Raw genomic sequence first — 72,089 nt, 5'->3', positions numbered from 1 at the left:
AGATCCATAAGTCTCAACTCAATCCCAAAGCTGTTTCCGAGCTTGTCACTGTAATAAAGATCGAAATCAGCAGCAAAAATACATATGCATAGTGTGGTCATCATGATAGCCCAACAACGATCAGAAACAGGCGTTGGTGTTTTATAAATTGATTTGAAGTTCTCTTCGCTGTGTTCTGGGATGGTATTTAATTCATTGATACCAGTGTCACCATGTAAATTGTTGCCATTCGTTGATGTGGATGATAATATGTTATTGTCATTGGCTAATAATGGCTCATCTACGGCCGTAGGCTGTACTTTAGCTTCTATAGGACTATTTTGCTCCTTCAAATTACCTAAGCCAGGCTGAAAAGGTTCAACTGGACTTATAGGAGCAATCGATTGCTTTGATAATTCTTCAGGAATTAAATTTGTGGAAAGTTCTACAGTTGCGTTTAAATCATCTCCACAGTTATTTTCTTGGCCAATATTTGAATCATTAATTAATGATGAATTTTCGGAAAATTTTTGGTTATTATATTCCTCAGCTGGAGCCAGGGATGGTTCAACAAGAGTGTCCATTTGATCAGCAGTTATTTTTGTAGAATCTTTCGTAGACTTCTCTGTATAATCAACTGGCTCTTTTGTAGATTTCTTCGACAATTCTTCTATATTTTGAGTTGTAGGTGATCCCGAAGTTTTAATTTCGTTGGTCTGTGAAATTTCATTCATTTCAACTTCAGGTTGTTCACTTTCAAAATTCGTAGTTTTGTGCAATGATTCATTTGTCTGAGCAACAGTATTGGAAACACCAACATTTTCTAGCAATAGATCATCTTTCCCGTCTTTATTCTTGGATATTCCTTTGGAATACTTGGTAACGGTTGCAATCACTATGCATAGTGTGGCTACTGACCCCATTACTGCTGAAATATGATGAATTTGTTCAAAATATGAAATTCCAAAATAAGTTGGAAGGACACAAAAAATAAATTCTGCAAGATCATTTTTTATGCAGAAACTGGAATATATTAGTGTTGATGCATGTGATATCGAGCATAATAAAAATATCTCCAAAAATGAAAGTGTATCGTGTTCCATTATAGGGATACCAAGTGATGTTTATTTAAATATAACCTCCTTTACAACAATTTGCAATTAGGGGGGATTTGAAATGGGAATATTTGGAAATGAAAATTTAATGGAATGATAAAATCAAGCTTTAATAAACGCCTATACGATTAAGCATAATGGTAACCTATAACATACTGATTACTTCCTATCAATAGTAAAAAAAATCAATTTGTTGAAACTCAGTTGAGATTCTAGTTATTTCAAAATGACTTTTTTTATTGTTGTACTAATCACTTTATTTGAGGAAACTTTTGAACCCATGCTTCTTAAAGATGAACTAGCAGATTCAGATTTAATTGACGAGAATCAGGAAAATCGCAATACAGTTAAGTCTGCCCTTGAAAGAATAAAGTCACACATTGTAGAAAGTGATGAGTTTTGGAAAAAGGATGATGATTGCTATGATGGCACAAACAGGTTCTTTAGCTTTTACTGAATAGAATTATTGAGCTCAAGCATAAATCTTACAATACTAATCATACCAATGGGTTGAGCTATCAGTATTTATTGCTGTTTTAATTAGTTTAAATAAAATAACCATCATTTTAATTTTTACTATTGTTTTGCCTCAAATATAATTTTCACCTGAGGTATTGTTAAAATTACAACATATAGTATCCTGAGATAATGTTGAGAATGGTTATGGCTTGACAAATATGGTTAAATAGATTATATTACAATTTGTTTTTGATAATTCCACAGAAGTATATCAGAGAAATTTAATAAATATTATCCAATTTCACAACTAATAATTTAATTATAATAACGCTTTAAATACAAATTTGATAGTATCGAGCATACTGCAAAAGTTATTGATACGTAAATAAAGTAAGTCAAATACTGATTGTAACTTTCAGGTGGAATGTTTGAAGAACCCTTGTTCACAGAATATAGATTATCAGCCTTTGAGGAGGATTCACTATCTGACACTTTTTCTTGATCTGCAGCTGAATTGGTATTGGGCTGTGTAGCAAGATCTTTGTTTGAATCCGTAGGCACATCATCCTTATTAGTTTCAACTTTGGACGATGTATGAATATTCTTATCTTTCTCGAGAGACGGCTGGGTGTATTTCAATAACACTGGTGCTTTATTCTTTAACTTTTTATCCTCAACATCAAATATCCCATCTAAACCAACCATATCAACACAAGCATTTACACCTTTCTTCATGAGCATCAGCAAACCATTATTGTTTTCTGGAATATCCTCAATAAAATAAGATGGTGGGCTCTGGACTAAATTATGCGCATTTCTAACCTTGTTGGCTATGAAATACCAAACTGTATTTTCTAATACACCCTCGTTTAACTTCTTTTCTAGTTCCGTGTCGGATGCTTTTTTTAATGACCATCCCTTAGCTGGAAATTTCTCGGAAAAATAGACATTCATAACCATACTGGTGATATTGTAGTCTCCTGCCTTACTTATAGTCAGAAAGAATAAAACACAACTATCTTTATTGTGATACAACTGAATCATTCTGGCATTGGCAATTTTCATTTCGATAAAATTGAGATGCATAAGATTTAATTTATGTTTACCAAATAAACTTATTTCAGTTAGCTCTCCCTGGGGATAGATGTTTTTCGGATTAAATGGCTTCCAATTCTTCAGATATGAATCTCCTTGGGTTAAATTGAGAAATAGATTTGTAAGCTTAGAGCATTTCAATTTCTCAAGATCATTGGCTATGCTGAAAGCATGCATCAGATTCGTAAAGTTAACTGAGGACGTATACTGAAATGCTTCCTCAACTTCAATATTAGAAACTATGGAATCTTCTCCATTTCGCACAAAAGCACTTCCCAAATAATAAATTCCTTCCTGCTGGTCATTGTCTTTTTCAAACCGGAATGTTATCGTTGCATGCTCTGAATCTACGGCATTGACAAATCGTAAGTTCTGTAGAACTAACATTACTGAACAAATCCTAAAGATTGAAAGATTCAAAATCATGGGTTACTTTGCACTTACAAAATTTAAAAAATAAAATTTCCAAATTTGGAAAAATGATAAATGATTCTAATAACATTTTTGAGATTGAATACAAATTATTAATATTTATGATACTAATTGCACTAACTTCATCCATGATCTTGGTCATCACTAATATTTCACTCATCTTATAGCTTTCTCCAATGGTAATAAATTAAAATATCATATTTTAAATGCAAATATAATTCATCAAGCCAATTAACCACAAATGGAAATATAGGAACGAGACTTTATAAATTATATCTGGATTCATTTAGTTACAAATATTCTGACAAATTGATCAAATAACTTCATTAGCACCACAATATCTATAGAGTTTTTCCATCGGATTTTTATGATAGAACTAGGGATAATTTGTCGTTGAAAAGCAAATGATCGTAGACACGAATAATTTGTACGTTAGATGTGAATTGCTATCCAGTAGCAATCATATCTTTAATATATGAAAATAGTCCAATTCAAATATTTCTTGAAAAATTAAACTTGTATTGTTTATCTGGAGTTTAAACATATCGTAATTGCATTATCTTAATAATTCTTTCAATCCTTAAACCATTGACCAAACCTAAATAACAACACTTTCTATTTATTTACTACTTTAAAGTCATCATATCGGATATAATATTTGAGATTTATGTAAATGTTGCCCTGAAAAAATCATAAATTTCACGAGCTCTGTCTGTTTCCATTAATTTCTCCAGCCTAGAAATCTCCGAAAAAGCTAAATCTTTGAGATTTTTAAACTCCTTAAAGATTTTGTTAACAATAAAGGAATTCACACCTGGAATACTCAACAATATTTCATGCAGTACTGGGTCTTCACAAGCAACGTGTGTGTTTTGGCTTTTAACGACAACAGAGTTCTGGATGTCTCTGATAACTTTCGTCGTAAAAAGTGGATTGTTTGACCAAATAAGTTTGATTTTAGAAAACGCTATCAAGAACACACACAACCGCGCAACCAATGAATTTTTGAAACTAGTCTGCTTATCATGGATAGATAACGTAGGAATACCCCCATCGAATTCCAATAGTAAAATGGGATCTCTATATTCATAAACCATTCTTTTCCCCTGTTGATATAGTCTTCCCGAAGCAATTGACTGCTTAAAATCATCAAGACTTTTTCTTTCAATGCATGTATTGGTGCCTATGATATAATCACCAACCATTATAGTACTCACCTTTAAAATATTCTCTGCTCGATATAAATAAAAGGGTAGCTTTGCTCTCATTTCTCGTGAATCAACTATTATTTCCAAATTTCTGTTCTCTTCATCGGAGTTCTCTTCGATATCCAGCTGCTCCAAGTCCATCTTCAATGGAAGAGTATATCTTTCCTCAATAAGACGCTCAAAGACATCTTTTTCCTCTCTTATTTCAGACAAGTAAATCTGTTCCTCCAAAGAATTTTCATATACCAATATTTTAATTTCAGGGCTAAATCCAAAACTAGAACAGTTGTACTCAATGGTCCTTATTGAGCCCAAATTTGGGTTTAATAGAATTATTCTATCGTATTTCTCTCGGGTCAATCTATACTGATAATGGGTTTCTATAGTGATTTGGAATTCCAAACATTTTAAAATAATTCTCATAACCTTTCTAATAGTTCGATTCTGAACCAAAATTAAAGTTTTCATTTCTGGATCAATGGATTCAACAACTTTTGAGATTTTTTGATTTCTTAGATAAAATTGTTTCAATCGTGGGGAGGATAAACGATCAAATAATCTGTCATTTTCAAAAATTGGTGGAGTATCATCCTTGTCGAAGTTTTCATCACAGCTAGTTTCCGATTCTTCTCTCTGATCACTATTTTCACTATTAAAATCCAACTCATTCGAATCAATACAGGATTCATTCTCAAATTCATCTTCTAGGTTTTCACATATATCTACTGCAGTGATTGGCTCTTTCTCAGCATGTTCATAAATCAAAAGTTCTGATTGTAGGTATTTTTTTGTAGTATCCATGAGAATATGACTCGACTCTGAAAAAATACAAGTCCCTGCATCCCTCAGCTCTTGTTGCTTTGCTAGCATGGCTTTATAGACAATATAAAAACTCATAATATCACAATTGAATAACAAACTCACCAAAATTTTAAAATCCTTTAAATCTGATGATTTCTGTTCAAACAAAAATACCTTCATATAATCCGTTGTGTTCTGTTTTCCAAGGGTTTTACAAATTCCCTGAATTAGATCCAGTATCAAAACAATAATCTCCTTCATGCCCTTTTTTTGCTTGATATATGTCATTTGTCCATTAATGTCGTTTAAAGATTCCTTAATAGAATTGTGGAAACGTGGATAAAACAGAAACTTACTAGTTAAAAAGTTTCTACTGATTGACAAGATCGACCTATTCGATAGCCCTAAAGGGTTTGATACAATAGCTCTAATTAAACTGAGGGTATTAAAACGCTTTAGAACATAGAGAATGAAAGATTCGGTTGAATCTTCCTGAATTTGGTCTGCATTTAAGACTATAATGGTACTAATTTTTGAAATCTCTATGTTTTCATTGACAAAATCAGTAATAAATGCTCTAGAGCTTCCAAAAAACACTCCGCCGTCTTTATAAGTTCTTATTCTTTTGCTTATTGACATTTCAGATATGTCGCGTAATCTATCCTTCTTCTTTCCAGAAAAGTATTTTCTCTCCTTTGGAGTGCAATTCAAAATGAAGCACATCGAATATTCATTTGCATACCATTCAATCAATTTTTCAATGACTGAGATTGTTGGGATGCCCTTAGCAATAACAGTAACAGATGCTGTAGTATTGGTCTCTGCTAGTATGTCAAGCTCAAAAGGCAACATCTTGGGCTGAAAAATCATAGTTTCACTAGATGCAGACTCTGACTAAATATCATGAAGTTTATATTAATCGTCATTCATATCAGATAAATAAAGTAGTCGTTGATTGGCTGTGAATTCTAAAAATAATAGTACAAAAACACTCGAGTAGATTAATTTGCTTATGAACGCAATCTTTATTGAAAAGCATACTGATCATAATGGCAACAACAATACCAAGCATGCTCAAGCTTAAATTATGCCAACATTAATAAAGCACAGTTTCTAACGAATAACCTTTGAAAGAATCTTACTCACTTATATTTATTTGATGTTGCCAATGTATACTTCCTTACACATCACCTTGCCACACTTAATAACTTTTGAAAGAATAATTTCGTTATTTCTTTTGATTCTAATTTGATCAAATTTCAAAAATATTTTATAAAGTTCCTCAACCAAGGAAAAATATTCTTCTACAAAGTACAGATCATTTAGTAGATACACAATATATTTTTGGATTTCTAAAATGACCTGTTCTCCATAGTTGCTGGCAATAAATTTAATCATTTTGAAAAGATGATTAAATTCATATTTTGATGCAATAGTTGACAAATATATACCAACAAACCTGGTAGAAACAATTGATTCCTCTAAATAGATATTTATGGAGTTGAGTTGGTCTAGGGTTAGAGAATCAATAAATTTTACTATTTGATTTTTTTTGACACTTTTGGAATTCATTACAAATTCCTTGAGTGAGTAAAGATTTTCACCAGTACCAATAAGTACAATGGCATCTGCTTTGGTCAACTCCATATTTCCTGTAGTATTAGTACCGACTTTGTTGTTTTCCTCTGAAGATTCAGTTTTGGTAAAATCTTTTATTCGTTTCACATTTTCATTACCTGAAATAACAGATAGCTCAATTCCTAATCTACACACAAGCCTTAACCTTATCATTTTATTAGAAACTATCCGGCAAAATCCTTTAAAAAACTCTTCCAAGATGGTAGAATTACTCTTATAGCTCAAGTAATTTTCACAAAACAAAATACCTTCAATTGAGTTTATATCTTTTATCTCGCATCCTTCTCCAATACCATACTCCACAAAGTATTTCGAATATTTTTCCAACAAACAGTCCTTTTCCGAATGGGTAAGCCATGTATTCAGATTGAAATCAATTATTTTCATCATGGAAGATGTTGTAGGGCTGTCATCAGAAAAAATGTTTTTTCTGGAATGATCTTCAGAAATGGGATTATGCCTAAGCCAATACCAGTTTGTATAGATTGAGTTAATAAATTCAGTTTTGTAAGGTAAATAAATACCGGTTTTAAATATTTGATCTGCATATTTTGAGAACACTTTCTGAAAAAAATGTGATGAAACTAGCTTTACAAAGTATTCAAACAGTTTTACATCGAATCCCAAATCATAATTCCTGGAATAAACCAAATCAATAATATCAAGAAAAATGCTATCATCATTATCGGATAAATCAGATTGTGTAAATAAAAAGCTGGACTCGGTTTGTATGAAACTGCTTTGCGAACACTTGGCTTCTTCATCAGTATTTATAGAGATCCTAGGGTTATTTTTATCTACTAATGATATTTCTTTGTAGATGCATCCAACAATATCGTTCAAATCATCTTGTAAATCTAATTTACTTGAAAGATATAGCATATATACCTCATGAGATGATAAATGGCCAATTGGATAAAATGAGCTAAATGGCCTATATGTCTTATTATGTCTAGCACAAGTAATCGAAGAAATTCTTTCATAGCCAAGTGAACAGCTTACTCTTAAATCCCTTTCAAAAAGTATGTTTGTCAATCCAGCAATGATATATGTCGTGTTGTTGATAATTCCTTGATCTAGAATGTACTCATTACATTTTTGTAAAAATACAATATCAGAAGTAATTTTCAATGACAAGTTTGCAATTTCAGTATCATTTAGTTCATATATCATCAATTCAGAAATGCATATGGAATTTTCTAAAAGATAATTGAAAGTTTTTGGTGTTAGCTTTATTGAAAACCCTGATAAATCAAACATCAATGGTGATAAAAGGCCCTTGTTAATACATTTTACAGTTCTTGCTGACGCATCTAGCTTTAAGTATTTATATTTATAAAATCTACTGTCTATTTGACGAATATCATGGCAGTTGATGTTTTTGCCATTCTGGGTTAGAAGCTTGTCTGTTTTGTTGTCTAAGATATATTTTGAATCTACATTGTTTAAGAAAATAAATAAGTCCGTAGAAACTCTTGAAAGAAATATTTCATCCAAGTTCTTCATAATTTCGGGAGTCTGATAAAAAATTTGGGACAGATGTGCAGATTCCTTCCCAAAAACTATTTCTGTATCGGCATAGGCCATATAGAAGTGAAAGATATCTATATGGACAAACTTATGGAATAGTGTCGAAATTTTGTATATTAGTTCCAGAGAGTTATTATCAGAGATGTTTAGAAAGTTGGAAATGCTACACATTTTTATACTATAAATGTTGGGTAAAAAATTCTAAGTAGATATCAAATTCAGTACTTGAAAATATTTTATATTCCATTATTGGTTATACTATTGCAGTTTCAATGACAAAAGATATTTGTTGAGTTAGCTGAACTAGGGGTGCTTTGTAATAGTGTTTGTGTATTTTTCAGTATATGCTGCTTCACTACTAATTTATCTGTTTTAGTACTCAAATATCGATGATTAAAAATGTGTGGTAGCTCGTATATATGATGTTTTAAACTTACAGAATACTTTTCTCGTAATGTGTATTATCTCCACTTGTAATAAAGTATCATCACTATACATTCGACAATTGTTTCGTAGTTTGATTGTACTGAATCCTTTCAAAATATTTGCATTTCGAAAACCCATGGAAACAGAAAATGTTTGTGAGGGATATATCATTGGGTTTTGTCCGTTTGAAGAATTTAATTCTGGAGACATAACCCTGAAGTGTTCTAGAACTCATGATAGTCATCTGAAGAATAAATTTTCAGAGGATCACTCCAATATTGATCGAATACTTCTAGAAAATGCCCAAACAATGCTGCAGACAATTGTGAATGACACAGACAAAAAGATTCAGAAGCATTTGGAAATGGTACAGCCAGAATTAGATGAAAAGATTCAAAGAGCCATTGAAAAGACTGAAGAAATTATAGAATCCAAAAATGTTGATAGTTTTACGGATGTATTGCCACTTTTACGTATACATGGGCAGTTATGCGATTTGGCCGAAAAAGACAAAGGATCTTCACCTTACTCGGTCTGCACAAATTGCAGTGCCTTTAAAGAAGCAGATGAATGTGTCCACGGATTCTGTCAAAATTACCTTAAGGCAAGGGAAATATTAGACACACTGAAAGATAAGTTAAATAAATAATTCGTAGGATGGTTGATTAGTTGAAAGTTTATATCTTTTATTCTATAAAACAGAAATTCAATTAACAACTATCATTTAAGCTTAAACAACAGGTATGAACATTCTTAGTCTGGGATTCATTTGCCATTTTCGATCCAATTGCTATATCAGTATCATTAGTCAATAAAAACCAGAGGGTATATTATTATGGTTCAACAGCTGTAATAAGCATCTATCTTGATTATTTTTTAAAAAGTATACAGGACCTACAAAAATACTAAACTTTTAAAACAATTTATAGATCTTGAATATGTCTTATGGCCGATTCTATGATAGCATCATCCATCCTATTTATGCTGGGAACTATAGTTTTTGCCTCATCTGTGGTCTGAGGCAGAAGGGATGCTAATGAAGAAATCTCTTCACCAGTAAATCCGAATCCAACCAAAGCAGATCTTAGGTGTTCTACCTTATTTCTGTCCTTTATTCGACCAAACTTATCTGTATATTCAAAAGTATTTTCATAAATCTCATAGGAAGCCGATTGGGTGTTTGTATATCGTTCTCTGAGCGGACTGAGTAAATGATATGCTTCGGAAACTGTAATTGGATACTTAGCTTCATTTTTATTAACTTGCATGGGTTGAAAGAAATTGAAAAATAAGTTTTACAAAAAAGTAGATATTATAGAGGGGTGTTGCTATACAGGTTAAGAATACCGGTACCATTACTTGTAAATGGAAAATTATTCTCTAATAAGTTTTACAGACTTATCTCGTAATTAAGGTAGTGTCTTATTCTCTAGAGTTATTGTATCTATTCCAACTTCAATAACATTCTATTCATTGATGATTACAAGATACCATACCTGAGTATTGACTGCTTTAATAAGTAATATGTCTTTCCTTACATAGAAACTGGAATCTCAAGTTTCGTTGCTGAGATAATCGAGAATTTTATCAAAATTTGCTCCTAAATGATATGGCAAAAGATACATACAAAAGAATTTGTCGATCTTCGTGAAACTCTTTTTAGTGGACAAGTATTTCAGTTTGAAGAAATCAATCCGGATGAATTTGCTGGTGTTGTGGATGGAATGCTTTTGGTGCTTAAACAAGAGGACGAAGACATTTTATATTTGGAATTCCAGGCAAATATTTCCTATGAAAGCCAAGAATTGAAACATTCCCCAGAGATGTTAAAGCATACCGTAGAAAGCTTCCTAAATCTATCCATTAGTCCTTTTTTAGAAAATAGGAAGAAAGGTCTAAGATTCTTAACAAATGATTTCTATTCAACCCTATTCTCTTTTATTTGCAGCTCTAATAACAACATTAAACGGATTTCTAGTATGGTCAATTATCTATACACCAAAGGACCTAGAATTTTCTATAAAAATCATGTTTTCCATTCGTTTCCCAATGTAAAGGCCTTAGTGGGAATAGAAAAGGAGCTTCGGGAAAATAAATTTGGGTACAGATCAAAATATATCGTAGAATCTGCAAAATACATTCTGGAAAACCTTCAAGTGTTCAACAGGATTCTAGAGGTTTCAAAGTCTATGCATTCTCCCACAAAAAAGGAATATATGGAAATACGCTCAGAGCTATTGCTGCTGAAGGGAGTCGGAAGAAAGGTCGCAGACTGTGTTTGTCTGATTTCTCTTAGATGCTTCTATGTGGTACCCATAGATACGCATGTTCTACGATATTCCCGTGAGAAATTTTCCATTCCTATAAAATCACTAACTGACAAACATTATGATGAGATTCAAGGTAGATGGATTGGGGAATTTGGAGATTATGCTGGAATAGCACAGCTTTATGCATTTAAATTGCTTGTTGATACTCAACCAGGCAGATCAAGAGCCTTACATACCAAGCTTGAAAATTCAAAAAGCCAATCTCATAGCTCCATGGGTTAAAATCATTGTTAGTTGCAAAAATCTCTCATGGTAGTGAATATACCTCAAGTGATTACATCTCTATCAAGCTGCCATCAATAAAATAAATATTCTAAAACCAAAAAGTCAATGCAATTGGAAAAAGGATGATTGATTTTGTTTAACTATGTAACAGATAAAATGTAAAGTTCACTTACTCTTTGAAACAAAACAACTTTGCCACTTATATTTTGCCACATCCTTGCATATTTTATTTGTTTTAAAATATTATATTCTTTTGTTGGTTTCAATTGTTATTTTTTGAAACCCCATGAATTTAGAAATTCTCAACCAAATTGTTATCGACCAGCTATCTCCAAAGCCAAAACTAAGATGGGGTGTTTTTTTCTCTATTTTATTATTGTACTTGGTCAGAGTTTGGATAACCAATTCACACCAAATTATTACTTACTGTGTTGGTGTGTATTTTATACACGGATTCATACTCTGGGCAACACCAAAGGGCCAAGCAATTCCAGATCCATTTGCAAATGATGAAGATGAGGATGACTATAACCCTAGCAATATAAGCAACGATCTACGCCCATTTATACGTAACCTGCCAGACTATTCATACTGGCTTTTCTGTATGAAAACGATAACTATATCTTTTTTTCTAACGTTTTTTTCCTTCACCGATATCCCTGTATTCACTCCCATTTTAGTAGTATATTTGGTGTTAATGGTATTTGCTACTATCAATAAGCTCTACGCCCACTCTAAAAAATACCATTACAATCCATTTTTCCAGCTGAAGAAAGGAGGACAGTTCAAGGAATAACAGAATTTCTTTTAAATAAATATATTAATGCTAATCTGCGCAGGATAAAAATTTTTTACGAATAAGGTGTAACCATTGCAATGGTTACACCATCATTTGCCCATTTCAGAGATTAAAATACAGTCGATAATATACAATATTTCTCAATAAGAAGCAATAATAAATGATCGAATAAATCATATGCCAGTAAGTATCATTAGATTCCTCTCTTAAGCATAACCAGAGTGGATTGGTATGTTTAGTTTTGTCCTAAAATTTTCTATGTTTGGTAATTGCTTTATCTATTCTTTACATTAAAATCCTTTTCTGATGCTAATTTCCTGCCTATTGCATTGACTCATTTCATGAAGGATCCCATCCATTGTCTTTTTGAATGTAAAATCGTCTGGAATCATATATTATCGTCCACAACACAGTACATATAGCAACAAAGGATATTTATGAGACGTTTATTCTTCAATTCATCAAATAGGCTGGTGGTATAACATTTACCCAGAATTAAAAATTTTGTAGAAAATTGTCCCTCAAATGGAAAAAATCCGGCTGAAAGTTAATAAGCAAGAAATTAACGATAAGATTTTACTTTCAGATTTTTTAGAAGAATATTTTAATAATTTTTACTCGGAAATGTCAATATTTGGGGAATATTTTTCGGTTCAAGAATATACAAATCGAGTTAAATTTGTGGATTTTATTTCCAAAAAAATAAATGACTTGGATAGACTTATTCTGGTGATCAAGGCATTTTACTACTATGAGGATTTTTTGGCAGAGGTGAGAATTGTTAATGACTTCAATATCTTCCATCAAAACATTGTAGAGATAGCAGATTTCCTGGCAAGTGTCTTTGAAAGTATGAAAACCAGTTTTATTCCCTCACCAGACATCAATTTTTCCTTACAAACTAGTCTACACCCTGATTATACGTTGAGTGAGGCTGCATTCAATAGACATGATTCCTTTAATCCTATCAGTGATGACCCTAATCAAATTCCTGAAATTGATTATAGAGAAATCCAAACACTAATAAAAATATATTTGATCAGAGAGGACATTTCATCAAAAACTTTTGTATACTCATTAGAGAACGATATCTTAAAAATCACATCACTTAACTTGGAGTTCCATATGAAGCTGTATGGGCTGGTTTCTAGCCCCATTTGGAAACTTCATGATGTCAAAGTCAATTCACTTCAGTCGAAGCAGTATTTAATGGCTTCATTTGGGGCACCTGATGCACATTTAGTCTGTAGAATTTGTAAATTTATAGAGTTTTATGAAAATCGTAAGCGGGCTTGGGAAGTATTTTCAATGCTGGAAGATCCCACGGGCTACTTTCAGAATTTCAGTGGATCAATCAATGGCACCAAAGTTGTTGGAATTCTCTCGTCAACTGGGAATTTCAAATTAACAAAAATAGTTAATTCTGGTACATTTGAAATAGATGATGTTGATAGTCTGCTATCGCAACCTGAACCAAAGAGACTTATGAAATCATTCATTGAAACCCCTCAGAGTTTATTTATTAAACAGGGACATAATTTTTCCTTCAATACAGAGGATGTATTTTGGCGATTTCCCAGAAATGGAAATACCTTATACGTGGGAAAGAATCCAAATTTTAGAAATTGTTTCATGTTGAAGTTTGCAGTCATTGAGGATATGCTTCAAATTGTGAACTTTGAGCAAAATATTGAGTCAACACACGATTTAACATCCTATATTTTGGAAAAATTCATAGAGTTTAATAGTCATTTGCTCAGACTATTCTACGGAATTACACAATACAACATTCCTGCAACATTTGCAACTGCAGGAGATGGTACCAACCGATACTTTATTGCAACTAAATTTGTTAAGGTTTATTTTGACAAAAAATATTTTGTAGAATCTTGTCCATCAAACACAGTCGGTCAGAACTCTCTATTTAATTCGTCCAGCCTAGAAGATACGATAAATAAGGTGTTATTGATACATCTTCAAAATATTATCCAAAACGTGAAGATAAATAATAATGTAGAGGGCGAGATCCTATCTTTTGAATGGAATGACATTGTTCATGTTACAATTACAGATAGAATCACCACCAACTTGACTCTCCTAACCGAAGATATTGGGAGTCTTACTTTGATAGAAGCATTGAATTTCATCAAATATTTCGCCATTTTTTATAAAAATAATAATATTCCCTCGACAAGTAGCAGCCATACCATATGCTTTGATTTCACGGATACTCTATCCGAAAATTGCATAATCAATTTTGAACCCAAGCCATTTTCATTAGAAAGTATTTTTGTAGAGAAACCTCCATGTTCAAACAATGAATGCATTACTATATCTGGGCGCAAGACACTTGAAAATATCCAATATTCAAATAATGAAATTAATCATAAAGAGTTTCACAGATTATACCTTAGGAACCGATTCCATTGCATTAAAAAATTCATTCAGAGAAAATTGGGCGGGAATGCCCATTCATTTGAGGTTGATTTTAGTGATGATCAACGTGTTGCATTAACTCAGAATAATATTGGATATTTCAGCTCTATGGATCATGCATTCAATAGAAATGTTTCTAATAAGCTAACTACCTGTCGTAACTTCAAATACTTTCTGAAAAGCACAGTAAATGAACTACAAAACCATTTAGAACCATAAGAACATAAGGAGGATGTTTACTTCAAAAACTCAAGGAAATCTATTAAAAACCAGTATGGGTGTAATGCCTGTTAAGAAATAAAAACCCTCTTTTTTGATAGTAGATACTTGTAATAACTGTATGGTCTATGCCTATTCTAATTATTTGTAAAATAAAGGCACCTGGACTTTGGTTCCTCTTCTCCTAAATAATTTTTAATTCTAACTACCCTTATGGATCTGAAAGATATTTGCTATCTCTGTGTATGTGACACAAACAACACCATTTATTATGAAATGAATTTTGGCAATATCGATTCGTCAGAGATCATCGAGAAGTGCAAGGAATCAATTTCAATTTACAAAGAAATGACACTTTTTGTTGAAACCAAACATACTTCACAGAATGTTAACATAAATATTATTCTTTTGGCAGATAAAGAATCAAATGAATTATTTGTCAAGCAAGCATTTGACAATTTTGTAGTTGCTTTGGATAGATTCATGAAAAACTGGAGTATTTCGCGAATTGAGCAAAAGTATGATCAGATTGTATCGTTGAGCAATGAATTTCTTTACAATGGAATCATTCTGGAGGATAATGCAGATGTTTTGTCGAAAAGACTCCAAAAACGAACATTTGAAAATATCGGTGGAATGAAGGTTAACAAAGGATTTGCATCGCTTTTAGGGAAAGCAGCCAAATCTTTAAAAAAAGGACTAAAATAAAACTGTACAACTGATATGTAGCTTTTATGAAACAACTAATCGATAGATTGAAAAACTGTTAAAGTTTAGTGTGTATTGTATATATAGCCTTAATCTGTTAATTCTTCTTGTATAAAGCATGTTTGTTCTGTTAGATATACAATTCAGAATTGGCTCATAGCCATTATTCAATGAAATTTTCATGTTCTACAATAGGGAGATTCTGTCTTCTTTGAAAGTAGTCCTGGAGTTTAATTTAATGATTTCAGAATGATCCAAGATATTTCGTTGATAACTACCCATTGTTAAAACAAATAGCCAATCGTCCAGTAGAAAGTTTGTAATCTCGCGTTTTCAAAATGCTAAGCCAATTTGTATGGAACAATCGTCTACATCTGTTTTCACAAGGATATATTTTATGAAATTTTTGTAAAAATTTTTTTAATCGTTTTAGCCCACATGTTTAGATTTAGCAAAATAGATTATTCCAAAACCAGTATTAAGGAATTTAGAGTTCACGGTAGTAAGCGCCCATCAGAAAACGAACCTGCTCCACAAGTTTATGTGTCTACTATTTTTGCTAAAAATACAGTTATTGCAAGATCGATATTTTTCAAACTTTTGTCCAAACAGCATAAAATTAAGTCTTCTCACGGAGAAATTCTGAAAATAGAGGAAGTAGAGCAGGATAGTGATTTTGTTATAAAAAACTATGGGATTAGTTTTATTTACAGGACAAGAACAGGACTACAGAATGCTTATAAAGAGTTTAGGCATGTGAATACAGTTTGTGCAATTTCAGCTCTTCATCAGGAATTTGGATCGAGACATAAGGTGAAGCATACTGACATCTACATTATTAGCATCAAGAAATTGGCTGACAATGAAGTTACGAAACCAAAGACTCTTACATATGCTGGTGCAGATGTTATGTATCCAGTATTCCTTAAGATATCCAATACTAACAAGACATTTGTTCCAACTACTCAGAATATTCTTGAATAAATGAATATTTATTACTTATTTATGTGGTTTTAGATATTTTGCCGCTGTAGGTTGTTCGTCGCATGTGGTGAAGGTCTTTAAATATTAAAAGTGATTTGTTTTATTAATATTCGAATTCTTGCTTCAGCATCTATTGAAAGTTTGCTGTTAAATATATTTAAAATATAATGATTAATTACTGTATCTCACAGATAATTTATTATTTTCAAACCCCTTATGGAGAAAGACTATTTTATGATTTATCCAATTCATATTGACTCCTCTAAAAGTCTCAATAAAGGTAGAAAGTATTCAAAGACCAATTCGGTAGATTCTCCTAAATGTACTGAGATAAAGAATGCCCTTGATAAGTTAAGAATAGAATATTTGTTTGAAACTGATAAAAGACATCCACAAGATTTGGATATAAAAGGAAGGTATAAGATTAAAGATAAAGATAGGAGAAATATAATAAAGAGCTTAGTTAAGGCCATTGATGACCAAAGAAAAGCCAAGAAGCTTTCTGAGAATGCGAACAAAGTTCCAAACTTGTTGGAATTAATTCCGAGAAAGAAGAAAAAGAAAGGTAAAAAATAACCGGATGATTGAAAATAAAGGATTATTTGCGATAACTTTATGTGTTTTTGAAAAGAGATCTTGTATTCCCACTAGGATTTTACTATGTATGGACTTTATGCCATAGATTTCTCAAACAATGTTCAGTTATTAATACGAGTAACTATAAAATGAGAATTATTTATATATTGCAAAATACAATTATACAATGCTTTCGAATGCTAAAATTCACGAACTAACCATCCTAAAGTGGATTAAAAATGCACAAAATATGTGAATTGGTACGTAATTATTTTATTCACTCAATGTAATCAAATGTTACATATTTTCTCAAAACTTCAGGAACGATAATCTTTAGACCATCCTGATAATTCTCCACAACGCAGCAAAGTGTTCTTTGGATAGCACAAAGTGTAGAATTCAGCATATGAACAAACTGGGGTTTTTCATTTGCCTTTGTAAACCCGTAATAGACATTGAGATTTCTAGACTGATAATCCGTACAGTTACTGGCACTGACCAGCTCTCTATATTTATCTGCATTGGGGAAAAATGCTTCCAAATCATATTTTTTAGATGCTGCATCATTCATCTCTCCTGACGATATCAAAACCACCTGATAGGATAAGTCTAGGGATTCATAGAACTCACGACTTATGTTCAACATCTGATCATGATACATTTCGGATTCGGAAGGCTTACAAATTAAAAACTGCTCGATTTTTTCAAATTGATGCACCCTAAATATTCCTGCATTGTCTTTACCATAAGCACCTGCCTCCTTTCTAAAGCAGAGTGATTCCCCCGCATAAATCTTGGGCAGATCAAAATCTGTTAATCTCTTATTCATAAAAAGCGCTGTTAAAGGTTGCTCAGATGTGGCTATAAGATATAGATCATCTTCTACTTTATAAAGTTGGTCATCGAAATCATTCAATTGAGCAGTAGCCCCCATAACTTCTCTTCGAAGCATTACAGGTGTTTGTATAAATGTATAGCCTCTCACATGCAAAAAATCAATGGCATAGTTTTTAAGCGCATTTGCCAAAAGCGCCAACTTCCCCTCAAGATAATATCCCCTATGTCCAAAAACATCAGCCCCTGCGGCAGAATTAGTAAAAGGTGCCATTAATTCTGAAAAACTAAATTTTTTCGATTTGAGGGATCTCTTCATTTCATAAGAAGAAACTGTAATGTTACCATCATCTGTCTTATGAATAGGTACACTACTATCCAGTATATTACCTACAGTTGGCAACAAAGACATGATTTCCCCGTCTAATTCATCGATTCTTTCCTTAAGTCTCAATTGTTTATCCTTTATGTCAAAATTCTCAAACTGGGAAATAATTTCCTCAATAGTTTCATCAGGCTTTTTGTTTTTAATCATTTTTTTAATTTCCTTCTGGTTCAAATTCATTTCCTTATTTAGTTTCTCCCATTCAAATCTTGTTTTTATCCTTTCACTATCAAGATTGTAAATTTTGTCGACAACAGCTTCGTCCTTGAATCGGTTCTTTTCACTTTCACGAATAACTGAGCGCGTTTTATCATCACGAAAAAGCCCAATATCCAGCATGGGTGAAATTTTTAGCAAAGTTTTCTAAACCGATTGAAACAATGAATTGTGTGCACAGGATTAAAAACCATTCAAACATCGGGACAATAGCTATGCATGCAGTCAAAACAATGAAAAAATTATAATATTTGCCTGGTAGATGGTTGTTTGTTTAATATTATTTCTTAGCCCCAGAGCTTTTTGAAGTTTAAGACAAATTACTCAATAATTATCTATATAACTCCAATGGGGCCGTTCTTGCAGAAGTGCTATTGGATTTGGTAATATTGATAAGATGTTTGATGAGAATCTACTTTTATAACACCATATGACCAGGAAATCACCTAAAATTAATTTATTATATTGGCCTTAAATTTAAACTGTAATCTAATTATTATGGCAGTTCTTAAATGGAGTGGATGCGTTATTATACACAAAGATTCCTGAAATGCAGTCTCCTTTTATGAGAAAAAACCTTTCTCCTTCATAAAAAACAACATTCATATGCTCATCAAAGCCAGATATTTTTCCTTTATGGCATACCGTGGAATTTCTTTCGAGTAGTATTACTTCCACTTCATTTTTATAATACTCAAATATTTGTTCTAATGGGAATAGTGTCATTTGGTAGGAGAAACAAGGGCATGCGATTTTGGAATCCCATAATTCCTCAATTATTTTGTAATATTCTGATATCCCGAATCAATACCTGGCTTAAATTTCATATTAACCATCTGCCTCCTAGTATTATAATAGTTCTCTAGTTGATCTTTAGTGTAAGTTCATGCTAATCATGAGCATGTAATAAATTTATCAAATGTTTCAACTATTTATATTGTTTATATTCAAATATACTGTTTGGTTGGTCACGATCAACAGGTTGGTGTAAAACTCATTGGATATTTGGAGTGAAATTTAATATATTAAAAATCTAAATCCAACCAGCATTGTATATTAACTATGATACACAGAACCTTTTTAGAAAAAACATATCCACTATTGTGTGATGAAAAGCTTTAACTAAAGCAATATATGTCATAATGACATATTTATTCATTTCCCATTTCTAATTCTTCAATTCTTAACTTTAGTGCTGCAATCTCCTTTGTATATTTTCTTCTTATCTTAGATATTTCGAGTGAAGCATCAACATTTATTTTATTACTTTTTAATTCCTGAATTGTCAGGTCAGACTCTAATAGTTGCCTTTGATAAAATTCTGTGTTCTTCTGTAGCTCAACCATATTGGCTTCTAAATCAAAAATATATTTGTTTTTAAGATCAATCTCTATTTTTAGATCAGATGTTAGTTGACTAAGCTTCCCATGCTCCACTTCTTTTGCTTTATAGATTGACTCAGTAGCAACTTTTTCATTCATAACCTTATCAATAATCTGATTTAGTCGTTGGATATCATCGATTCTTTGTGTTTCCGTTTCTACAAGCTTAAGCTTATAATTCTTTCCAATTTCTGAAAAGACTGTATTCAACTTCTGGATAATCTCCTTCATATCCTCAAATTCAATTTTGGCATTTTCCAAAAGATATAAATAATTCCGTTTAATAACTATACCAATATTTTTAATTTTATCGACTTCATTCAAAACTCGTTTGTATTGTAGAGAGTGCATATCCAATTCGATTTTCTGGTGTGAGATTTTTGATTCTAAGCACTGTTTTTCTTTGATCAGCAGACTATTCTCTTTAGTTAGAAATTCCAATGACTCCAAATTAATTTTATTTTCATTCCTTAAGTTTGTTTCAATAATTTTAAAATCTTCCAAATCTCCATTTTTCAACAAAACTTGCTCGAGTGCGTCCTCTTTTTCCTTAGTTAGTGTATCTATGAGAATTTCTTTGCTATTCTTGTCATCCTTTAAATTATCGATTAACATATTCTGCAATACTCTTTCATTTTTCAGCACTGAAACACTCTCCCTTAGTGTATCTATTTCACTTTGAAGAAAATGCTGTTTGTTTGTCCTTAGCTGAATGTCTTTATATAATTGCCCATGAATATTTGTGATTTGAGTAATTAAATTTTCAACCTGATCAAAATGCATCCAAATTTGTTGGATTTGTAGATTGAATCTTGCAAAATTGAATTCCATCTCTTTCATGTTTCTGTCAGTGCATTTTTTGAAAAAATCTTCAATTTTTTTTAACTCGAAACAATACCTTTCAGTATTTAAAATATTCTGTGAATTCATCTCCATATTTTTAGAAATGATTTTCTCAAAAACCTCTTTGATATTGTCGATTGAAAGAATATTCTCCAAGTCAAGGCAAATCTCTACCAACTGTGATGCAAAGATAGTAATATTTTCCAGTTTTAAATTATGCTGAGTTAAATTACGTATTATGGGTTTTGATACCTCTGCATCCATAGAACCAGTGTGATTTATGGTATTATTACCATATTCAGAGTTATTAGCTTTTATTTTACAATCTTCTAAATTCGCCTCATCACCCAATTTTAATTTGGATTCATCTATTAGCATCTGATAAGAATGTAAAGTTGAATTAGCCAGATCTTCAGCATAGCTATCTATACTGGTCTGCAGATCATAGTTGTCTGGATTCCTAAATTTAACTTTAATGGTATTTTTTGGATCAAATACATCACTTTTATTTATTGAATGAAACTCCTCGGTTATTTTTGGCATTTGGTCCAGGCTGTCTGAATTATCTCCCATGGAATTTACTCCCTCCATCTTTGAATAGTCTGCAACAGATAAAAGCTCTACAACCTCATTAGAAAATGAATCTTCCTGGGTCAAGTCCATCTTATCATCAATAAATCCATTGTCTGATTCTTCAAAACCATACACCTCTTCTATAACCATATTATCAGAATAAATAATATTTTCTTCTGCATCTGGCACTTCAATCTGAGCCATGTCTGAATAATTTGGTGATTGACCAGTAGAATCTATCGAGAAAGCAGTTTCCTTGGAGACATCATTTAGAATATTTTCAAAATCAACATTTCCATAGTCGGTCAAAACATCTTTCAAATCTTGTTGAACGGGATACTGTTTAGCAAATTCAGTGTTATCTAGTTTTTCTTCTGAAAGCTTACTTCTTTTAGATGAAGCATCATTTACAACTGTCGGTGGTTTAATATGTCTTTTTGATGAGTTGGAAGTATGGTTATTTAATTTATTATCACAGGATGCCACAGAATTTCGTTCACAATATTCCATAGGGAAAGAATGTTTTACAAGCTCTGTAGAGTTCAACGATAAAGTGCCGTTGTATATGCCATCTTTATTAGTTGCCAAACAAATATTTTCCTTTTCTGATATTACAACAGGAGAATTTATAGAATCACACTTGGATGGCAAGAGAGATGATTTGTTGTATGCCATGGCATTCTGAAATAACATCATTGTGGAGTTTATTTGATCAATCGACTCTGTACTGGGACTTTCACCTTTCAACAGGGTTGCTATTGGCAATGAATCCATGTCTTGGAAGGACAAATTGTTTTCTACAATAGTTTTGTGGGATATTATACTCATAACGTATTTGGACTGCACAGAACCACAATCTTCAATTTCGTGGGATAGTTCTTTTTTAATAGTACTATCACTGGTTTTACACAATTTTGTATTTGTCCTTTCTTTTTTATATCTTTGCCTAGTAAGGAATTGCTGCAAAGAAATCGATCCAGTTAAGAATTTTCTTCTAAACATTGGGCATAAATTTTTTAAAGAAAAAAAGGCGGAAAACATGACAAATTTGGATTGTTTTTGGAATGTACAATCTCCTGGGCATTTTTAATCCTTCCCATTCGTGGTAGTAAAGAAAATAAACATGAAAGGAGCATGTCATTGTATTGAGATGAGTAATTGTTAACAGAACAGTGTTTGAGGGCACACGAGATTTTTGTCCAGCATATAGACCACTTTATATTACGCTTATATGATTTGGCTTAGTAATATGTGGAAGAGTTGGCTTTTGAATCCCCTAAATGGCAGATAATTTAAAAAAGCTACAAATTCTATTTAATGAAATCCAGGAGGTTAAAAATTCTCAAAACAAACCAATAATCGACAGAGCAGTTAAAGTTGTAATGCTAGATGACTCAATCCTAGATATTATTAATTCTATTTTGCTGTGTAGGAAGAGCTCAATTCCACACAAAATATTGGACTTTTATCGAAAAATTATACTGCAATTACTGGATAAAGGCCAAAAACCGATTATTGTGAAATGGCTCAAGTATATAATTTTTTTTACAGCATCAAAGAGTATTAAGGCCAGAAAAAACTCACTTCAACTAATAAATACTTTGCTGGAGATGGCCTCTGGAGATGATGGATTTTTCAGCAGTGACTCTGATGGCCTTCAAAAAGTAACTGAAAGATTATTCGATAGAGAAAAAACAGTTAGGAGAGAAGCCTTAAAAATATGCCTGAGATATCAAAATTGTAAGCTAAATGAAAAACTAACGGTTCAAGATACACTAAAAGATGTTGTAAGATATGATGCATTTGTAGAAATTAGGAAAATGGGTCTTATAGGAATAGAAGCTAATTCCGGTACTATAAACTGTATTTTAGAAAGATCTATCGACACAAATGTAAAGATTAGAAAAGTGTTTTGGAGCAAGGTTTTACAGATTGATTTGGCGAGCTTACAAAGTTTTCAGAGAATATTTTTAATGAAAAGAGCAGCTCTCGAGAGAGAATTCGATGCAAAATCTATATTTACAACCATAATCAGGCAGTATTCGGTAGAAGAATTTTCTGAGCTTTTTTATTCAAAAGAGCCAGAGTATTCAGAGTATATTAGTATGTTTTTGATCAACTCTAATCAAATATTTTCTCTTGATAAATTTACATTAGTCCACACAAACTTCTTGAATATTTATTACAAATTTGTGGAGAATACATTTGGAAGAGATAGCTTGAAACTAATGGATCTGGATAAGTTTTTGAAGGTTTTATATGAGCATTGTGGAGCTTCGATTAATGCACTAGATAAGGATTTAATTGAAGAGGATGAATCTGAGATAATTAGAAATCTTTTTAGACTGCTTGAATTCTATGATATTTTCACAGAGACAGCGAAAAGAAATGTTCTATCCATTATCAAAAAACTATTGACGATTTGCCACCTGAAAGAAATTATAGAAGAATCTATCATCTTGGCCAAGCGCATCTGTCCAAATCAACTGGTTGCTTTCATTGGATCCATTATTAAAAACACGTTAGGTAGTCCTATCTGTCTACTTATTTCGGAATATGCAATGAAACATATTGACATGTACGAAGCCGAGAGCAATATTCATGATGCAATCATCAATGAAATAGTATTGCCAAATATTGAAGAATCTTTAAATATCATTTACTGGTATCTAATGAAAAAAGATTCCGAAAATATTTTAGAGGTATATCTGAGCAACTTCTCCAATTCTAAAATCGTAGAGGGGTGTGTTGATCTAGTTATCTGTGGAAGGCTCGATATTGGTAGAATAGTATACTTTTTTGATGATAACAATGAAAGCCTGGTTGTTCCCATTACAAAATTGCTACTTTCAAACAAACTTATCAGCCAAGAACATGTTAAAAGATTACTAATAAGCTTTTATACCACTGAGACATCATATATCCAGCAATATCTGACAGTATTTTTTTATGAGTATTTTAAAATTAATTCCAGTATTTTAGTGGAAATATTTGTAGATATTCTAAATCTTATTGAAGGCAATCAGCACATATTTATAGATCAGACAATTTACTGGATTTCCAATGATCCACTAGGAATATCACATATACAAGGCCTGTACTTTAATATATCTTTATACATTCTAACCAACTTCGATCATCTTACAAACAAAAAATATTTATTTGAAATGTTAGAAAAAATTTCTGTTGGGAATAATTGGGATGCAACTTTGATCAAAAAGCTAATATATATATTGGGTCAAATTGCTAGAAAACAGCCAAAAGAAGATGTCCAGAGCATTTTACAGACGCTGGTGCTTATTGATGATGGCATTCCATTGACCGAAATAGAGTTTGAAAATCTGAAATCATATCTAGACAAGCCAAATTATTGACATTCTATGCATTAGTAAGCTCAGAGGATTGTATTGCTTGGAAAAACTTTCCACAATTTCAGATGATGTGAAAAGTATATTTATTGATTAGTATAGGTATTACCCAATAGTGTCATTAATTTTACAATAACTATTGATAGGTTTACAAAAGTGTAAATTATTGAAATAATAGGTAGTTAGTGAACACATCAAAATTGAGTAAAATAGTTATTCTAAATTCTTTAAAAATTTTCGCCCATGAGTCCGGAAATTAGAAAGGTTATTGAGTTGATGAAGAAGGCATATGAACAGCCGATTCTACTCCATCTTTTACATATGAACTTGGTGGTGGTTTTGAAGAAATCAAATGTTTCATATGAAATCCATGATGACTGGTCGAAAATCATACTATATTCTGCATCTCCCAATGGATTGCCACAGCAAGGCCTAGAAACTAAAATCCTTCGCTTTATAAAAAGAATTCGCCCTCCATTTAAAAATAGCAGTGAAAAACTCAAATTTATATTGATTTGCTATTATTGTCTCAACCGACCACCACATTTAATCAATCATCTTCTGATTTTTGAAATGGTTTCAAATTTTTTGGGAATCTCCAGTTACTTTGACAGCTTGATTATTAAAATACTTACAAAAATCACTACTGCAGACAATGTGGTGTATTCATTTGAAAAAAATCCAAGGCTCTCTAAGGATAGTCTTGAACGAATGGTTGAAATCCTTTCTGGTCAATCTTTGAGTCCATTGAATCAAATAATTTCCCTTCCCTGCTATATTCAAAGCAATCTACATCCACCAAGTTTAGAATTTGTGGATATTCAGCCAACAATGACGAGTTATAAAGTGTTGGAAATTATTTACATGTTTATTCGGCACACCAGAAACCCTAGTATAATTTCAAAGATCCTGCCCAGCCATCCAGATTTTGAGAATGGTCTGATAAAATTCTCAGAATGCCATTTTACCCTTATGTACGATTGCACATTCAGGATAGATGATTGTCTAGTAGAAGATCACGAGATTTTTGAAAAAATTCGAGAAAGTTTTTTGAGATCTCAAAACAAGCCGAAATTTATCTCGGAAATTATTGAATTTGTGGCATCATTAAAATAATCACTTACATGCAATTCTAATGAAGAAGATTTTAACCGCATTTGATTTATTATCTAGCTACCTTTGGAACTGATTAGGTTCTTTTTGATAACTTCCATTACAAACCATTAACAATAAAGCATCTGTATTATATAAGACTTCTCTATATACATTTCTACAACTTGATCCCCACCAATAAGTTTATTTTTTTGAAAAAATTGTTCTAACTCTCTGAATCACGCATTAGTTGTTACTAATAAACTCTCTTTTTTATTTGCCCATGTTTTTGAAAGAGACGGCAGAAGTTTTACTTCGAGTAAAGGACATAGGAGATGTGTATGCAAATATACTAAATATTTCTACAACGAAGATATTCCTAACAAATGTCTTCGTGATAAAACTCTCCCCAGCTGTTTTTCCTGAAATGTCTCTTAATCGTGATTCTATTATTAGTTGTGTAAGAAATTCTGAGCCAAAAATTGCAGATATGAAATCACAAGATCTCATTAAGCTTGTGCAAATAAATCATTCTCGATACGGGGTAATTGCTAAAGCAGAATTGGAAAAAAGACAAAAGTTATCTACTGTAGACAATAGCTCTATTGGTCTGGGCATCAATTGTTCTAGTAATGGAAAGATGAATGATCTGTCTGCCTCCAATGGATTAAATTCAAAAACTGGATTCAATTATGTAGCAGTTGAAAATAAAAAGTACATAGCAAGTAATATGGAGAAGCATATTACTACCGACAAAGCAACAAAGGATGCCAGAAGAAGCGCTATTCCCGATAGCCAAAAGATTGAAAATAAAGCATCTCAAGCGAAAAGACCAGGTACATCTTCTGTGAAAGACGAACCTCTAAGACATCAAACTTATCAAAAGTCTCCAAAATACGAAGAACCCCAAGGTCTTAACGGGAGAAAATTGAATGGTAAAAAAGCAGAGTATCTCCAAAACAAAGAATCTGGTATTTCATCATTATCCACAGCAATTAATGGGGGAGATGGTTCAAAGAAATGTGATGAGCCCGTTCAACTAGCCACCTCCAAAACACTTGAAAAAATTGTCAATAATGAATTGGGAGGAGATAAGTTGGACGAGATTGAAAGAGAGATTAAAGAAGCTGGTGGTACTTGCAACTGGGGGCAAGTTTCAGAGCTGATGTTTCAGAAAAAGAAATTATTAGATGAGTTGAATCAAACAGCACATTCACAAGCTATAGGTAGTAATAGTAATGTTTCTTGCAATATCAATCATAGCACGAGCATACAGGAATCAAATAAGGATAAGATTCATGAAACTAAAAAAAGTCCAAAAGTGGAAAAATATAAAAAGATGCTCAAACCTCATCCATTAACAGAGATTCCCTCTGATAATATCCATAGTGAACAGCAAACAATTCTAAAGAATAGTTCGTCCATAAAATATGAGGAGGACAGCTTGAATGAAAAAATTACCTCATTTAACGGAATAGAATCATCTACAGCAACAGAAGATATTTCCACTACTCTAAATAAGAAACCAGTATCAGGTGGGAGAATTCAGTTTACTTCAAACCTTATATTCCAAAGTATTTTCCAATGTTTGAATAGCATTGAAAAGAAATTCAGGTCTGATAAAAAGGGTACTTTTATATGGGGTGAAGGCCCACTAACTTCTTCCATTTCGGAAAAAATGAAACGAGAACGGCTATTACTAATAAAGTCATCGAATTTTGGAAGTAACAATTCAGGTAGAAAAATTGTGTCTTCCGATACTAAAGTACATTCATCGTCTCCTGCGCGTAAGAATTATGTTTCGAAGAACAAAGCTAATGAATAATAGTGTGCTGAATAAATTTATTATAGATATAATCAAAAGTATTTGTTTCGGCTCTACCAGAATCGAATTGTAACGAAATATGGAATCAAAAGATTTTTGAGTTTGCATGATTTACTTCAACTATTCCTAATTGGACAAAAATACTATTTAACTTGTGAATTTATTATTGATACGAACTATTATTTTTGTTAGTTGTTATTTCTTCAAATTTACATTTAAGCAACTTTACTGTTTTATCCATCTCCCCAAGAATATCTACATTGCCTAAATTTAATTTATATGTCTCAACGAAAGTATTAAATTCACGGACGGAATCATTAAAATGGTCCTTCACATCTTTCTTTCCACTAAACTTTTCAATTTTAGATGCCATTTCCAAGAATTGTTCCGTCATGATTTTAGCTGATGGAATAGAAATATGGCCTAAGTCTTTCAAGGGATGGGGAATGGAATGCGTATGCTGCATTTGCCCGGCATTCCTAAGTTCCACAATCATCATCTTCATTTCTTGAGGCAAATCATTAAAAAGTGTGTCTTTAGTAAAATTTCTATTCATAAGGGCAAAATGGATGAACAAATCATTAAATATCCCATTTGAAAAGACCTCCATTTTGCCATAAACATAGCATAGTCGGATGAACAATTCTCACCAATTGTATTTAGTCCATTGTTTAATACTCTTCTTTTTTATAAATGCAGATAATCAGTACATTTTCAATTTCTTTTTTAGCCCCATGAATTTTGTAAATTTTCATGGTTGTAAGATCACTTCAGTTGACTTTCTTGATAAAATTACAGAGATCTCCGATGACTTGTGTTCTCTACGCACAAATCTAGAGTATCTAGAGATTTTCTCTTCAATTATCCCCAATAAAAATAAAGTGCTTTTGACAGAATCTCCAAAAAGTATGAAGATGAATTTTACCAAACAAAAAAAGCAATTTGGCATAAAAATTCCAAATATTTTTGGGAAAGGAGAAATATTTGGGATGGAACTTATCATTGATCAGGGAGTTGAAACCGAAGCAACCAAGTCCAATAAAAAGATCTGTAAGGAGAATTCAAAAAGTAGTATTCAAACTCCTCACAAAGATAATTTGGTTAAGGAAGATTCTCCAAAAAATGATTTATCACCAAGTAAAGATCCAAATAATTATAACTTTTTAAAAAGTGATATTCTACAAAAATATATTGTTCCAAATATGACAGACTTGTTTAATTCAGTCACCTTTTTTAACTTAGAGTTGATTAAACCCACGGTAGGTTTTGGAAATATATTTAAAAACAAATTAAAGATATCTCAATCATCATCTGAACTAAATTGTCGAACAATAAAATCTCGACAAATGGAGATTTCCACAACCTATTACTCCAACCGATTTAACATAAGTTTAGAAAAAATTAATGATATCATAGTCTTCTCAAAATCATATATGGGAAGCATATTAGGATTTCAGATGTATGTAAAAACAGGTATTGCAGATAAAATAGATTCATTCTTCACAAAACCACAAAAAAACAATCAAAAGGACGATTTAAACAGTTGTATGTCAACAATTACGAATAAAGTTAAGTCTAATGGATTCTTAAAATTTATATTGGGAAAGCGATTCTATCTGAGCTATAAAAATTTATTTACAGAAAGCACTGTTCAGGTAGGAAAAATATTTGGAAAAACTAGCCTATCCGAAAAGTTCTTTTTGGGTGAGAGAAAGCCACAAAGCATGAGTGAAACTAGCATTCCTTTCAACTTCCTGGGCATTAATGGATATAAAAAAAATAGTATAGTTCCTAAGATTCAAAATAAAAAAACTGGAGGAAACAGTTGTATTCAAGTCACAAATAGATGCGGATATACAACTAAGTTTAACGGGAAAGTGATAGAGGTGTATGGATTTGCAGATATTTGCTCCAATTCCCTAGAGGGATTAACGGAATGCTTGCAAATATTGAAAATGGAAGACTCCAGTTGTTTGGGAAAGTCTGTTGGTATTGGAGTAAAAATCAAAGATGGAATGTCCCTGATATATTCTGTACCATTAACCAATAATCTGGAGACTGAGAGATTTACTATTGGAATGGATATGAAAATATAGTTTATTAAATAGTTACAAAAAGCTTTTGTATAATTCTACTGCTGTAGAACGATGTTGATTACTATTTCCCTAGTTTATGACTAAAAGATTCAAAAGTATTTTTGCAGTAAAATTATGTGTGTAACTGATATATTTGTTATTTCAATGGAATGATTTTCAAAAAGTCATAGTATTCCAATCTATATCCTGGCAGTATCGTTGTCTTTTAAATTGTTTGTTCGTACCAAATATATAGTCATTATCAACTGATAAATTTCTGTTCTTTCAATCCATTTGTATTTAGTCTATAGGAAATGGATGTTTTGCTCATTATAACTCCCTAGTATCTGCTTTTACACCTTAGTGTCATAGTTAAGACCCAACAATAACTTATTTATTTTTCAGTAATAGATGTTAAAGGGTTTTGCTTTAGATTTAGTCATTAAATAAATGGTTAAAGAATTATTTACGGAAAGCTACTGTATAGTTTCAAAAAATTACTTGGATTATAGGCGTTAATCCCACCACACTAAAGGTCCAAGGCCCTGATCATTCATCGAGGCTTCAATTGTGATATCAACAAATCTAATGCTTTTGATTCTAAACCGCACATCCTGGCCATTTTTAAAAATCATTCTATTTCCCTTATAATTCCAAATCCAACAACCCCCCAAACTCTCATTATCATACTCGCTATTTGGAAATAAATCATCGGACTGTATTTCATATTTGGAATGCAAGGTGTTTCCTACAATTATACATGACTCATCTTGGGATAATATCTTTCCAGTACATATTTCATCATAAAAAAATCGATTAAATATCATTTGAAAATTTACCCTTGCCATCAAAAACTTTCCACTTATTTCATATTCGGAAATTTCGAATATTTTGTATAGATAAATGCCTAGCCCAAGACTATCAGAGAACTTATTGATGTATTTGTTGTTAATTTGATCAATGACAGCCTGTACCTTGTCTCCTGAAGAAGACTTTATCTCAATCGAGTCTACAATCTCAGATACTACGAACATTATGGGAAAAATTTTTACAGAATTCTAAAATTATAGTTTTGTTACCGGTGAAATTAAAATGGATTTTTGGATGCAATTGACAACTCTATTTAATTAGAATAGATCTGATGTCTTCAATCATCATTTCAGATAGGGGTTATAATATGTCTGTATACTATCAATCTATATTGTTTTTGCTGGCAGTGCACAATATTTTTTCATTGATAATTTTAAAAAATTTAAATAGATTCAGCCCAATGAAAAATATTAGAGGCCCAAAGAGTGCGCTTTCTGATTTTATAGCAGAAAATAAAATACAGGCAAGAATGCCATCAAAGGAGCTGAAGGAAAGTATTCCAAGTGTTAAAACCAAAAAAGTGAAAAAGTTGAGACAATCAAAGAATTCAAAACTGATGAGTGAGTTTGTAAATATAGAAAAGTATGACGAAGATGAGTCAGTAAGAGATTTTTTAGATAGAGTTGATACCTGTGGGGAAATTCATTTCGAACAACAAGTTGAAATAACGGATGAAATGCTTTTTAGTGTGGGTAGGTATTTGAGTAGAAACAGAATGATGAATCAGAAATATTTTGACTTTTTAGTAGAGAACTCTAGGAATGATCTGGCGATTTTTGATTGTTCCACCATCAAAAATTATTCCAGGCTTTTTGGAAAAAAATTGAGAAAAATGGAATTGTATTATTGTGGGCAGTTAGAAGAGTCAACTCTTAATACAATCTTAAGGAAGAACGATCACTTGAGGATTTTGAAGATCACAGGTGGATATTTATTAGAAGATATAGAAATTGGTGAAGGACTAGAAAGTATTGATTTGTCGGATTGTTCTAGACTGTGTGATAAATTTATTGAGCGAGTAAACAGAATGAAGTGCATAAGCACATTAAGTTTGTCTTCATGCTATAGGTTGACTGAAAACATAGCATTAACTACTTTTGTCAAGAACCTATTTCTTTGTGAAACAAAAATTGATAGCAATTTTTTGGATCAATTGGTCGGAAAAGACAAAATAGAGACATTGAGCCTTAGTATGTGTGGGAATATTGAATTCAACCAAAGTAAATCGGGCAAAGAACATTGCACACTTACAAACTTTACATCCTTAAAATATCTTGATTTAGAAGGTATTTCCACCGTTATCCTACCTTTGCTACCGGATTCTATTCAGCATCTAAATATTGCGTACTGCTACAATATCAGGCAAATCACCTATCCAAATTTGTCATATTTGAATGTTTCGTATATACCTTTGAAGGAACATGAAATTAAATCTCTTGCCCGGAATAAAAAGCTTACAGAATTGAATATCTCATGGAACCATTTTTTGACAGATGAACTTTTCGAATTTTTAATCAACAATTTATCAATAAAAAAAATTGTAGTTTTTGGATGTTTTTCATTGACAAAGAAATCGGCTAAAAAAGCTTGGCAGGTTTATAAGAATGTTAAAACCATTGGACATCCCTGTGAAACTGAATATCTGTTGGAATTTGGGCCTTCTGCTTAATTCCTTAAGTAGGAATGAATTATTGTTACAATGGGAATGGATCTGTGATGATATTTTGATAATTTATGTGAGATTTTATCTTCAACATCACTATATCAAATCATTCTTGCATGACGATGCAGTTTAATTATTATGGATATTGCATATTGAAGTTGTCTGTATTACCAATTCTCCCAGTTCAATGAGTTTTAAATACTTAATGTCATTAGTATAGAGTTAAACAAAATATGGTACAGAAAGATGGTTTTATTAAACTGGAGATATGAGAGAAAATTATGCATAGATTTTTCTATATGATTTAGAAATAGTCAAATAAACGATTGGAGTTGGATATGTAATTGAATGAATTTGTCAGCCTATCGTGTCTTTAGTATTATATACTGATTTTTTATTGTTGAATAATTCGTTGGTTAGATTCATTTTAAATCTGCTATGCTTCGAATAGCTTTGTTTTTAATCTTTTTGCCCTCTAATGGAGTCTAAGAAGAAACAGCAAGCTCATTTAAAAAACGAAATAATCGAACTTCAAAAAATAGAATCTGAGCTGTCAGCAAAGAAAGCGAATCTGACGAATATGATTCGATCCAAAATTGATAAGCATAACGAAATTGTTAAAAAAGTGCAAGAACTAAGAGCAGCATACAAAAAAAAGATTGAATTGTTTAGAGCCTTCAAATTAGCTATTAAAACATACAGGGAGCAGCAAATTCCCCTACTAGTAAGTCAATACAGGCGGCATATTACAAATACAGTATCACAGATCAATGAGTTAGCTTTTGATTTGAACACATCAATATTTAAGGACTTTGATATTTTAAAAATTATTAATGTAGACAAATTCCCCAATTTGGAGACTCAGAAGGATAGATTTTATGATCATCAAAAGCTAAGGTTAAAATCACATCTTTTGAAGGGGATTGAAAATTCTAAAATCAACGAGATTATATTCACAATGCATTTTATAGTTAAGTACGAGGATTACTTTAGAGAATTGATATTGTTTGTGTTTTTATTCAGAAGAATTGAGAATAAATTTGAATATCATTTTATGTCAGATAAGGAAACAAATCGGTTGGACAAACCGGAATGGATATTTTCATTTCTGCAGAAAGAGTTTGAAGAAAGCGAAAAAACTATCCGTTTGTACTTGAGTATTAAGGAAGAGTTCTACAGCTCCGAAGATATATTTGCTAAAGATCATAGCATACATCATCTCAAGGATGTATCCAACACGCCTGACTTTATAAGGAATGTTTCGTTCCATAGCTTTGCGCTTCTGTCAACGGCTTGCATCCATTCGAAGCTTTATGAAATTTTAAATATTCAGAGTGAACAGAAGAGAAACCTAATCCTACACTTTGCAAGCGAGTTTATGAAGTTTAATAAAAATCTCCATTTAGTTTACAATTTCTCAATTCCACCATCGGAAGTTGAATGTGTATTAACAAATCAACAGATGGATTACTTGACCAGAGAACTATCAAACACTCATCAGCTAAGTTATGTTCAATGGTTTCGAATGTATAAAAAACTAGCCAAGGAATTGTTTGATTTTATAGGAGCATATTATGAATTGAATGTGAGCCTGTCATTGGATGACTTAGTTGACCCAGTTATTCAACATACCCGAAATTTGATTTCAAATCTAAGATTTATCAATAGAGAAGAAATAACAGTGGTATGCTTCATATTTTCAGAGCTGGAGGACTTTAAAGAGTTTATTGTTGAAGAGGAGATTGAACTTCGATTGAATTATCGCTCTGTCGAAAAAGATATCTCCACAGATGCACTAGATTGTATTTCTCGATTTAATTCAGACTTAATTGATTTGATTAAGAACCTGGCATTAAATGATACGGAAAATTTACTTAAAAAATTATACAATTTTATTTATACAAGTTCTGAGACAAAAAGATTATTTGTTGTTGAATGCAGTAGAACTTTGGACGAATACAAGGGTTGCGCACAATTTTCAACCATTGAAAAGGTGATAGCAGGGGCAATTGACAAATACATTTTGGAGAATATATTATTTAAAATCCGATTCTCTTCAGAGGAATATTTAGAGTTTAGATTATTTTATAAGAAGCTGAGAAGTATTTTCAAAAATTACACCTGGCAGTCTGATGAGGGATGTGTGGCTCTGGATGGAGTATTTGAAGATAGAGTTCTTTCTGGAAGAGTTTATAAGATGATCAAGTCACTTTATGAATAAACTTGTTCAATTTGTTGACAAGGTTGTCTTAAGTTAGACTTGTTTAAATAAAAGAGTTTATGTTAATTTCTATCACTACCACACTTAAAATATCTTTATTAAACAAAACTATAGTTATACTCTATATTCCATAGTATTCCAGCACAGCAGTTTGCAAAATATTTCCTATTCTCTTATATAAATCCAAGTGAACATGGCTGATTTTTATATTTTTCTGAATTGCTTTTACTGAAAAATATATGTAATAGTCCAGGATGTCATTGAAATTTACATCGCTTTTGAAGGTTCGGATTCCTTCAGAACTGTAAATTTTGGTTTTATAGTAAAAGAATATCTCATCAATCCTTTGTATTTGGAATTGTGCTGCAATTTTGGCCGTTTGAAGATTTATAACTTCGATAATCGCCACGTCAAAGCCATATTTAGTCCTGCATTTTAAAGCATCTTGCTCATTTCCAACAATACACCATTTCCCACTCTGTAAAATGGCTACATTTGATTCATCTATTACAAAAATATTCTTTTCCCTACGAATATTGGAGGTAATACAGTTGGGATAAAACAAATATCCAACTAATGACAAAATTAGTGTTATAAGTGATGTAAATCTGATTTTACTTTGTGCCATGTTTGGGTAAAAAAATAAATCTAAAACTTGATAGGCTGTTAAGGCCAAATTACTGTAGATTTGGAAAATTTACTTTAACATTTTTAGTACTGGTTAATTACATCGAGCCATACTTTGGTTTATTCATTTAGGATCATATCCATGATGATATTTTGTCTTCTTACCATTGAATCCCATGACAACGTATTAGTGGATACTTAGTGATATATCAGCAAGTCCTACCCCAATCGTACAACGAATAGAATTCTTAATATAATTTATTTAATGTAAGAATTACATTTTATCCAAGGGCGTTACTCCTAAAAGACTCAGACCATTCTTGAGAACTATTCTTGCGGAGCTTAGTACAATAAGTCTTGCTTTTGCTAATTTGTCTGTGGAATTCTTAACCTTTAGTTTATTGAGGATAGAATTAATTGATTTACTGACATCAGCCAAGTAAAGAACAATTCTTGAAGGTTCAAAGTCCATAAGGGTAAGCTGAATGACATGCTCATACCACAGGAGCTTATAAGCAAGATTATGAACATCCTTGTCATCAATCAATGAAAAATCAGTATCTTCCCAATTTAAAATATCAATATGGGAATTTAGATCCTCAATACTACGTAATCTACAATGAGTATACTGTAGAGTAGGTCCAATGGCCTGTCCTTTCTGAGTCTTTCCTCTCTCTTCAATATCAAATGTATAACCTTTTATTCTTTTTGCAGTAAAGTCGGAAATTAATAGCAAAGAGATTGCAAGCGTAAGAGCTACTGTCTCTTTGTTCGGAATATCATTGTCTTTCTCATTTATCAGATCCAGCATTACTTTTGTAGCAGTCTCAATAACATCCTCAATAAAATGAACAGTTCCTTGTCTAGTTGACATACCTTTGACCATTCCATATCCGACATGCTGCAGTTTTTTCTCATCATATCCCATTTGCCCCATAATATTAAATAATTGTTGGAAATGCTTTTCCTGTTGATTAGCAACAACATAGATGATACGATCAGGATCGTATTTTTCAAACCTATCAATTGCTGCAGCAATATCCCTGGTCATATACAATGTTGTGCCATCTGATTTCTGAATCAATACTTTTCCATATTGACCACAATCAATAACTTTACTACCATCCTCATCAACAGTTGCGATTCTTGTGGTATTTGCAATTTCCTTTCCCTTTTCATTATAGAGACTTTCCCCAGAATAAACATCAAACTCAACATTTAGCATCTTATAAAGAATCTTGTATCGTTCAATAGACATTTCTCTAAAAAAGCGCCATTGACTCAAATACTTCTCGTTATGATTGGCTTCCATCTCATGAAAAATATTTCTGGCCTCCTCGTGACAATCTTCTTCTTTGTTAATTCTAACATAGACTTGAAAAAGATGTGTCAACGAATCCTTTTCAAGTTCTTCCTTACTTCCATATTTTTCATATCCCAAAAGTACTAATCCAAACTGCTTTCCCCAATCACCAAGATAATTCATCGAAGTGGTGGTATATCCGCAAATATTGTGGAGGTTTTTAATGAAATTTCCCAAGATAGTCGTTCTAAAATGCCCAACATGGAAGATCTTGGCAATATTTGGACTACTGTATTCAATGACGACATGCTTGCCGTTTCCAACATTTGAAGACCCAAAACAATCCTTCTTTTTCTGAATTGTTATAAATATTTCCTTAAAGAATTTCTTCTTATTTAAATTGAATGTAATACAGTTCTTAATATTCTCAATTTCACAAATATTTTCCAAAGAGGCTGCTTTTAGGATCTCACACATTCGTTTTGCCGCTCCCTGAGGATCATCCGAAATAGTGTCGAAGAAAATACAAAAGTCCTTTTTATTATTGTCATTACACTTAATAAGTAGCTTTGAAATCTTCTCTGCCGAATATTCAGAATGTTTAACAAGTGTATTCACCACATCATCAATAATTCTATCAAAATTCATTGGGCCATAAAATTTTGATAAAATAATATTCGAAAACTGAGTTGATTATTAATCAAAATCCCAGGTTAACAGGAAATACAAAATAGGATTAAACTAACAAAAACGAAGCTGATAGTTCAATTAATACAATCTGTCAAATTTATCATTAATGATAGTTTACAGCCATTATGCTTGTTGTTTGGATATGTTGATGGATGAACCACAAACATATATTAGGTATTTAGTGGCTTATTCATTGGGTTTAATCACTGCTCTGCCTAGAAGTTACGAACAATTAATAGACCATTCTATATATCTGACAGAATGCTTTCAACTTCAAATGACTTTTTCAAACAATTATTATTGTGAAAATTGGAAAACAAAAAGAACATTAACTAAAAAGTAGGATCTACATCCCTTTGGAGACTTCTCAGAGAAATTTCGCCGTCCTTGCGCAGGGGCTATGCTAATCTTCTCAGTGTTGTTCCAAATAAGTAGCGTAGCCGAAACTACAACCCCTTGATAAAATATTTTTTAAATAGTAACTGATGAGTATAAAAGAAAGCATAGGCACAATAACGACAATTTAACTTCTTTTAATGAGACTAAACAAAACTTAACCTTTCTGGTATATCTTGATGTGATTCAATATAATGATATTTACGATTGATTTAAAAAATTTCTAATTGGCTGATTTATTATGATTGGTTGATATTTGAATACATTTTTGGGCACAGTTCTTTTAAGCTAATGGAAAAATACAAAGATTGCCTGTTAAAGTTGCTGTAACAACCCTTGAGCATCATTTAGAAAGCCATCTTTGGAATTAATCAAATCATTTTAATTTAGAACCAATAAAATAATTTATTGATTAAACCAACAAAATTTTGAATCACAAAATAAAATAACATGTGAGTGAATTGTGATCTTGGATTTGATCAATCTCCTTATAGAACAATTGGTACATCATATCAAGGCAGCCCATATAAAAAAAAGAAAGGAGTATACTATATGACACAGTTGGAAGCCAACTTGCAAACCAAATTCAACATGGTAATAGAAGAATACAGCACTAAAGGAGAATATATTTTGCCAACATCAAGCCGAAAAATAGAAATGTTTAATCTTAACTCCTTGATATATATTGAGTTTAAAAACTTTGTGGCAATCCTTGAGGAAATTTTAAATATAAAGCTTGAGCCTAATATGGTAAATTATATTCACAGCAAACTGTATATTGAAAATATATCCCATTTTGTACCATCAATTTCAAAAGCGGTCTGTTCCAACTTTGTAGATGGGCGCACATTCGCTGAAATCAGATCAGTTGCGCTTGAGCATGGGTGTAAGCCACTGCACAGCGAACCCAAGGAGAAAGAAAAAAATCGGAATGACTTTGGGATTGGTGATGATGATCTTTATAGAAGCATTTTGTACGACGATGACTTCCTATTAAAACAGCTACACCGTCAAAATATCAACAAACAGAATACAATTATCGATGAAGAAGAATTCCAACCCCCGATCTTGTTGAATGATCCTTATGCCCAGATAAATGAATTGAAATACCAAACTCACTTCACTACATCAGAATTCAAAAACATGGGTAGAAACGACATATTCCGTGGAAACCCTTATGCTTCTGAGATGGTTAATAAAGGAATTAAGCACATGTATCCTTTTGAATATGCACCCATTTTCGCACAAAGTGATGACACTCAGGAAAGAATATCACACATTGTTCGCAACGACTCCTTAAAGAAATCCCAGGGATATTCTAGCCAGCAATCTAAGCCGCGTGGGAAGCAAATGGAGTTTATTGGTGATGAGCTTTCAGAGAGGCCATTCGTTTGTAAATTTCCAAACTGTAATAGAGCATTTAAGAGATTTGAGCATCTTAAAAGACACAATAAAATGCACACTGGAGAGAAGCCATATAAATGTAAATATCCCGGCTGCCCTCGTGAATTTTCCAGATCAGATAATTTAACAGCCCATTACAAAACTCACAATATTACAAATCGTAGTGATATGCCTATGGAATACAATGCTAAAGCCTCAAACTTTGGAAATTATTGAAAAATAATTTGTAAATAGTAGTTGAGTGTGATTATACCAAGCTTGTAAAACAAGAGTTACAAGCAGTTCTATTGTACAATAAATCTTTTCCCAAGCCAATCTATATGCAGTTTTAATCTAGAAATTTTTTCATTTTCCTAAAAATAATGGGTCGGTTGACCAGAACACAAAGTGCGCGTATGAAGCAATTTGTAGCTATAAACCTATTTTCTACTAATCATTCAGACCACTTTTATCAGACTCCAAGTTTTTAATAAAATCTTCTCTATTAATTTGCTGAATTGTTTTATCCTCCATGTAAGCCTTTATAACAATATCAATGTCAGTGTGAGAAATTAGAGTCGCTTCGTCTTGCAATGCTTCAAGATATTCTTTTTCTGATAGACAATCCATAGAATAATTCTTTTTGTTATGCGAATTTTCCTCTATTGCACCTCTAAAATCTTGTAATGACACAGGAGGATCAGCAAATAAGGTATTCTGACCTTCTTCTTGAAGACAAAACTCTTCAGAACAATTGTCATAGACTAAATATTTTCCATTTTCAGGGTCTGTCTTGAGAGAAAAATAATTTTTGCAACTAAAGCATTTAATTTCAAACACATGAATTGGTACACCCTTAAAGGATTTATCATTCAAAATTGTCTTTTTTGCGTTGAATCGCTTTCCTTGAGAGGTTGACATCTGGCAGTGATGGCAAATTACTTGGAATGGCATTTCAAACCGTACAGTATGGCCTCCCAATCTTGAAGTTGCCATTTTTAGAGCCATAAAATTTGGATGAATTTTGGATTGTGGGAAAACCCCCAAATGAGTTTTTCTTTAGATGAATTAAAGGATCTAGATAATCAAGCATCTCATCTGTACGAAGGATTAATAGAAATAAGTGTGCTATTAGATGGTGTTGGGGAAAATGTACTAGGGATGAATGATGTAGCAGAGAAGATCTGCAAAGCTAACAGGCTTTATAAAGAATTAATAAAAGATATTAGCATGTAAAAATGGATGCAATATCCAAGTTGTATATGGTTTTAAGATTTCTTTTGAGAAAAGATATCACAGGCTTTGCGAATATATCAACTTTCCCCAACATTGTAAATACATACAAAATGTCAGAAACTAAATTGCTAAGTGTCTGTTTCAATATTCAATGTAGCACATTTATCACTATAAAAGTTGTTAAATTACGAATAATTTGTATTAGTGTTATGTTCATATAATGCTTTATAGAGGCATAAGCAATTTAAACTATATGGAATTTTCTCTAAATATTATCGTTCTCAGTGGTCACATTTTCATAGTTAAATCTGTGTCATACATTGTAAATGAAAGTTGGTTAATAATAAACAAATGTTGTTCAAATTTTGATTGTAGCAAACCCTAAAATGACTAATTCCCCGACGACAAAAATAAAAAATCTTTACTGCCATTTTATGAAAGATTTGCCTACAAGTATCTTACAATCTCAGTTCAAAGATATTTCCAACCAAATTGATGAATTGATACGAGAGATAGATGATGAGATTAGCTTCCTAGAGTTTGATAACTAGAATATAGTACTGTCCAATAAATTGTTTACTTTGGAAACTTCGTTTTATAAATTGATATATGTTCTTTTGTATAGCTTTATGCACTGTAAATTTTGAAGGAAAAATATTTTCACTTTTTTAATCACAATGATGTATTTGACAGGTGTTCTTTTATAAAGAATAAAGTCCTACCCAATAATGGAAAACCTTTTAAAATTTAAGAATGGGCACAACTTGGCTGGAATTAAAAGCTCAACATTTTATATATCATTTCTGCATCAAATTAATATGTACATAGATATTGTAAAACCAATTGAAGCTAGGGCAAGGTTGAAAACATTTGCTCAGAAATGGATGTCTATTTTACAGGAAAATGCTAATGATGATGTATTGCCCACAAACAGCAATGCTGAGGTAATCTTAGATAACCAATACTCCTCTATCCACTATATGGTTGTTGGGTATTCAAGGAATGGATACAATATAAAAAATAAATCTGAACACTTCAATGTTTCAGAAAATAGTAAAGCATACTGTAGTAGGGATGATATCTCTATCAAATCATTATTTTCCACTTTAAGAAGTAAACAAATATATTTTATTGATAAGCTGAGGCAAATAACCTTGGAAGAAATCAGAAAATCACAAAACAAAAGATGCATTTCACAACTAAAACGGTTGCACATGTATATCCACCTTATACAACTTCATTTCTGCCGAGAAAAAAGTCTCTTTAACAAAATTAATGAGTTTTTAAACACAAATTTTAAACTTTCTGATGATGACATAGTTGCACATGCTTTACGTGGTAATTTGTCGAAAATTATAGACATATATCCTAGATACAGGGATGGAATTGAGGAATACGTTGCAAATAGGAGTAGTATTCATCTATCAAAATCACAAAAAACAAGCCCAATCTCTTCCTTTAATTTGAATGCATGGAGGTTGAAGCATCAAATTCCGGCCTTTCTATACGAAATATTTTCGGGAAAGTATCAGATGGTCGAGAACGACTTGGAATATGCTTGCTACAAATTGGCCTTTTCAGATTTCGAAGGTATAGAGTTTCAAAATGAATACTTGGATGTTTTAAGGGGAGATGTTACTAAAATAAAGAAAGAAGGAATGCTGGGATTACTTATAAATCTGATATTTTCCTTGGAGATAAATTCTTTGGTGCATTTTTTTGAAGAAGTTTTTTTGGAAATCGTGGGTTTTGATTGTTATGTGGCTGTAAAGTATCTATCCTTTACCAAAAATATTGACTTTTTTTACAACCTATTGATGTCCAAAGTAGATTATAAAAATGATAGAGTTGTAGATTTGGTGCATTTTGCAGTAGAAAATCATATTGACATAGGTTATTCAATTCATAAATATGCTATGTATCTTCAAGATGCCGAGAAATACCACCTGCTGTGTAGATTCTTGGTTCAGAATAATGCAGTTGATTTTAAGTATACGCGACAGACAGTTGATTATTTTATTCAGAATATCTGTTCTTTTAATCCTCTGATTACCAAAGACTTTTTAGAGGACACTGCAAACATGTTTATGTATGAAATAGGAAATATCAACAATTTAAAAAAACCAAGATTCCATATTCTAATTGAAAATCCCTATTTTGATTGGTATAGAGACGATATTTTAAGGGAAATAATAGAAAAGGGGGATAAAGACATTTGTCTTCTAGGACTTAAGAAAATTTTACAGTATGAAAAACAAGGAATATCAATTGATATTCAGATCAAAAAAACCCTACTAAATAAGTTTATGTGAAGGTAAAAAGAGTACTGGAGTTATACATATGGTGGTTAGAGCATATATATCGAAAATAGAAGCATATAGCCTTTTAAAGTCAAGCAAGAGTTGGAATATATCCCAGAATATCCGGTTACCTGAAAATCTAATTTTATTGATTAAACATAAATATGTCTGACAATAACAATGGGCTCCCATGGTTCACGGTCTAAATAGTTGATAACCTGTGGAATAAATATTAGCCCATGACTTACCAAAAGTGCTTCGAAAAGATATTTTAGAAATACTGTCATTTCACTGGGTAAAATAGAATTTCCATCTGAGTCGATCCCCAAATTCTCTATGACAATTCTGGTCAAATTCAAGCAAATATCTTGGTTGTTATCATCTAATGCTACAGAAGATAGAATACCTGTGGCCAAATATGTTATTAAAATCAACAGATCAGCTACCAAAAATTTCTTAAAAACTAAGGAAAATGATTTCTTTTCTATCTTTGTAAAGATTCCTGGAACTTGCCAGAAATTATTAAATGAAAGTAATGGCAGAGCCAAGGCAAATCCACCACCTCCATTGAAGTTCCTTTTTTTCAAATCTATTTTTTGTCTCAGAAACATATAGCAATATACTGAAAGCAAAACCACTACAGCAGCTATACATAAGTTTAACGTATATAGAAGATTTTTAAATTTCTTATTGGCCCCAAATATTGAGATAATGATTGGTGGGATCACAAATATAGCCATACCGAACATATTTTCCAAAGAAAAATAGCCTGTTGTACCTGAGCTGACAATATAATAGATAATTAGTATGACTGAGAACCATCTTGCAAAATTAATAGGTATCCATGAAGACGGCCCAAACCAAGTATAGTCCAACTCTGCTTCTCTTAGAGTTACTTTTTTCATGTATTCCTCGAACTCCAAGTCTAGTTTATTTGTTTCGATGATCTTAGAATCATCCCTTTTATTATCAAACTCTGGATTTATGTTCGGGATCTCCTGGATTATTTTTTCAAGTTCCGGATGAGTAATGTCTTTGCCTTCGTTAGTAATTTTTACAATAAATTTCTCGCGTTTGGGGATATATCCTAGCTGTTTTCTAAGATGTGAATTGTATTCTTCAAGGAATGTTCCATCTGCCTTTCTATTTAAGACACTACTACATCTACAACAGATAAGATATGTCCACAATAGATTACATAGGGCAATTACGCAATATGCTAGCACAAATAGCTTGATTCCAAGTGAATAGCATGCATATGTTGCAAATAATAAACCTTCTCCAATTGATGATGCATATATCTCTGCAACTGTCCCTTCTAAATCCATGCCCATACTCCTGCATATAAGATTTTTTCTAAAGGAGAAAGTTGATATAGCCCCTTTATACCTCAACTATATGTTGCAGGGTTGAAAGATGAATTTTCTTGTTTTGAAAAACTTTCATTGCTGATATTTAATTTATAATAAATTTTGATAGTTGAGAATAGATATTTCCAAAAATTTATAAAGAATGCTGAAAATAGGCAACTGTTAGCTTTGTTTTAAATCGTATGTACTATTTCTAACCTTGAATCGTTGGTGGTGAAATTGAGCAGTCCTTAGCTGCCATATGTTTTGATGTTCCAAGGCTGATTCGCTCAGTTAGTTTCAAAGATAAATAATTTATCGTTTATGAAATAAACATCCTAAAACCGTTTCAAACAAAATATAAAACCAATTTCAATTATTATGACAATGAAGAGCTCAGGTAAATCCAATGCCATTATTATGGCTGCTGTTCTAACTATCGGCTTGATTTTATTAGATATTAAGATATACACATCAACAGGACGTAGTAGACTTGCAGAGGTGTCCTCTGCTATAACATCTGTGATTAAACTACATAACATTAGGCCAAGGAAGCTCAAAAAGAACTCCTCAGACGATGAAATTGCAGACTTGCACAACAAAGTTGCTGATCTGATTAAAAAAATGGATGAGCATGAAAAAACCTATCATTCCAATGAAAATCCTGTTGAGAGAATTTTAACTCCTCTCAATACTAGGAAAGGAGAAGAATTGAATATTTCAAATACACAGTTTAAGCTACCACCTCAAATGCTACTCGATGTGTCAACTAACCATACAGATTCAATTCAAGAAGTGAAAATTCCGAAAGTTTTGTTATCAGGGACAAATCAGTCATATACACTCCCAAAAACTTCAACAAATAAGACTCAACCTCAACTACCTAGCAAAGAATCGAAATCAAACTTAAATACAATTGATGTTTCAAATGAGATCGATAGAGCTATGAAAAAATTAGTTGGTGAAAAATTCACAGATATAATTAGGAAGCACGAAAGTGACCAAGGAATCTTGGAAAAAAGAATGTATAATCCCATTCATATAGGAGACAGCAATTCAGATAAAAGATCGTTAAAGATAGACCCACTTGTGGAAATTAGACGCTTCGATGACTATAACGCCTTTAGAGATTATGGAATGAAAAAGAAGCAGAATAGATCCGAGGAAATCAATGACAATGATGCTAAAGAAATAAAATTTGTTAGAATGTCACAATTACCCGAGTTGATTAAGACTGATGGCAAACCGTCCGAGGTTGATGCCCAGATTGATATGCAAAATATGTTAGATTCTCACAGTATGAACAAGAAAGCGATAGATTCAAACAATACAGGCTTCGATAAACCTTCACAAACTGAAGAATCTCCTGTTTCATTTCTCAAAATATCTAAGCCAGTTAATGAGGTAAAAATAGTGAAAGCTATTAAAATTAATCTACCAAAAATCAATTCTCCAACTATGGACAAGGATTTTGATAAAGATACAAAACAAATAGGAGAAGAGAATCGTGCAAAGACAGTTGTTGAGGCCATCGAGAGGCTGAGATCATTTGAAAGACAACAGGCTGTTAAAATCACATCAAATCAGGAGCATTTGATCAAATCTACAAAGAATTTTGTTAAAAAACTTGATAAAGCTGTTAAGAAGATGGAAAAAGCGGCAAAAAAACTTGAAGAAAGCAACTCTAGTAAAAAGGAAGATGACAATACGGCCAGGGATATCAGTGAAGGGACTATTAAAAAGAACAATGAGATTTCTGAAATAAAGGATAGTAAGGCAAATGGTATAAAAGCAGACAGTAATATAAAGGATGCCAAAAGTGTGGATGAATCAATTATCTCTGAAACAATAAGTGAAGTTCCAGGAATCGTAAAAAAGCCAACAACTAGCAATAATTCTTTAACAGCGGATATTGAAGCAAATGCATTTACTGATGACCTTTTTAAAAATATTGATTTTTCCAAGCCCTTAGAACAATCAACTACAAATGGAGTAGATAAGTTAGATAAGGAAATTAAAACAATGAAAGCATCAAAAAAACTTTTGAAAGAGATTGAAGCGGCTGGGTTGAAAGATATTTCTTCCCGTATAAATGAAGATAAAGCAGGGCCCCAAATTGCTTACTGAAGGAACAGTAAGAGTTTAATAAACCTTTCTCGAGTTAAACCGTAAGAATATGCTTTTTTACCAGTTTTCTATGTTTTATTTTATAGAGATAATCTTATTTTTTTATTTTGTTTGCCCCTGTATGCTCAATGATGTGGTGTCCTGTGGAACAACAATTATTGCCTTTAAATATAAGGAGGGAATAGTACTCGCTGCCGATAGTAGAACTTCTTCTGGTGCATATATTCCATCTAGAGTTACAGACAAGATTAATGCAATATCGGATACAATTTATTGCTGCCAGAGTGGAAGTGCAGCAGATACACAAATAATCATCCGAAATATCAAATGTAAGATCAACAAACTAGCTCTTTCAGAAAATACAAAGCCATCAGTTAAAAAGGCTGCGACTTTAACCAGTAGTATTATTTATAACAACAAGGAACATATGCTAGCCGGCATTATTGTTGCAGGCTACGATACAGAGTTTCAAATTTATCGAATAAGTCCGGACGGATCAATGCACAGTGGAGATATCATTCTTGGAGGAAGTGGATCTGGCTTCATATATGGATATTCTGATGCACATTATAGAAATGACATGACTCTTTCAGAGGCTGTGGAATTTGCCAAGTGTATGATTAGACTAGCTATTAACAGAGATGCTGTTTCAGGGGGAGTATGTAGAATAGCAGCCATTGAAAAAGACAAGGTGACCAGATATTTTCTTGATGGGGATAAAGTATTTCTTGAATAAATAAGGATATTAGTACAACTGATTAAATAAAGGTTTTTTGATTGGCGATAGAATCAACTCATTTTTGGATTTCTAATACTTCACCCATACTAACTCTGAAATGCCATTTCTTTTCTTTGGGTAGAAAATGTTTGAGAAATTGAATATTTTTAATTGGTAAAATTATAGCCTTTGTAAAAGGTTTTATATTGAATATTCAATATCCCATTTGGGAAGAATCGTTGTGGAAGCAGCAACGGAGGATATATTGGTAGTATTTGATCCATAATGCAAGGAATTTTTATTGTTTTAGCTCCTTTCGTGCTTATTGGGTCCTTTCACTTTAAAAGCCGTTTTAGGCTGATTGTTTATAAGCCCCTTAGGGATGTACAATAAGTTAACTCTAATACTTTTATCATCGGTGACACTTCTGATCTTTAGTCTAATCTTACCAGCAAGGCAAGCAGAAGTGAACATGAATGATTCTCAATATTTAAAAGAGTTTAAGCCTGATTCGATCAGTTTCAATGCACTTGCTTTATTCTCAATTGGATTACCCGTAATATTAATATCGCTAACAAATCAATCCAATCAAAGAAGAAACTCTAAAAACAAACGACTTTTTCTTCTAGGTGCTATTACAAATGTGATTTTTGTGACGGCTATCTGTGAAATTTTAAAGTGTATATTCGTGAAGCCTAGACCTGACTATGTTGATAGATTGAACAGGTTTTCAAATGTGGATAATGAATCAAGTATTAATCCACATCAAAACATCGAACCAAAATCTAAAATCGAGAAGGCCAAAGCTGCAATATACACTAAAGATGCAGTGAGGAGCTTTCCATCAGGCCATACGGCAGTAACATTTTCTACGGGGTTGTATATGCTGTTCTATCTAAATATGATTAAAACAAATAGCTATATACAATTTTATTTTTTCGTTATTGCACTCATTTTGGGAGGATTGGTTGGCAATTCGCGTATATCTGATCACAAACATTTCCCGATTGATGTAGTTTCTGGGGCCATTGTTGGAGTTTATTGTACCATGTTAATAGCTTGGATTATCAAGAAAGAAAATATTGATGATGAGTGCGATGATGCGTAGAAATAAATGTAATCTATCACATATCCGTTAATTTGTTGAATTTTTAATCATTAAATTGGGTTGATAAGTACCTTTTTATTCAAAAATATGCTTCCTTTTCCTCCTTCTCCTCCTCTATCAATTCATCGTCATTTTCATAAACTTCATAATCATCTCCACCTTCTAAACTTACCTCTTCCATTTCACTCGACTTTTCGTCCTCATCATTGTCATCCCCAATTGGTTTTTCATCAAAAGTTAGTTTTGCTATGCTTTTTGAAGCTTGAACCCCATACATTTTAACCAGTTCTGGTCCTGTTAATTCTCGACTGACGGTTGCCATTATTGCCTCGTAATTTGTTTCAGAAATGTATTTGTCAGTATATCGTTGTATTTCTCTCGGTTCTGGTAGGTTAAAGGAAAGATCCCTAAGTTTCTGTTTGATTTTCTTTTCTAACTCAATTTCACTCGATTTTTTTAAAGGAAAATTAAAACTTAATAGGTCATTTTCCATCTCTAGGACTAAAAAATATAAATAAATCAAAAATATGAAAAATCACTTTATCAAGTTGATTGGATAGAACAAAAATATCACAAGATATTATGCATCAACAGTGGGGCTTGTATCCAATGGATTCTTTTTTAGTTCTATTTTTCCCACCCTCCACTCATGGAACTTTTTAATTTTGCAGAAAATCTGAAGTTGTCAAATGAAAAATTAAAGATAGATGAGTTTCACAGCAATAATTACAGCCTCTTTGTTATTTCAAGTTCGAATAAAAACTGCAACATGAGAATGCTTTTAAATGTGAAAACACTCTTTCATAAAATGCTACCAAAAATGCCCAAAGAATATATTTTACGCCAAGTTTTGGACAAGAGACATTGCTGTTTAGTGTTAACAGGCAGTGATGAAACAGATATTATTGGGGCTGTATGTTACAGGCCTACATATAATCTCAGTCTTGTGGAAGTTGTATTTTTGGCCATAAATTCATCCAACCATGTTAGTGGATATGGAACATTTTTAATGAACTGTCTAAAGGAAACTGTAAAATTACAGTTTTCAACATATATATCTGATACTAATAAGAATATATTGAACGGTGAAACTTTGAAAATTAATAATTTAGAAATGTTCCAGAGAACCCAAGATGTGAGGAATCATCAGCTGAATATGGCTGATCCAACAATTGATGGGTCAAAACACTTTAAATTTTCGGACGAATACACTAGTGATAAAAACCTATATCTGTTAACATACGCTGATAATTCTGCTATTGGATTTTTTAAAAAACAAGGGTTCTCTCTGAACCCTGTGTCAACGAATTGGATTGGATTTATTAAAGATTACGATGGAGGGACTCTTGTTGAATGCAAAATACATAAGGATATCAACTATTTTGACCAAAAATCTCTGATTCTAAAATTAGGTAATAGATTTTTAGATAAAATGAAAGATCTCAATTCATTCCATATTGTCAGAGAACATGATGATCCTGAAATTCCAAGTGCCATCGACACACATTTGCCAGATAGAACTCAAAATGAATTTTTGAAGGATTTCCTATATTTCCTAATCTGTGATCTAGAATCCAATCCATCTGCTTGGCCATTTATAGAACCAGTGGATGCAAGGGATGTTCCCGAATATTATGATGTGATTTTGAGACCTATGGATTTGTCTAAAATTGTGGACAAATATCAGAAATCAGAGTATTCTACTGTAAATCAATTCATTCAGGATGTTTTGTTGATGGTAAATAATTGCTACACGTTTAATGGAAAGGATACTCAATACTACAAGTGTGCTGAGAATATACAATTTCGATTCTTATCCCAAATTAAGCAATATAGAGATACAATTGAAATGTGGGGATATAGAGTTGATTATGATATTTAATAGTGGACCAATTTAATTGGAATTAAGTGGTAAAGACTGATCAGTTGTGCTATTTTAGTATTCCCAAGTGGATATGTCACAACTCTCATCAAAACCAAATATGCTATTCTATAACTAAGTTGTGTTTCTGTAGATTTAATAAGTTCAATCATTTTTGAACATTATTATTTAAGATGGTACCATAACATCAATCAATGATATTATATGGCTATGTTTAACAAATGCTATATTATTTGTTTTTTACATATTTTTCACCCATGGCAGAATTCATAGAAGAGTTAAAGCAATTCGATCCAGAGGTTGAAGTAATTCCAGAAGAATTGATTTTGGAAAAAATTAGACTAATAAATTCGGAAACCAGGATGCTCCAGAGCGAAATTACACGAGTCCAAAATGAAATCCACAACAAATCACGTTTTATTGTGGAAAACATGGACAAAATCAAGCTAAACAAGCATTTGCCATATTTAGTTGGACATGTGGTGGAAACATTTGATAAATCTAATGGAGTCGTTTGTTCATCCACAAGACAGACCAGCTATTTAGAAATGTTAGGCTTAGTCCCATCAGAAGAATTAAAACCAGGGGATTCGGTAGCATTGCATAAAGAAACAAACATTATTTTTGAAAAACTTCCACCAACCTATGATGCAAAAGTACTTTCCATGGAATTGGACGGAAAACCTGATGAAACATATGAAGATATTGGTGGATTAGAGAGACAGATTGAAGAATTGAATGAAGCTATTGTCCTTCCTCTGCTTTTCCCAGAGAGGTTTTCAAAGCTGAATATTCATCCTCCAAAGGGAGTTTTGATGTATGGACCTCCAGGAACGGGTAAGACTTTAATGGCAAGAGCATGCGCTTCTAAAACAAACGCAACATTTCTAAAACTAGCTGGTCCACAGCTGGTACAAATGTATATTGGTGATGGGGCCAGACTAGTCAGGGATACTTTTGCTCTTGCGAAAGATAAGAAGCCATGCATAATATTTATCGATGAAATAGATGCCATTGGAACAAAAAGAGCTACTTCAGACAAAACAGGTGATAGGGAGGTTCAACGAACGATGCTAGAGCTATTGAATGAGCTGGATGGGTTTTCAGTGAATTCAGACATAAAGATTATTGCAGCCACCAACAGGGTTGACATACTTGATCCAGCACTCCTAAGATCGGGCAGACTTGATAGGAAGATTGAATTCCCATTGCCAAGCCTGGAAGGAAGAAAAAGAATTATTCAAATCCATGCCAGAAAGATGAGTATTGATGATGCAGTTAATTTTGATGAATTGGCTAGATCGACTGAAGGATTTAATGGTGCACAATGCAAAGCTGTATGTGTAGAAGCTGGTATGTCTGCAATTAGACAAGATAGATTATCGATTGGACAAGTGGACTTTGCCAATGGAATTAATGAAGTTATGTCAAAGAAGAAATCAAACATTATGTATTTTACATAAATAAAATTTTTAGTAATATCTCTGAAAAATCTAGTTAGTATTTCCCACAACATTTGGATTTTTTAACTTTTCTCTAAACAATTTGAACTTATACTTATTGATCATAAGGTAATGTTGAAAATTTTCACATTTATTTATAAAACGTTAAAAAGTTGTGTCATTCCATTGACCTTTTTATTCTTCTTGGTCATACTCTTCTCTCTGTATGTGAGGTATGCTAAGATAATCAAATCAACAAGAGCAAAAACAGCCAGGAAGTAAAAGACTGCTGCAATATGAGGAGATTTGAAGTAGACCTTAAAAGTCAAAAGATCACGATCTTCTATAAAAAAGATGCAGGTTGTATTCGGGAAAAGATCAAATTTGATTTGATCTATTGTAGGAGATTTTGAAAATGGAATTCCAATCAGGAGATATTGCAAGAAAAAGTTTGTTTCTCCAAGTCCCACAAACACACCAGGTTTGTACAGGGATGGATATGAATTTTGGCTTGGCTGTGAAAATTTTTTAAACCGTGATCCATTATCCAATCCCATAAGATATGACAGCCCAGGTACATGTGAGGAAAAGCTGGGGGTTCCGCTAACCGATGTAAGGTCGATTTTGTTATATATAACTTCCTTAGAAATACGGGCTGAAAATAGCTTACATTTTGCCTCTTCTTCCGAGTTGATCACCAAAGAAAGCTGTCCAAAATCATTGAAGTCTGCAGCAGAGATGCTTACGACCTTTGTTAGTGAATCTAGCCTACTTTGATAACTTACTTCATTTATAGCCTTATTTTTTAATCTAAAGCCTTTAATTTTTCCCTCTTCTGTGATCACAAAAATGTGCTGTCTACCGCTAGAATTGATGTCTGCAATGAAGATACCAGATTGCATTCCAAACACATTGGCTTTTCTGATCGAACATTTTAAGGGATGGGTTACTGGAGTTTCAGAGTAAATATGTTCTGTAAAATTCTCTGATGCTTTTAGATATTTCAATGTCTTATCAATGTCCTTAAACATCTGTAAACTTTCAAAGTTTTTTAAATTTTGATAAAGATTTAAAAATGTTCCTTCATTGTTAACTCCTATAACAATTAAATCATAGTGAACATAATCTTTCTCTGAAAAAATAAATGCAATGGAATGAATATTATTCCCTAAATTGAGTTTCTGAATGCAGTTGAAATTTCCATCAACTAGGTGATATATCTCTAAGTTGATAGACATATCTTCATTAATTGTATTCAATGCTAAATCTGGAATTAAGTTTCCAGTTAAATCTAGATAGGCACTTGTATGGTTTGGAGCCAATTTTCCAGAAATTGGTTTGAAATCAGATGACGTCAATCCGTTAATGGTAATACGTCCAAAAACAATATTATCCTTCGATTGATAGACGAGAATTGGAGTATTACTGACTGCATCTAAAAAATACAGTGGACTAACTGTTGTCTTTATGAGACTAGTAACAACCTGCAGCTTTTCATTAAGCAAATCAACCTCAAATATCTCATCATTGGCACCTCCAGAAGACAGGCGACTAACTACAAGCAGATGGTGTTCGTCATTTAGTGGTATATCGTTGATTATATTAATGATTTTTTTCTCAACTGTTGAATAAACTGAGGAGGGAAACCGTATTTTGTCAGTGGAGATTTTCGTGACTTTCTCTATAAATGCCTTTGAGGGATCCTCAGTATTGATTCCGAACATTGCAGTCTCTTCTCCGTTAGAACCGATACCGAAGCTGAATAAAACGAAGTGTTCTATTATCGAATTCAAATCCATTTAAGGGGCAGGCTTGAGCCTTAAATATTTTTCCTTAAAGCAACTATTGGTCAATTCTGAGGGGAATTCATCATTGAGCCAAATCTAACCCAACCTTATATGTAATTTCAATCCATATTAAAATAAATCTAGAAAAATTGTATTTTGATGCTCAGATGGATATGACGCAAATAATTTTGAGGCTAAGCCTAAATCTTAACCATGTTGAAGGACTTGATTCTATAAATTTCTAGATTTATTCTTAACCCCAACATGATTAGGGATGAACTCGGTTCCAATCAAATGGATAAGCATACAAAACAAATGAAGCTCGCAGAAACTATTGAGAATATGTGTAATCGGCTTTTGAGGAAGCTCAAAAACACAGACTATAAAGTCATGGATTCTTTTAAACCGTTTATACAGCCCAAAGAAAATATTGGAAATCTATTGGGGTTTTATGATTGCTATACCACAACACAAAAGAAGCTGGAGAAAATAAGAATAAAAATAGAGCATTCGCCTCTCGAAAACGAAAATGCTGTTATCTCTATAAAGGAATTGGATGAATTAAAGATGATTGAGCTTTTGACAGACTATAAAAATGCCTTAAATAATCTTAAGGAATATTCTGACGTAAATATTGTGAGAATATTTGTGAAAGAATCAAGAGAGTATTTTGACAAAGTGGTAAACTCTATAAAACTATCTTTCTTAAACGCACTTACACGCCTTCCCAAGGTTATTCAAAATATTCATCTATATTCACAATTCCTATTAAAGAATATAAATGAAAAGGATCTCACAAGAGAATACACAAAGCAGGTTCATTCCAAAATGGGATTTTTTGGAATTCAAAATAATTTTCATGCTCTGGTTTCTTCCACAGTAAACTTAACTCAGTATTTCAATCTGATAATTAAATTAAATATTGAGATTTTAGGTAAAAGAGTGGCACACAATATAAATATCGGACTTATCAGCCTAATGATTATCAACCTTAAAAAGGTTATATGTGACCATCTTATGAAGATTGAAAAAAATCCAAAAGGAACCGATATTCCATTGTTAATTAAACTATCGGGTAATTTGAAGCATTCTAAGGGGCCGGTCATAAAGGAAATTGAAGATATTTTTATATTTAAAGATCAAATCAACAAGGTGATATTAAATTGCCTAGTTCAGTTCCTAGCTGAGCTTGAGTTCATTGAGCATCCAAACTCGAAATTGAAGACTGAGGATCTCAACGTAACTATGGAAGAGATACTAACCAGCTTCAAAGAAAATGAAAAGCTAAAAGAAGATTGGGTCTCCAAGTTTGGGCCCTCTTTTGGAGTTTATAAATCCAAGGATCTTGCAGAGAATTTTGCAGGAAAGTGCTTGATCAAAACACAATCACTTTCAGGACAATTATCGGATATTGAAAAGTATGTTTATTTAATAAATAATAAGTGTATATTCAAGAATCATATTAAAAAGATTGATGGGATGAATCTTAAGTTATCTGTAGATAAAGACTGCCAGCTTATTCTTGGAATGTGGAAAATAAATTTGGAAACACTTAAAGGGCTAGAGCTAAATAGGTATCTTGAGAATGAATTTGAGATTCACACAAAGTACTACTTACCTGATGAACAAAGGAAGAAAGTCCAGGATGGTCTTAAGGAAATTGTTGAGGATTTGATCGTCAGGAGAATTATCCAAGGCCAAACCCTACACTTCAAGGAATTCATTGAAAGAACTTATTTTGGAGAATAACAACTGGTGTAATGCAATACTTAGTGGTATAGGATTTACTTTTAGATAATGTTATTACTATGAAGATTGTAAGGTTTGTCAGAAGAACCTTATCTGCAGAAATTTCTGTTTATTGTGTGAATCATGGGACGTACACACATCAAGTATGAGTATTAGCAAACAATAAATTTTTTAATATAAGTATGTTGCATTCATACGTATAATTCAAATTTTTGAATAAGTGGCGGAAATCATGTTGAATTTATGGATTCCATAGCTAAGATTTGATGAGTCTGTGGATACACTGCCATTTTAAAAAAGTAAGTAAGTTTTTAAAATATTTTTTGTAGAACCCAAAATGAACTTTAATATGTCTGAATTTAAAGAAGTAATCGAAGCAAACCAATATGCAAAGAAATTAGTTGGGAGTTGGCTACCAGATGATTACCCCACCACTGTTGATGAGAGTATATTAAATATTTCATTCAAACCGGATATTTTTCAAAAACAATCTTTCTATTTTTTACAGAAACATGAATCTGTCTTTGTCTCAGCCCATACAAGTTCCGGAAAAACACTAGTAGCCGAATATGCAATACACCTGGCTCTGAAGCGAGGCAATCGTGTGATTTACACTTCCCCAATAAAGGCTCTTTCAAATCAAAAATTCTTTGATTTTAAAAGTAGATTTGAAAATGTAGGGTTAATAACGGGAGATGTCCAAGTAAACCCTGAAGCAAACTGTCTAATTATGACTACTGAAATTCTAAGGAATATGGTCTATAGGAATTCTGACATATTAAGAACCACAGAATTCGTCATTTTTGACGAAGTTCATTATATTAATGACTGTGATCGTGGAGTAGTTTGGGAGGAATCAATAATTATGCTACCAAAGCATATTTGTCTTGTGATGCTGAGTGCCACAATTCCAAACTCTATGGAGTTTAGCGAATGGGTTGGACGCACTAAAGAAAGATGTGTATATGTTATTTCTACGGAAAAACGGGCTGTTCCATTAGAATTTGTAATTTACAGTGATTTTGAAGCATATTCCATTGCAGAAACCAAATTAGAGGCAACACCAACTAATTTTAAAAATCGTCTGCTTCCATATTCAAAAAAGAACAAACCAGGAGGGCGATTTAGGATTAATGACCTGGGCCATTTTGTAACCAATCGTAGGTTGATACCTGCAATATTTTTTTCATTTTCGAAGAAACTGTGTGAAGAGTATGGAAGGAGCTTGGAAGCTTTAGATTTGACTAGCCCCATGGAGAAAAAGAAGATTGATCAATTTTTGGTTGAGGCTATGTGCAATTTGACTGATGCTGACAGATACCTCCCACAGGTATGCAGAATGTCAGAACAAGTGAGAAAAGGAATTGCAGTACATCATGGTTCGTTGCTGCCTTTTGTCAAGGAATGTATAGAAATTCTTTTCTCGCAAAATTTAGTTAAAATTCTTATTGCCACAGAAACATTTGCAATGGGTGTTAACATGCCTGCCAAGTGCTGTGTATTTTTATCCCTAACAAAAATTGATAATTCCCACTATCGATATTTGGAAACTGGGGAATTCATTCAAATGAGTGGAAGGGCAGGAAGAAGAGGGATGGATAAAGTTGGAACTGTTATTATCGCAGACCAGCGCAATCCTCCCCTGACCACCATCAAGAAAGTGATAGATGGATATCCACTTAATTTGAGCTCTCAATTCAAGTTAAGTTTTTCGCTGATCCTAATGGCTCTTCGAGGGAATATTACTGTAGAGGATCTTATGAGAAGTAGTTTCAAAGAACATGAGGTACAAAAAGGGTTTTCAACAGATATGATTAGATTGAGCAGCCTAGAGACTTCTCAAAAACTCCAGTGCCCCAACTGTGAAGATGGCGCAGATTTTTTAAAATACTTTCAACAAATATGCAATGATAATTACACTCTCATTAAATTGTTTTTGAAGGAAGGTGATACAGTTATTACAAAAGACAATAACTTGTGTATGGTTGAAACTATTATAGGAAACAAAATAACATGTATGCTATCTGAAGGATGTCTTAAAGGTATATTTTTTAGTATTAAAAACGGAATTATAGATTTTAATCAATTTATTGACCAGAGATTTGATGAACTCAAAGCGATTACCGTTCACAAAAACATTGGAAAATTTTCCAAATATTGTCCACAGATACTTTCAGAAACTATTAGGTCCGAAATTACCTTTGAGGATATTATATTCTATGTCGAAAATGATCAAATTTCATTTAATTACAACGTCAGATCTATTGACTCAGTTTTAAGGAGCAGAGCTTTAAAGCAATTCTTTGAAAAATTAAATACATTTTCCTGTATTCATAGTGATTGCTTTTCCAAGCATTATTATGATAGAATTGTTGAGTACACCATTAATAATGAGATCAGTTTTATTAAAAACAAATATTCAGAAAAAAGTTTGGTTCAGATGGAAGAATACACAGCCAGAACTAAGTTTCTGGTCGAGAAAGGATTTGTTGTAGATGGAACAGTTACGATTAAAGGACGGGTGGCAGCAGAAATTAGAACGGTTAATGATGTTTTCGTAACAGAGTTGGTATTCGGAAATTTTTTTGAAGGTTTAACTTCTCCAGAAACTCTTGCTTTGATGAGCTCCATGATATATGAAGAGGATATCGATGCCCAGGACTTGAATGGAGAGTTCATTTCAAGATTTGATGAGATCAAACAAGCATATACAGAGCTTCAAACTGACATCGACAAATTAAGCATACCACGTTTCCAATCATTGAATTTTGGAATGGCCCAAGCTGTTTATGATTGGGCAAATGGAGTTGGTCTTGGCCCAATAGTCGCAAAGCATTCAATTCAGGAAGGGTCATTTGTCAGATTGATCTTGAGACTTGATGAATGTTGTAGAGAAATGATAAATGTAGCAATTCTTATAGGAAATGCAGATCTTGAAAGGAAATTTAGTGAAAGTAGTTCGATGATCAAACGAGATATTGTTTTCATGCCAAGTTTATATCTTTGACAATACAGTCTTACTGCTAAACACACTATTAAATTAATTAATTATTCCTCTACCAGTCCTAACTCCTGCAGCGCTTTCTGCAAGAATGATGTGAATTCCACACGTAGAACAAATTTCTTGGCTTTATTTTTGTATCCTTTACACTTTAAAACCAATGAACAGTTAAGCTTATCAATTTTAGTATCACCAGAACTCTTGCTAATCAACTGGAAATTGTCATGGTAGTCAAATATTTTCTTAATTAGGAAGTTGTGGATTTTTTGCTTCAACTCAACCAGCTCGAGTGGATTGACGGAAGAGGGAAGCGTAAAAGAGAAGACCAATATTTTTTCCGGAGCTTTTGTCATATTAATAATTGTTTGTTTCCATAGATCACTATTCAAATATTTGATTTTTCCACCGTGAACATTAATAAAGGAGGTAGATGAAAGCCCAACCTTGAATACCCTAAGATCCTGGTTGTCCACTATTACGTCATCTCCTATATCAAACTGATGGCTCAAAAGCATTACGACATTTCTATAAGTTTCAGCTAGGAGACCACTTGCAACAAAATTAAATGCTAAGGCTGAAGATAGAACTACAGCTACTAAATCTTTCAAGGAAACACCGAATAAAAGAAGGTAAACCACTGATAAAAACAAGGCTGCAAGTACTGAGATTATTCTCTTAATAATTAGAACAAACTCTTTTGTAGATTTAATTGCTTGCTCTAAAACTTCCCTATCTCTGAAGAAATACACTGTGGTATCTCTGAATTCTTTCTTAGAAATAAATCTGTCTTGATCAGAATCAAAGTATGCAAAAGCACCAAGAGCCTGTTTTGTATTTGAAAACATTCTGGCAAACTGTTCAAAACTTAATTCCTTGTCGCCATCTGATGCCTTTTCGAAGCACTCCCTTGCTAATTGTAAGAAAGTCTTAATATTTGGCAAAGTAGGTGGCTTGATAGTCACAGTACCAAATTGTCTATTATTTTCTAAATCTTCATTTTCAGGCTCTGCCTCATTATATCCAAAGAAATCAATGCACACTATATCATTGCATCCCATTGCAGATTGAGAGCTTGAGGAGTCATCTATAGAATCGTATCTAAACCTATGCATGTGTCTTAGAATCTTCTCCGTCTTTTCGGTTTCTCGAATTTTAGCTTTCAGGGACTTTTTAATGAAAAAATCTTCAAAGTTAACCATTAGCCACGAGACGAGAATACAGACAGAAGTTGTGATGATTCCTGCTTTCAACAAGATTTTGAAGGTCTTATAAAAATACAGGGCTTCTTTCTGAACAATCTTCGATTTTGCAAACGCGATTAAAAGCCAGAAAAGTATCACACTCAGCTGCCCGATAGATTTGTACTTTTCTAAAGTATAGTCTAATTTCGCAACTATCAGACCGTAGTTGATCATGGTAAAAATCAGCGCCAATAATAAAAACAATCCGAAGTATACTATAATTATGTTTAGAATATCATTCAGATTTGCTTGTTTGATCATAAAGCTATTATTACTAGAAATATATCTCCAAATCCTTACAACTAAAGCAATGCAAAATGTGGTTCGTATAATTCCTAAAATTGTAAGAAATGTTGATTCTGTAGAGGACTTGTGAATATCTGTTGTTTTTAAATTATCTGAATCTATTTCTATTTCATGATTATTCCAATCAAAATTCTCATTGCATACTTTACCTTGTTGTAATTTCTTAATATCTCTATCGGCCATTGAAAATCAGCAGACCTTCGGTTTTATAAACGCTTCAAACATGTTTTAATTGTGGCCAATCAAATATCTCCGATTTATAGCTAGTTAAAACAGAGAAAGAATTTGCACTTTATCCTAGGGAGAATAATAAATCTATCGGTTATACAAATAGAAACCGGATCAATCTGGATATGTCTGCAAGAACAGAATATGTTGCTTTGAAGAATTTATATACAGATCCAGGCTTAAGGATTTATTTATTAGATGTTTTATCTATCATTTGAATACATGTTTGACATTCTAAAGCCACAATTTGCCCGTCTTCGTTTTTTAATCTCAATACTAGATTGATGTCTTGAGTATCCTTATTCATCTTTAAATGCCCTGTCATTATCTTTTTATTTACCCGAATATCAACCATGTTGAGCGTAGGAATCTTAATAAGAACTCCATTAGGTGGAGTAAATACATTTATATTGGAATCATCACGAATAATTTTCTTCAAAGCATTCATTCTGCTTTTGTCTCCATGAACTAGCATAATATTTTTTGGCTTGCATTGATCAATGATTTTTAATATCCCAAAACTATCAGCATGAGCACTGAATGAAATGTTGTGAATGCTCAGATTTATTTCAACAGTATCCCCCAAAATATCTAGTTTGTTGATTCCATTAAGAATTTTTTCGCCAACAGTCCCTGGTATACAATATCCAGCCAAAATTACAGCATTTTTAGGATCAGAACATATACTCTTAAAAAGTTTCAGGGACATTCCTGAGTGTAACATGGATGGTGTAGCAAAGAATACGCCAGGCTCATTTGGGGATATCAACTTTTTGTTGTAAGATTTGGTGTACTTAAAGTCAAACACATTTCTTTCATGAATTTTGTTCTGAACAGTTTGATTTGTATAATTTATAAATCGTTTATAGATTTCGTTTGCCTTTTCAACCATACCACCAGCAAAATATATTGGAGTTGTCAATCCCATTCGTTCCCAATAAGATTCTATCATCATACAAATCTCCTGAAATCTACCAAATGTAAATATTGGAATCAACACTTGACCACCACGATCAATAACCTGTTGGATGATCTGTAAAAATTCCCTCTCCTTTGCCTTCCTACAATCCCTTATAACACTGCCATATGTGGATTCGGTGATTAGCAAATCTGGATGCACACAATCAATCCAAGCAGGGCCCAAATGCTTGTCTGCTGCAGTACTAAAGTCTCCGGTGTATACCACACTCTTACCTTTATATTTAACATAGTACATTGCAGCTCCTATTACATGCCCCGCGTAATACGGGGTAATCTCTAAACCACTTTCTTGTATAAATGTCTCATTCATATGTAATGGAATGATTTTTTCCATACACTGATCAATTTGCTCGGATGTAAATATTTTATTGTCCTTGTTTTTCATACTAAGAATTTTTCGATAATCTTCTAGTACAATTGGTAGAGTTGCTTTCGTAGGATGTGTCATATAGATAGGGCCTGAATATCCACAAACCTCTGTAAAATACGGTAAAGCACCACAATGATCCAAATGAAAATGGGAAATGATTATACAATCGATAATTGTATCAAAGTTCCCAGTTTTACTCAAATACGTAAAGTCTGGAAACTTTCTGGAATCGTTGTATCCAATATGCATTCCACAATCGAACATGATGGTTTTGTCGTTAATTGTAACGATTATACATGATTTCCCAACTTCCTGGCCTGCTCCAAGGGGGATAACATCCATTAAAGGCTGGATAAAATTCATTTAAAGGATTTAATTTTGAAAACAGTTTAAATGCTATTTAGCAGTAATACACTTATGATTGAAAAATAGTTTCACATTTCGAATGGGGAAATTAATCTGGAATAGAAATACTTTGAAATCATTTTATCTTCCCCTAAATGTCGAAAATTTTGTTTCCTGGCTCAGACATCTGTGACAATGAGGGATTTATCCGGGGTCACGGAACAAGCATTGAGAATGGACGAATAAAATCTGCATACTATGGAACATTAAAACAAATTAATAAGCTTCTAACCGTCGATCCTATATATTCTTATAAATACGTACCAGAAATTGGAGATGTTATAATTGGCAGAGTCACTGAAATTTACAACAAAAAGTGGAAAATGGATGCAAATAGTAAATGCGAAATGTCTCTAAATCTCAGTGCTATTAATCTGCCTGGCGTTGTTCAGAGAAGAAAGTTGGAAAGTGATGAAATGGAAATGCGAAAAATTTTTGCAATAGATGATTTAATAGTGTGTGAGGTTCAGAAGGTTTCAAAAGGGGGTAATGGGGCTTTACATACAAGAAGTGATAAATATGGAAAGCTAACTGGTGGTTTTTTAATAAAAATCCCTATGATGTATATTGCAACCCCTAAAACAAGATTTATAATTCGAAATAACACAAATATGATAGTGGCAGCAAATGGACATATTTGGGTCTCGAACACGGCCGATTCGACAGTTGTTCCCAGGATAAATGCTGAAGTTACTAGGCTCATCCATAGCAAATTGAAGGTAAATATTGAAGAAATAGTTGATAAAATTTATTTAAAAACTCAATAAATTGGTTTTAAAGAATCTGGATATACCTTTTCTCAGAAATTGTAATTGATCAATACCTTCTATGTTTCTGTTAAATGTTTTTATACCCTAATGATTAAAGTCTCTACGTTGCAAAGGGGTAATGCTTTACTTTCAGAACTTAAGAATACTTCTTGGCACTATGATGCATCAATTACTGCAGACTACGAAATAAACTTTACTACAGCTGTTTTATTCTTGAGTCTTCGATTCTACGTTAGTAAACCAGAATACATATTTAAAAGACTTAATAAGCTTAAAGATTACAGACTAAAAATACTTTTGATTCACGTAGATGTTCCAAATTGGAACAGCTCTTTGAAAGAACTGTTCCGAATGATTCCTATAACGATTGTCCTTGCTAAGGATTATGCTGAATGTGCAAATTATATTCACGGATTTGAATCTGCAACAACAATATCCAGCGATGTTTTAAGACACAAGGAATCAAGTCTAGATACGTTTCTGTCTGATTTCCCCAAAATCACAAAAACAGAAATTTTAAGACTTAAAAACAGTTTTAAGAATCTTCAAGAATTAATTAGTACTGATTCGAAAGAAATAGGTCGAGTATTTGGAATTGGGAGCCAAAAGGCAGGATCTTTGGCTAAATATTTCAATAAACCCTTTCAAAACTGAGTTGCTCTATGGAAATACTGACTTAATAATGTTTTGAACTAATCAAGCTAGTGGTAATTGTATATGTTCTTTAATTGTTCAAATGATCATAAGTTTGGGTAAATTTCCTACCTTTTCTAGTAACAATATGAACAAAAGAATTAATTACCTGAAAACAGAATGTTAAAATTATATTTTATAAAATTCAAGAACTTCGTATAGCTATTTAAAGAAAACTTTTCATGGGTTTTGTATCTGATTGAAAAATACTTTTAATAATTTTTTTTAAATATTTTCCCCATGTCGAAAAATCCGTATCAAAAGTACATTCAATTTATTGGTGATATGGATTTTCTCAAAGAGTTTGTACCGGGTATTATGGATGACAATTCGCATTCAGACCAGGTGGAGTCATATATGCTTGCATCCTCACCAAAATATGTTAAAGTTGCACTAAGAGATTATCAGATTGAAGGTCTCAATTGGCTAATTAAGATGCACGAAAATAATATAAACTGCATCTTGGCAGATGAAATGGGGTTAGGCAAGACCCTGCAAAGTATTTCTCTTTTAGGATATATTAAGCATATTAAAGACGAAAAATCAAAGCATTTGATAGTTGTGCCCAAGTCTTGCTTGCAAAATTGGATGAATGAATTGAATAGATTCGTGCCGAGTTTAAAGGTGAAAATGTTTTGGTGCTCTAAGGATGAAGTCAAGGAGGAATACAAGAATATTGCGTTTAAGAAGTATGATGTTATCTTAACAACATATGAGATGTGCTTAAATGCCAAAAACTATCTTAAGAGAATTCATTTTTCGTATCTTATTATTGATGAAGCCCATCGTCTCAAAAATGAAAACAGCTTACTGAGCCAAATTTTAAGAGTTTGTCAGTTTGACCATCGTTTACTTCTTACAGGTACTCCATTGCAAAATAACATTCATGAACTGTGGGCTCTTCTCAATTTTATTCTCCCAGATATTTTTCGGGAATCCGAAAAATTTGAAAACTTTATTATTGACGCAGATCAAAAAGAAAATTGTAAAAAAATCGATAAACTAAAAAAAGTGCTTCAACTATTCTTTTTGAGAAGAGAGAAGGCAGATGTAGAAAAGTCTCTTCTTCCTAAAAAGTTTACCAATATCTATGCACCTATGACTCCATTGCAAAGAAGCTGGTATAAAGGACTTTTGAAAAGAGATCTAAAGGATTTATATAACGACAAAGCAGCTAACAAGACCGCTCTCTTGAATATAATCATGCAGTTGAGGAAATGCTGTAATCATCCATATTTATTTGATGGGGTAGAAAAAGAACCTTTCGAGTCTGGCGAGCATATTGTTGAAAATTCTGGAAAGCTTATAATTCTAGACAAACTTTTATCCAATCTGTTTAAAAAGGGATCCAGAGTTTTGATATTCTCTCAAATGTCCAGAATGCTAGATATTTTAGAAGATTATATTAATCTAAGGGGATTGGAATACTGCAGAATTGATGGTTCAACATCTGGAGAAGATAGAACCACTGCCATTGATGAGTTTAATTGCGATAAATCGGACAAGTTTGTTTTTTTACTTACAACCCGTGCAGGTGGTCTTGGAATCAATCTGTATACCGCAGATACTGTTGTCATATTTGATTCAGACTGGAATCCTTACGCTGATTTACAAGCCCAAGATAGAGCTCATAGAATTGGGCAGAGGAAACAGGTTCAGGTGTTCCGACTAATTACTGAAAACACAATCGAAGAAAGTGTGGTTCTAAGAGCCCAACAAAAATTAAAGCTTGATGATGTGTTGATGAAGTCAAATGAAAAAATTAAACAAAATAATATATCCAACGCTGAATTGATGCAAATTTTGGCTTCTGGAATTGATAGGGTTGATAAGCAGTCTGAAATAGATGGTCTGAGTCTCGAGGATCTCTTGAAAGTTGGAGAGGAGAAGACGAAAGAAATGAATAGAAAGGTAGAAAGTTATAGAATTAGTGATGGTGAATCTGGAAAGATCAATATGTATCAATGGGAAGGCGAGAATTATTTGAAAAAGAAATTACAGGAGTTTGTCGCAGAAAATCCCATCACAGAAGAAGAGCCAATCAAAAGAATATCTTTTTTTGCGAATACAAAATTCAAGCCATTTAATTTTCCAGAGTATCAATTTTACCCATTAGAATTTTTTGCCTTGCAAGACAAAGAAGAAGAGCTTTTCAACAGGGATGAGGCACTTTCTCAAGAGGATAAAGAACGAAAAGAACTCTTATTAAAAGAAGGATTTGACTGGACGAAGAAAGATTATAAATCGTTTTTGACTGCCCTGGAAAATTATGGTGAAAATTTGATGGAAATTGAAAAGGCCTTGCCTATGAAAACAGATGTTGCTAGGTATTACAGGGTATTTTTTGAAAGATATCTAGAATTATCAGAATCTGAAAAAATAAGCAACATACTTGAAAGGGTGAAGATACGAAATGCAAAAAACTCTAAACTACGAAATATTTTTGAGAGCTTTTCAGATGTGGAACTGGAAAACTCTATTTGTATTAAAAATAAGCTTTACATGGATAATCTATATCTTTTAAAACTATACTCTCAGTATATGGAAGATCCACAATGTTTTGAAAAAATAAAACAGTCAATATTAACTAATAAAGATTATATGTTTGATTATTATCTGATGTCACGTTCAACAACAGAATTGTCTAAGCATATTGCAGTGATAGTTGCACAACTTTTGAAAGCATTCGAAAGAAAACAATAAATTAGTCATATAGCCTCTCAGCACCTATGTGAGTGCACTTATAATTTATTATTACATACAATGCAAGATTCATCTATTTCTATTTTTTGACTATTCAAATATATTTCTTCAGTAAAATTCCCGAAAGTAAAGTCTTCTTCAGGTCTGTTGATTAGAATACTAACCGCAATAGAGGCACAGATTGAGTTAATTGTACAGATATTAGGAATAATGTTATTGTATATTCCGGAAACTTCAAATTCTGTGGTTTTTAGAGAAGAATCTACTTTGCTATTGAATTCATCCATGACTATCAAAATAGATTTGCTCAACTCCAGACCGTTCATAACATGTGATTCAAGTACCTTGCTTCTATTTTCAAGTGTTATAGCTTGATCTAAGAAAGACCCAGAACAGATAGTGGAGTATTGCGGATGCTTATACAATGAATGAATGCAATATAAGCAAGAACTCTTCTGTGTAACAACTTTAACATGAAATTTCATTTCGTCAACACCCAAATCCAAAAGAAGGGAACACCTCGACATTTTAAAGCTATAGTTAATTTCCATTCTCGTGGATATATTGTCTACACAAGAAAATACAATATCGAAACCATCTAAAATGGTTTCTGACAATTCTTGAAATTTTGAAATTATAAATTTACATCCAGTTTTATTGGAGATAACTTCTGCCTTGAATCTTCCACAGTCTTTGGAAGAAAAATAAAACTGCCTTGATAAATTGGATATTTCTACTCTATCGCAATCAATACATGTAATATCATATTTTTTAAGTGATAATAGCTTGATTATCTCACTTCCAGTCCCACCACATCCTACAACCAAAATCCTCATTGAATTCTCGATAAAGGGCATCATATTTAAAGTAAAAAATCTTTTATAATTCCCGCATGCTCTATAAAATAATTAATTGTCCAGTAAATATAATATATTTATTTCTATTTGAGTAACTTCTAGTAGCATTATCGATATTGGTTAATTAAGTCAGAGTGTGTGGAATAATATAGGTACAATAAACTTATTCAATCGATTGGAACATAAAATCCATAGTAATTTGTATAAATGACCCTTCATTGATTCTATATTATATTTCATTCAATACTATTTGTAAAGGTTTTGAACAAACTCTTATTTACCACAATAGATAATGAGTCCTATAATCACTTACAACTGATATTTTATGATTTATTCAATCAACTATACCTCCAAGTATTTGCTCTGGAACTTAATATCTGAAGAAATATTAATATTAGTCTGATACATTATCATTCACCACTTTAATAGGGTTAACGTGTCCAAATTAAGAGTAAATCCTTGAATGGCACAAATATATTGCTCCTTTAACTAACCGATAGGATTATTCTAATCATTTTATTTAATTGCACAGATATCAACAGGAATTTCGTCTTTTAGCATTCATATAAAGCTCCAGAATTTTTCTTGCAAGAAATAAAACATAGCCCATATGATCTGACTCCAGATTAAATCTTTTCCGAAAATTGTCGATTAATATATCGTCTGGAATACAAGATTCACTTTCATTATCGTTCAGTGTTTCGGTTTCTTCTCTATGTATCGTGCTACCACAAGATTTCATCGATTTTGGATCCTTTCTTTTGTCAATCTGCACTAAAGTTGTTGCTATCAAAATAGAGCTGTAGACAATTTCACACTGAGTAAAATATACACACGCTGGCGTAAATATAGTTATGTCATTGAGAACAATCCATGAATATTTGCTCGTTTTCATATCAAAATTATTGTCACTGCAAATATTCTTTAGTACCTTATGAACATCTGGAATTTCAAAATCAAAATCCATTGCTTTGCAAATATCTAACTCTGTAAGATTTACAGCCTCGAGATATTTTCTAATGATTTCTGGATCTTCTATATTGATTTGCAATACTTTAGCTGAATACTTTAAAATGTTTTCAGTATTTCTAGCAATTTCAGCCATCTTGCATGTAATATTAATACAGGAGGTAAATAATACCAAATCGTCTGGTTCTATGTGGAGTGATTGCTTTGCGATGAAAAAGTTCATTAAGATAACGGTTATGATCTTTTGTGGAATACTTAGCATTTTACATATTCTCATAAGCCTCGAAATATTATGTCTGGACAGTTTTATGGACAAATCGGTGAAAGCCTTCATCTCCTCCACAAATCCCATGCGACAAGGGTGTCTTAAAAAACTACTCGAAATTATTTTTTTAATCGAGGAAATAAACCAAAAACAATGGAGACACTCAAAGAATTGATTTGCTGGAAAATTAATTGGTTACGTTTTAATAGAAATAGCCTTTAAATCCTCAGACTTTTTTATGGCATTTTTGTAGCATAAGCAAACCTTTACGAAAGTGAAATAATATATTGATTTATGTCTCGAAGAACAATCATCTTGATTCCATAATTGTGGCTTCCCATATCATTAAATACTCCTTGAAATAGCTACAGATTCTTTGGCAGGCTTCTTTCCCATCTTCCACCGCTTGAATTAACCATGAGTGATGGCATTTCCCATAATTTTCGAAGTAAACTATTCTTTCGGAATTAACTAAGCTAGCAACAACTGCTGCAAAAGATTTATTTTCTTCTGCTGAATACAAATCAATTCTTTCATTTAATCCAACAGCTATGCACATATCTCTAATTGGAATTCCACAATAGCACATCACAAGAGTTGTTGTATTTATTAATGTCGGTAAAATTCCACCATCATCCTGAAGCACTAACAAAGTGATCTCATACATTGCTTCATCTAGAATAAGAGGTGTAAAGATACTTTCTAACTTATAAACTAGTTCATAAACTTTTCGTTCATTAATCTGCTCATTCCTGGATGTTTCTGAAAATTTCAATTTTATTTTAAGTTTGACTTTTTCACACGGCTGAACAGCAACTGCTTTGACTGTAGTGTTTCCATGCGATAGTGTAATAGTACCATTTCCATTTTCGTACCCATGAGAAATGGAAATATTTCTGAGTTCTTTTGGAAATCTTCCATCGGTTCGAATGTACTGGATATCCATAATCACGGGCAAAAAAGATCTGAAAAGCATTCAGGATACAGCACATGTAATCAAATCTACTCAATGAATATACTTTGGTAGCCAAAAAAGAGTTACTCCACTCGAACGTTACAAAATGATATGTAAAGGTCGATAGGGAGTCTTTGAAGTTTTATAACAATTTCTTTTTAAAACGAATCATCTACTTTTCAAATTTTTATTATCAAATAGTTTCATATACTTTTAGAGGGTCATCAACTGGGGGATATAAAGGCCAGTAATATGTATTGTATGTTTTATCAAAATCTACTCCATCCCTATCTGGTCTCCACAAGAAAAGATATTTTGCAGGGCCAAAAATACTAACAATATTTGAATAAAGCCCTAAATCATAGGGGGAGGGGCCTACACGGATTTTTCTGTACTTTGAATTATGCCTCTGAATCTGTTCAATACTTGTAATATTTTCCTTCACCAGTTTCATCTGCGATACCAAGTGATATCCTGTGATGATTGAGGCAAACGCAGCGATTAGAGTTAAGAAGCAAATCCCTGTACAGTATTTATATGTAAGAATTTGTTTCGTGTTATTAATTGATTTGTAAATGTGATGAATATTAAAAAGCAGCAGGTTCAGATGCCCTAGAAGTGTGAAGAATAAAAATCGTATAAAATGCCCATGGTTCCTAAAATGTACACATGTCCCCAAAATAACACAATGATGATCCATTTTCATTATGCACTTCTTACATATTTTACAATGATGGGATCTTTCCGGCTTCGTCTGCTCACACAAATGGCATCGTCTAATAAATTCCCCAGGAATATTAAAATCCATATCATTAGTATTCGCAACAAACCCCTTTGTGAAAATAGTCAAAATTGCATATGAAATAGCGAAAAACATTGAAGCCATCAGAACAATTTCTGTAAAACGAGAAAATACACTATTGATGTTTTTTAAATATATGAAAGTCGGTACAAATGCCAAGAAGATTAAATCACCGAAAAGAATTACTCTGGCAAATAATTCCAGTGGATTGTTCATAAAGGGATAAAAATTATTTATTTATTTTAAGTCCAAACAGATTTAAAAACATAAGAACATTCATAACATGTAGTCGGAAATATTTAATAATAGCTTCAATTATTTCACACTAGTTGCCAGAATAATAAAATTAGTGTGATTTTGGTTAGATTCTATCCAACAGTTTTTCTGGAAAACAATTGTGAATAACATCGATAAGATCTTCATTTTCAAATGCAGCCATCACTCGATCATTATCTCCAAGCTGTTTATTATACATCGAGTAGTTTGAATGGGAAAATTCCTTCACAGATACTTTTAACCAATATCCTGATATAAATTTTGATAGAACGTATTTTATGGTCAATCCAATAACACCTGCTAAACTACAGTGTGGAACTGTTGGGGTGAAAATCACTTCTATGTATTTAATAGGATATCCAATGGAACAAAGTATCGATTCATCCTTTACATATTCTCCAATAGAGATATCCTCTAGATTAACTACATTAAGCTGTTCAAGTGAATATGGGTGCTCTGGATCTTTAATATCTCTAATTAGTTCAAAAACTGTGGAGCTAGAGATATTTACTACTCTGTTTCCAACAAAATCCAATTCAACTCTCTTTTGTAAACTGTTTTTTATTTGAGGATTTTCATTATTCATAGAAATTTTTAAGGGTATTTAAGTGATTTTTTGAATATGATTAAATTGTGCAGAATTACTTTTTACGTACAGAACAATAAAGTTCCCTGGATATATTATCATACAACCCTTTTTAAACATCCAATATCAGGGTGATATATATCTGGTAGCTTTCGAACTTCTTAGAATAAAAATAACTGCCTCAATCATCATAAATCAAATAGTAATTTTATCCAAACTCCATTTGATGAATACGGAATTATTTATTTCTGCTATACAATTTCCCATCCTTAAGTGACGAATGGGTATCTAGATTCAGCTGGCCCATCATAATTTCATCACTCGATTTCAGTAAAGATTTTATTTTATTAGCATATAGCCGACCCTCACCAATAATCGCATTCAACTCTGACTGGTTAAACTGTGAAATGATATTCAAGCTGAAAAGAACTGTCTTAGTCAAATTCATAGATTCAAAACAGAAAAAGACTTTATTTATAAGGTTTCAAAAAATAAACAAAATAGATCATATATGATCAAGGAATATAATATGAGACTAAATTATTCCAAAACAGAATTATCAAAGCTAAACATACGTTCAAGAAATTTAATAAGTCAATGCAGCCCCCTTAACCTTCTTTTCGTTAGATATAATTGTTTGCTTGGCTCTTTTAAGCACTTTCAATGTCATACCATTACACTTTGAGCATTTAAGTTTAAGAACTGGCTTTTTAGTATTTTTTGCTTTTCTTCTAAGAATAGGTTTGGTCTGTCCACCAAAACCAGCCTGTTTAATGGCATATCTTCTATTACCCTGTCTTTGAGGGTTATCCTTTCCTTTTTTGTAAATAGCCACTTTGCTTACCATATGGGAATTACATTTCTTGCAGAAATGTTTTTTCTCTTTTGGAACATTTACCATTTGGGTCAAAATTTTTATAAAAATTTTTAAAACTTTAAAATGAATAAAACCGTTGGATCAATATTTTAAACATTAAATCACTCACTTTTCTACAACAAAGCGATTAAACGAATAAATATTCTCAAAATATAACGATCACCCTGGGTTTATTCTGTCACTTTCTTAAGCAATTCAAATATCCAGTTTGATGCTTTCGAGCTTATATTGTTCATGTACAGCATCAAATACTTTAAATGAGTGGCCCGAATCTTGAATTATCAAAACTGCAGCTTTATTCCTTGATTTATAAATGTAATTTGGTGCTCCCCAAATGGTTATACATTTTCCATCAAAATCTTCCTTAAATCCTTCACTAACCAACTGATGGCTTCTTATCAGGTATTCACAGCCAGAAACATCTAAAAAATCACAGAGTGCTTTCTTACCAAATAGAAATCCAGCGCCTCTGGTACTCTTTGAAAAATATTCAATATTTTCTGATGGATCACTCCACAATGCATCTGTAATTTCCGAGTATTCTTGCATACGATTGACACTGTTAAGCTCTTCAACTGTTAGCTCAGGAATAATTCCACCATGAATACAGAAGTATTTATTATTTACTCGAACGGCTATTGGAAGTAAATTAAATATGTCACAGATCTTCAGGTAGATGTATAGATCATATTTTATAAGAACTTCTCTCTTAAATCCATATACTTCAGTCTGAGCTCTTGATTCATGATTTCCACGCAGTAAGATAAATTCTCTCCCATCCTTAGAATTAGTACCATGGCCATGTCCAGTGTGTAAAGCTATTAGTTTCATTATAAAGCATAGTATTAAAACCTCTATGGAATTATATCCTCTGTCGACATAATCCCCAAGAAACACCATATTATAGCCTGAATCTAGATCATCTAATATTGAAACTAAGTCATAAAATTGGCCATGAATATCACCGATCACGTTTGTAGGTCCGAAAATATCTATCATGGTACCTTCCATAGATAAAACATACGCTACATCATCTAAAATTTGGAGAACCATAGATTTATCTGGTAGTTTGGAGTTCCTTAACTCTTTTAAAATATTTTCCAGTATCGATGTTTCAAGCATTTTCAACTGCGAAAATGGATTTTTTTTAAATATTTTTGTGAAATTTATTACTTTGACTGTTCAATATTGAAATTAATAATATACTGTGATGCTTTCTTCCAACAATACATATACTTATACTATCCCAAAAATAAATCAAAATCAGTTCTTTCTAGGCTCAATTTTGGCCACACAGAGTATAATAATATATTTAATAGAAAGAGTATTTTGTTTTATGTTATTTAATGTGGTTTTAAATGGTCAAAATTCATAAAACCTCTTTGGCAGACAGTGTTATT

General features: G+C 32.4%; 4 protein-coding genes and 1 non-coding gene across 5 annotated transcripts; 3 read left to right on the top strand and 2 right to left on the bottom strand.

Annotated features, from left to right (window-relative positions):
• Nucleotides 1-10,287: 10,287 nt before the first annotated feature.
• Nucleotides 10,288-12,034, top strand: LOC147075469 (uncharacterized). The gene is made up of 3 exons (XM_085942436.1): nucleotides 10,288-10,508; nucleotides 10,632-11,010; nucleotides 12,005-12,034. The coding sequence occupies exons 1-3, from the start codon at nucleotides 10,288-10,290 to the stop codon at nucleotides 12,032-12,034; spliced, it is 630 nt and encodes a 209-aa protein (XP_085798562.1).
• A 5,203-nt stretch (nucleotides 12,035-17,237) lies between these two features.
• LOC147075468 (uncharacterized) lies at nucleotides 17,238-18,518 on the bottom strand. Its single transcript, XM_085942435.1, has one exon. The coding sequence runs from the start codon at nucleotides 18,516-18,518 to the stop codon at nucleotides 17,238-17,240; it is 1,281 nt and encodes a 426-aa protein (XP_085798561.1).
• Nucleotides 18,519-37,276: 18,758 nt separating this feature from the next.
• On the bottom strand, nucleotides 37,277-37,378 carry LOC147075467 (U6 spliceosomal RNA). The gene has a single exon (XR_015070013.1). It is a non-coding gene; the product is annotated as a U6 spliceosomal RNA (small nuclear RNA).
• A 9,440-nt stretch (nucleotides 37,379-46,818) lies between these two features.
• Nucleotides 46,819-47,544, top strand: LOC147075466 (uncharacterized). The gene is made up of 2 exons (XM_085942434.1): nucleotides 46,819-46,902; nucleotides 47,116-47,544. Exons 1-2 carry the CDS (start codon nucleotides 46,819-46,821, stop codon nucleotides 47,542-47,544), a joined length of 513 nt encoding a protein of 170 aa, XP_085798560.1.
• A 2,157-nt stretch (nucleotides 47,545-49,701) lies between these two features.
• Nucleotides 49,702-50,889, top strand: LOC147075465 (uncharacterized). Its single transcript, XM_085942456.1, has one exon. It carries the CDS (start codon nucleotides 49,789-49,791, stop codon nucleotides 50,887-50,889), a length of 1,101 nt encoding a protein of 366 aa, XP_085798582.1. The 5' UTR covers nucleotides 49,702-49,788.
• The last annotated feature ends 21,200 nt before the right edge of the window (nucleotides 50,890-72,089 follow it).

The sequence above is a fragment of the Rhyacophila brunnea genome, unplaced genomic scaffold (assembly GCF_057557595.1).
Source record: "Rhyacophila brunnea isolate RB1 unplaced genomic scaffold, BYU_Rbru_1.0 scaffold_144, whole genome shotgun sequence".
In the NCBI taxonomy this organism is placed as follows: Eukaryota; Metazoa; Arthropoda; class Insecta; order Trichoptera; family Rhyacophilidae; genus Rhyacophila; species Rhyacophila brunnea.
This window is presented reverse-complemented; position numbering and strand designations above follow the sequence as displayed.

Coding starts and splice junctions, on each gene's coding strand:
- LOC147075468 (XM_085942435.1), bottom strand. CDS start 18,518: ATGCTGGATATTGGGCTTTTTCGTGATGATAAAACGCGCTCAGTTATT.
- LOC147075469 (XM_085942436.1), top strand. CDS start 10,288: ATGATATGGCAAAAGATACATACAAAAGAATTTGTCGATCTTCGTGAA. Junction 10,509..10,631: donor TTGAAACATTCCCCAGAGAT/GTTAAAGCATAC, acceptor TTTTATTTGCAG/CTCTAATAACAACATTAAAC. Junction 11,011..12,004: donor TGGTACCCATAGATACGCAT/GTTCTACGATAT, acceptor CCATTTTTCCAG/CTGAAGAAAGGAGGACAGTT.
- LOC147075465 (XM_085942456.1), top strand. CDS start 49,789: ATGCTCCAGAGCGAAATTACACGAGTCCAAAATGAAATCCACAACAAA.
- LOC147075466 (XM_085942434.1), top strand. CDS start 46,819: ATGTACAATAAGTTAACTCTAATACTTTTATCATCGGTGACACTTCTG. Junction 46,903..47,115: donor TACCAGCAAGGCAAGCAGAA/GTGAACATGAAT, acceptor GAAATTTTAAAG/TGTATATTCGTGAAGCCTAG.